The sequence below is a fragment of the Triticum aestivum genome, chromosome 5B (genome assembly GCF_018294505.1).
Source record: "Triticum aestivum cultivar Chinese Spring chromosome 5B, IWGSC CS RefSeq v2.1, whole genome shotgun sequence".
Lineage (NCBI taxonomy): Eukaryota > Viridiplantae > Streptophyta > Magnoliopsida > Poales > Poaceae > Triticum > Triticum aestivum.
The window spans coordinates 122989180-123061268 of NC_057807.1; the positions used below are offsets into that span (position 1 = coordinate 122989180).

Here is a 72089-nt window from a genome sequence, read left to right on the forward strand (position 1 = left end):
TGATTATAAAGGAGCTCTACAGGTGTCTCCAAAGGTACATGTTGAGTTGGCGTATTTCGAGATTAGGTTTTGTCACTCCGATTGTCGGAGGGGTATCTCTGGGCCCTCTCGGTAATGCACATCACTATAAGCCTTTCAAGCAATGTAGCTAAAGAGTTAGTTACGGAATGATGCATTACGTAACGAGTAAAGAGACTTGCCGGTAACGAGATTGACCTAGGTATTGAGATACCGATGATCGAATCTCGGGTTAGTAACATACCGATGACAAAGGGAACAATGTATGTTGTTGTGTGGTTTGACCGATAAAGATCTTCATAGAATATGTAGGAGCCAATATGAGCATCCAGGTTCCGCTATTGGTTATTGACCGGAAACAGTTCTAGGTCATGTCTACATAGTTCTCGAACCCGTAGGGTCCGCATGCTTAAGGTTTCGATGACAGTTATATTATGAGTTTATGAGTTTTGATGTAACAAAGTTTGTTCGGAGTCCCAAATGAGATTACAGACATGAAGAGGAGTCTCAAAATGGTCGAGACATGAAGATTGATATATTGGAAGCCTATATTTGGATATCGGAAGTGTTCCGGGTGAAATCGGGATTTTATCGGAGTACCGGGAGGTTATCGGAACCCCCCGGGGGCTTAATGGGCCTACATGGGCCCTAGTGGAGAGGAAGAGAGGAGGCAAGGGCTGGGCCGCGCCCCCCTCCCCTAGTCTGAGTAGGACAAGGAGAGGGGGGCGCCCCGCCCCCTTTCCTTCCTCTCTCCCTCCTCCTTCCCCCCTTCTCCTACTCCAACTAGGAAAGAAGGGAGGACTCCCCCTTGGCGCACCCTCCTTGGCCGACCACCCCCTCCCCCTTGGCTCCTTTATATACGGGGGCAGGGGGCACCTCTAGACACAACAATTGATCTCTAAGATCTCTTAGCCGTGTGCGGTGCCCCCCTCCACCATAGTCCTCGATAATATTGTAGCAGTGCTTGGGCGAAGCCCTGCGACGGTAGAACATCAAGATCGTCACCATGCCATCGTGCTGCCGGAACTCTTCCCCGACACCCTGCTGGATTGGAGTCCGGGGATCGTCATCGAGCTGAACGTGTGCTAGAACTCGGAGGTGTCGTCGTTTCGGTGCTTGATCGGTCGGGCCGTGAAGACGTACGACTACATCAACCGCGTTGTTCTAACGCTTCCGCTTTTGGTCTACGAGGGTACGTGGACAACACTCTCCCTCTCGTTGCTATGCATCACCATGATCTTGCGTGTGCGTAAGAATTTTTTTTGAAATTACTACGTTCCCCAACAGTGGCATCCAAGCCTGGTTTTATGCGTAGATGTCATATGCACGAGTAGAACACAAGTGAGTTGTGGGCGATACAAGTCATACTGCTTACCAACATGTCATACTTTGGTTCAACGGTATTGTGAGATGAAGCGGCCCGGACCGACATTATGCGTACGCTTGCGCGAGACTGGTTTCACCGTTACAAGCACTCGTTGCTTAAAGGTGACTGGCGGGTGTCTGTCTCTCTCACTTTAGTTGAACCGAGTATGGCTACGCCCGGTCCTTGCGAAGGTTAAAACAACACTAACTTGACGAACTATCGTTGTGGTTTTGATGCGTAGGTAAGAACGGTTCTTGCTCAGCCCGTAGCAGCCACGTAAAATTTGCAACAACAAAGTAGAGGATGTCTAACTTGTTTTTGCAGGGCATGTTGTGATGTGATATGGTCAAGACGTGATGCTATATTTTATTGTATGAGATGATCATGTTTTGTAACCGAAGTTATCGGCAACTGGCAGGAGCCATATGGTTGTCGCTTTATTGTATGAAATTCAAATGCCCTGTAATTGCTTTACTTTATCACTAAGCAGTAGTGATAGTCGTAGAAGCAATAGATGGCGTAACGACAATGATGCTATGATGGAGATCAAGGTGTCGTGCCGGTGACGATGGTGATCACGACGGTGCTTCAGAGATGGAGATCACAAGCACAAGATGATGATGGCCATATCATATCACTTATATTGATTGCATGTGATGTTTATCCTTTATGCATCTTATCTTGCTTTGATTGACGGTAGCATTTTAAGATGATCTCTCACTAATTATCAAGAAGTGTTCTCCCTGAGTATGCACCGTTGTGAAAGTTCTTCGTGCTGAGACACCACGTGATGATCGGGTGTGATAGGCTCTACGTTCAAATACAACGGGTGCAAAACAGTTGCACACGCGGAATACTCAGGTTAAACTTGACGAGCCTAGCATATACAGATATGGCCTCGGAACACGGAGACCGAAAGGTCGAACGTGAATCATATAGTAGATATGATCAACATAGTGATGTTCACCATTGAAACTACTCCATCTCACGTGATGATCGGACATGGTTTAGCTGATTTGGATCACGTGATCACTTAGATGACTAGAGAGATGTCTGTCTAAGTGGGAGTTCTTTAGTAATATGATTAATTGAACTTAAATTTATCATGAACTTAGTACCTGATAGTATTTTGCATGTCTATGTTTCTTGTAGATAGATGGCTCGTGATGTTGTTCCGTTGAATTTTAATGCGTTCCTTGAGAAAGCTAAGTTGAAAGATGATGGTAGCACCTACACGGACTGGGTCCGTAACTTGAGGATTATCCTCATTGCTGCACAGAAGAATTACGTCCTGGAAGCACTGCTGGGTGCCAGGCCTACTGCAGATGCAACTGACGACGTTAAGAATGTCTGGCAGAGCAAAGCTGATGACTACTCGATAGTTCAGTGTGCCGTGCTTTACGGCTTGGAACCGGGTCTTCAACGACGTTTTGAACGTCATGGAGCATATGAGATGTTCCAGGAGTTGAAGTTAATATTTCAAGCAAATGTCCGGATTGAGAGATATGAAGTCTCCAATAAGTTATATAGCTGTAAGATGGAGGAGAATAGTTCTGTCAGTGAAGACATACTCAAAATGTCTGGGTATAATAATCACTTGATTCAACTGGGAGTTAATCTTCCTGATGATAGTGTCATTGACAGAATTCTTCAATCACTGCCACCAAGCTACAAGAGCTTCGTGATTAACTATAATATGCAAGGGATGGACAATACTATTCCCGAGCTCTTCGCAATGCTAAAAGCTGCGGAGGTAGAAATCAAGAAGGAGCATCAAGTGTTGATGGTCAATAAGACCACCAGTTTCAAGAAAAAGGGCAAAGGGAAGAAGAAGGGGAACTTCAAGAAGAACAGCAAACAAGTTGCCGCTCAAGAGAAGAAACCCAAGTATGGACCTAAGCCTGAGACTGAGTGCTTCTACTGCAAGCAGACTGGACACTGGAAGCGGAACTGTCCCAAGTATTTGGCGGATAAGAAGGATGGCAAAGTGAACAAAGGTATATGTGATATACATGTTATTGATGTGTACCTTACTAATGCTCGCAGTAGCACCTGGGTATTTGATACTGGTTCTGTTGCTAATATTTGCAACTCGAAACAGGGACTACGGATTAAGCGAAGATTGGCTAAGGACAAGGTGACGATGGCGTGGGAAATGGTTCCAAAGTCGATGTGATCGCGATCGGCATGCTACCTCTACATCTACCATCGGGATTAGCTTTAGACCTAAATAATTGTTATTTGGTGCCAGCGTTGAGCATGAACATTATATCTGGATCTTGTTTGATGTGAGACAGTTATTCATTTAAATCAGAGAATAGTGGTTGTTCTATTTATATGAGTATTATCTTTTAGGGTCATGCACCCTTGAAGAGTGGTCTATTTTTATTAAATCTTGATAGTAGTGATGCACATATTCATAATGTTGAAGCCAAAAGATGCAGAGTTGATAATGATAGTGCTTATTTGTGGCACTGCCGTTTGGGTCATATTGGTGTAAAGCACATGAAGAAACTCCATACTGATGGACTTCTGGAATCACTTGATTATGAATCACTTGGTACTTGTGAAACGTGCCTCATGGGCAAGATGACAAAAACGCCGTTCTCCGGAACTATGGAGCGAGCAACTAGTTTGTTGGAAATCATACATACTGATGTATGTGGTCCAATGAATATTGAGGCTCGCGGCGGGTATCGTTATTTTCTCACCTTCACAGATGATTTGAGCAGATATAGGTATATCTACTTGATGAAACACAAGTCTAAAACATTTGAAAAGTTCAAAGAATTTCAGAGTGAAGTGGAAAATCATCATAACAAGAAAAAAAATTCTACGATCTGATCGTGGAGGAGAATATTTGAGTTACGAGTTTGGTTTACATTTGAAGCAATGCGGAATAGTTTCGCAACTCACGCCACCTGGAACACCACAACGAAATGGTGTGTCCGAACGTCGTAATTGTACTTTACTAGATATGGTGTGATCTATGATGTCTCTTACTGATTTACCGCTATCGTTTTGGGGTTTTGCTTTAGAGACGGCCGCATTCACGTTAAATAGGGCACCATCAAAATCCATTGAGATGACGCCTTATGAACTGTGGTTTGGAAAGAAACCAAAGTTGTCGTTTCTTAAAGTTTGGGGCTGCGATGCTTATGTGAAGAAACTTCAACCAGATAAGCTCAAACCCAAATCGGAGAAATGTGTCTTCATAGGATACCCAAAAGAGACTATTGGGTACACCTTCTATAACAGATCTGAGGGTAAGATTTTTGTTGCTAAATTCGGATCCTTTCTAGAGAAGGAGTTTCTCTCGAAAGAAGTGAGTGGGAGGGAAGTAGAACTTGATGAGGTAACTGTACCTGCTCCCTTATTGGAAAGTAGTTCATCACAAGAACCGGTTCCAGTGACAACTACACCAATTAGTGAGGAAGCTAATGATATTGATCATGAAACTTCAGATCAAGTTACTACCGATCCTCGTAGGTCTACCAGAGTAAGATCCGCACTAGAGTGGTACGGTAATCCTATTCTGGAAGTCGTGTTACTTGACCATGGCGAACCTACGAACTATGAGGAAACGATGATGAGCCCAGATTCCGCAAAATGGCTTGAGGCCATGAAATCTGAGATGGGATCCATGTATGAGAACAAAGTATGGACTTTGGTTGACTTGCCCGATGATCGGCAAGCCATCGAGAATAAATGGATCTTCAAGAAGAAGACTGACGTTGATGGTAATGTAACTGTCTACAAAGCTCGACTTGTTGCAAAAGGTTTTCGACAAGTTCAAGGGGTTGACTATGATGAGACTTTCTTACCCATAGCGATGCTTAAGTCTGTCCGAATCATGTTAGCAATTGCCGCATTTTATGATTATGAAATTTGGCAAATGGATGTCAAAACTGCATTCCTGAATGGATTTCTGGAAGAAGAGTTGTATATGATACAACCGAAAGGTTTTGTCGATCCAAAAGGTGCTAACAAAGTGTGTAAGCTCCAGCGATCCATTTATGGACTGGTGCAAGCATCTCGGAGTTGGAATAAACGCTTTGATAGTGTGATCAAAGCATATGGTTTTATACAGACTTTTGGAGAAGCCTGTATTTACAAGAAAGTGAGTGGGAGCTCTGTAGCATTTCTGATATTATATGTAGATGACATATTGTTAATTGGAAATGATATAGAATTTCTGGATAGCATAAAGGGATACTTGAATAAAAGTTTTTCAATGAAAGACCTCGGTGAAGCTGCTTACATATTGGGCATCAAGATCTATAGAGATAAGATCAAGATGCTTAATTGGACTTTCACAAAGCACATACCTTGATAAAGTTTTGAAAAAGTTCAAAATGGATCAGGCAAAGAAAGGGTTCTTGCCTGTATTACAAGGTGTGAAGTTGAGTCAGACTTAATGCCCGACCACAGTAGAAGATAGAGAGAAAATGAAAGATGTTCCCTATGCTTCGGCAATAGGCTCTATCATGTATGTAATGTTGTGTACCAGACCTGATGTATGCTTAGCAATAAGTTTAGCAGGGAGGTACCAAAGTAATCCAGGAGTGGATCACTGGACAGCGATCAAGAATATCCTGAAATACCTGAGAAGGACTAAGGATATGTTTCTCGTTTATGGAGGTGCCAAAGAGCTAGTCCTAAATGGTTACATTGATGCAAGCTTTGACACTGATCCAGACGATTCTAAATCGCAAACCGGATACGTATTTATATTGAACGGTGGAGCTGTCAGTTGGTGCAGTTCTAAACAAAGCGTCGTGGCGGGATCTAGATGCGAAGCAGAGTACATAGCTACTTCGGAAGCAGCAAATGAAGGAGTCTGGATGAAGGAGTTCATTTCCGATCTAGGTGTCATACCTAGTGCATCGGGACCAATGAAGATCTTCTGTGACAATACTGGTGCAATTGCCTTGGCAAAGGAATCCAGATTTCACAAGAGGACCAAGCACATCAAAAGACGCTTCAATTCCATCCGGGACCAAGTCCAGGTGGGAGACATAGAGATTTGCAAGATACATACGGATCTGAATGTTGCAGACCCGTTGACTAAGCCGCTTCCACGAGCAAAACATGATCAGCACCAAGACTCCATGGGTGTTAGAATCATTACTGTGTAATCTAGATTATGACTCTAGTGCAAGTGGGAGACTGAAGGATATATGCCCTAGAAGCAATAATAAAGTTATTATTTATTTCCTCATATCATGATAAATGTTTATTATTCATGCTATAATTGTATTAACCGAAAACATGATACATGTGTGAATACATAGACAAACTTAATGTCACTAGTATGCCTCTACTTGACTAGCTCATTAATCAAAGATGGTTATGTTTACTAACCATAGACATGTGTTGTCATTTGATTAACGAGATCACATCATTAGGAGAATGATGTGATTGACTTGACCCATTCCGTTAGCTTAGCACTTGATCGTTTAGTATGTTGTTATTGCTTTCTTCATGACTTATACAAGTTCCTATAACTATGAGATTATGCAACTCCCGTTTACCGGAGGAACACTTTGTGTGCTACCAAACATCACAACATAACTGGGTGATTATAAAGGAGCTCTACAAGTGTCTCCAAAGGTACATGTTGAGTTGGCGTATTTCGAGATTAGGTTTTGTCACTCCGATTGTCGGAGAGGTATCTCTGGGCCCTCTCGGTAATGCACATCACTATAAGCCTTGCAAGCAATGTAGCTAAAGAGTTAGTTAGGGAATGATGCATTACGTAACAAGTAAAGAGACTTGTCGGTAACGAGATTGAACTAGGTATTGAGATACCGACGATCGAATCTCGGGCAAGTAACATACCGATGACAAAGGGAACAATGTATGTTGTTGTGTGGTTTGACCGATAAAGATCTTCATAGAATATGTAGGACCAATATGAGCATCCAGGTTCCGCTATTGGTTATTGACCGGAAACAGTTCTAGGTCATGTCTACATAGTTCTCGAACCCGTAGGGTCCGCATGCTTAAGGTTTCAATGACAGTTACATTATGAGTTTATGAGTTTTGATGTACTGAAGTTTGTTAGGAGTCCCGAATGAGAATATGGACATGACGAGGAGTCTCGAAATGGTCGAGACATGAAGATTGATATATTGGAAGCCTATATTTGGATATCGGAAGTGTTCCGGGTGAAATCGGGATTTTACCGGAGTACCGGGAGGTTACCGGAACCCCCCGGGGGCTTAATGGGCTACATGGGCCCTAGTGGAGAGGAAGAGAGGAGGCAAGGGCTGGGCCGCGCCCCCTCCTCCCCTAGTCTAAATAGGACAAGGAGAGGGGGGCGCCCCCCCCCCTTCCTTCCTCTCTCCCTCCTCCTTCCCCCCTTCTCCTACTCCAACTAGGAAAGAAGGGAGTCCTACTCCCGGTGGGAGTAGGACTCCCCCTTGGCGCGCCCTCCTTGGCCGGCCAACCCCTCCCCCTTGGCTCCTTTATATACGGGGGCAGGGGCACCTCTAGACACAACAATTGATCTCTAAGATCTCTTAGCCGTGTGCGGTGCCCCCCTCCACCATAGTCCTCGATAATATTGTAGCGGTGCTTAGGCGAAGCCCTGCGACGGTAGAACATCAAGATCTTCACCACGCCGTCGTGCTGACGGAACTATTCCCCGACACCCTGCTGGATCAGAGTCCGGGGATCGTCATCGAGCTGAACGTGTGCTAGAACTCGGAGGTGCCGTAGTTTCGGTGCTTCATCGGTCGGGCCGTGAAGACGTACGACTACATCAACCGTGTTGTTCTAACGCTTCCGCTTTCGGTCTACGAGGGTACGTGGACAACACTCTCCCCTCTTGTTGCTATGCATCACCATGATCTTGCGTGTGCGTAGGAAAGTTTTTGAAATTACTACGTTCCCCAACAATATCTTGTTCTAGTTTCGAGTTGTAATTCATATGTTGTAATCAATGAAAGTGTGATGATCATCATTATTAGAGCATTGCCCAAAAAAATAAAGGCCAAAAAAAAAGAAAGGCCCAAAAAAACAAGAAAAAAAAGAAAAAGAAAAAAAAGAAAGAAAAAAGAAAAAAGAAAATAAATAAAAAGGGGCAATGTTACTATCTCTTTTTCCACACTTGTGCTTCAAAGTAGCACCTTGTTCTTCATGTAGCGAGTCTCATATGTTGTGCTTGAAAGTAGCACCATGTTTTTCATATAGTGAGTCTCATATGTTGTCACTTTCATATACTAGTGGGAATTTTTCATTATAGAACTTGGCTTGTATATTCCTACGATGGGCTTCCTCAAATGCCCTAGGTCTTCGTGAGCAAGCAAGTTGGATGCACACCCACTAGTTTCTTTTGTTGAGCTTTCATTCATTCATAGCTCTAGTGCATCTGTTGCATGGCAATCCCTACTCCTCATGTTGACATCAATTGATGGGCATCTCCATAGCCCGTTGATTATCCTCGTCAATGTGAGACTTTCTCCTTTTTTGTCTTCTCCACATAATCCCCATCATCATATTCTATTCCACCCATAGTGCTATATCCATGGCTCACGCTCATGTATTGCATGAAGGTTCAAAAAGTTTGAGATTATTTAAGTACGAAACAATTGCTTGGCTTGTCATCGGGGGTGTAGAATTTGGGAACATCTTTGTGTGAAGAAAATGAAGCATAGCCTAACTATATGATTTTGTAGGGATGAACTTTCTTTAGCCATGTTATTTTGAGAAGACATGATTGCTTTGATTAGTATGATTGAAGTGTTACTATTTCTTTTGTCAATATGAACTTTTATTTTGAATCATTTGGATCTGAACATTCATGCCACAATAAAGAAAATTACATTGAGAATTATGCTAGGTAGCATTCCACATCAAAAATTGTGTTTTTATCATTTACCTACTCGAGGACGAGCAGGAATTAAGCTTGGGGATGCTTGATACGTCTCCAACGTATCTATAATTTTTGATTGTTCCATGCTATTATGTTACCCCTTTTGGATATTTATGGGCTTTATTTTACACATTTATATCATTTTCAGGACTAACCTACTAACCGGAGGCCCAGCCCGTATTGCTATTTTTTTGCCTATTTCAGTATTTCGAAGAAAAGGAATATCAAACGGAGTCCAAACGGAATGAAACCTTTGGGAGCGTGATTTTTGGAACGGACGTGATCCAGAGGACTTGGAGTGCAAGTCAAGAAGCAATCGAGGCGGCCAAGAGATAGGAGGGTGCGCCCACCCCTCCTGAGCGCGCCCCCTGTCTCCTGGGCCCCTCGAGCGGTCACCGACGTACTTCTTCCTCCTATATATACCTACATACCCCGAAAACATCCAGGGAGCCAACGAAAAACAATTTCCACCGCCGTAACCTTCTGTATCCGCGAGATCCCATCTTGGAGCCTCCACCAGCGCTCTGCCGGAGGGGGAATCGACCATGGAGGGCTTCTACATCAACACCATAGCCCTTCCGATGAGTTGTGAGTAGTTTACCACAAACCTTCGGGTCCATAGTTATTAGCTAGATGGCTTCTTCTCTCTCTTTGGATCTCAATACAATGTTCTCCCCCTCTCTTGTGGAGATCTATTTGATGTAACTCTTTTTGCAGTGTGTTAGTCGAGATCCGATGAATTGTGGGTTTATGATCAAGTTTATCTATGAGAAATATTTGAATCTCTTCTGAATTCTTTTATGTATGATTGAGTTATCTTTGCAAGTCTCTTCGAATTATCAGTTTGGTTTGGCCTACTAGATTGATCTTTCTTGCCATGGGAGAAGTGCTTAGCTTTGGGTTCAATCTTACGGTGTCCTTACCCAGTGACAGAAAGGGTTGCAAGGCACGTATTGTATTGTTGCCATCGAGGATAAAAAGATGGGGTTTATATCATATTGCTTGAGCTTATCCCTCTACATCATGTCATCTTTCTTAATGTGTTACTCTGTTCTTATGAACTTAATACTCTAGATGCATGCTGGATAGCGGCCGATGTGTGGAGTAATAGTAGTAGATGCAGGCAGGAGTCGGTCTACTTGTTACGGACGTGATGCCTATATACATGATCATGCCTAGATAATCTCATAATTATTCGCTTTACTATCAATTGCTCGACAGTAATTTGTTCACCCACCGTAATACTTATGCTATCTTGAGAGAAGCCACTAGTGAAACCTATGGCCCCCGGGTCTATCTTTTATCATATAAACTTTCAATCTACTTTTATTTGCATCTTTACTTTTTGCATCTATATTATAAAATACCAAAAATATATTTATCTTATCATACTATCTCTATCAGATCTCACTTTCGCAAGTGGCCGTGAAGGGATTGACAACCCCTTTATTGCGTTGGTTGCGAGTTCTTTGTTTGTTTGTGTAGGTGCGTGGGACTTTTGAGGAGCCTCCTACTGGATTGATACCTTGATTCTCAAAAACTGAGGGAAATATTTACGCTACTATTGCTGGATCACCCTTTCCTCTTCAAGGAAAACCAACGCAAGCCCAAGACGTAGCAATATGCTCAATCCAATGACCAAGAGATGGCAAATCCGAGCATTATCATCCCTTGGATGAAGCTTTTAACTCATAAGATCTCTCACGTGACTTTCTAATTGAGCCCTCAACTCTACCATCTCATATGTTCTAAACGCATCTTTTCACATGCTTATCTAATACTCTAATAATAAAGAGACCAGAACAAACTGGGATTCTAGAGATGTAAGAACAAAGTTGGATCTTGTTCAATACGATTCTAGGAAAGAAAATACATATTTTCAAATGTATTTTTCCATATTTTTATATATTTAAATGATGATTTACTAGTAGTATTTGGTGGAGGAGAGTATATGGGTCAGGTTCCATGCACTTACTCCACCAGCTTTCTATGAGCATTCTTCAAAACAAAAACAAAACTTAGGAACAATCAACACGAAGAAACTATCCCAAGTGAATATTAGTTACATCCATTATTTTATTGCTTTCTTTGATCCATATTAAGTGTTGATGAGTTAGTATAGCACTATAGGAAGACTGGATGATTTTCTCCTAGAGAAACCCATGTTACAAGTTATATATTTTTGTTGTTTCATCCTGAAAACTTAGGCACTGTTTGTTTGGGCTGCAGCTTTGACGAATTCAACTATGGACTTGTTGTAACACCCTGTTACGTCTGGCGGGATCCAAACTGGCCCCACAGACCAACACTAGTCTTTTTTTGCACACTTTGTCCTCACTCATGCGCACTCGGGACCAACTTACCGATCGGTCACCCATCCTAGAGTTACTCCAAGCCAAACACGCTTAACTTTGGAGTTATTTTCGAATAGGCTCTCAGAAAAGAAAAAATTCCTTATTGATATGAGTAGTCTATCATTCCTATTAAACCAGGCTCTCACACTTGTTGTGCCGAGGAAGCTGCTGCAGTGAAGGTTAGTTGTTGCTTGGTAACGCGGTTGTTCCGTGGAGACAAATGTGAGATGATGAAAAGTCTGAAATGTCCCTAAAGTACTGAAATCAGTGTGACTTGTTGATTCTTTGTTCACAGGTTGTTTAAATGGTTTTTGACTGGCAAGGAATGATTTGTTCTATAGTATTTTATATCATATGTGTCTCACTTTGTCACCCATATATTCATATATACTCCCTTCTGTCCTTGTTATTTCGCATGTAAGATTTGTCTGAAGTCAAACTTCGGAAAGTTTGATCAACTTTATAGGAAAAATTATCAATATTCACAAAGGGAAATCAATATCATTAGTTGCGTCATGAATTTTAATTTTTACATTGTATAACATCAATATTGTAAATGTTGATATTTTTCATATAAATTTGGCCAGCTTTATGAACTTTGACTTCACACAAATCTTATATGCGAAGTAAAAAAGACCGAAGGGAGGACATATGACGGGCGAGCTTCATGGATCCGGCGGGGATGACGAGCACCCTATCCCGCCCGTGCATGTTCTCTCCTGGTGAAAATGAGAAAGAGAGACTGAGAGGGCAGAACGGGAGGCTCTTGCTTAGTGCGGATAGGATATTATGGCAGTTTTTTTTTAAAAAAAATGAGAGAAACGACAAGGTTAGGGCTCGAAAAAGGGCGTCTCGCGAGCAGCTTCGCAGCCAAAGTACGCGAAGACTATATCTCGCTTACAGTGTTCTAACGTCTTTCGCGCCTGAAGGAATCCTCTACGTGTAGCTAATAGGCCGGCCTATTTTTCGTGTTTGTTCTTGTTCGCCTTTTTTTAGAGAAGTTTGTTCTTGTTCGATGGGTATCAATCAAGACGCTTTTGCTTTTGTTGGGTGTTTTTGGTCCGGTTTACTAAGGTCATTTCTTTCCTGTTTTTCTTTTTCTCTTTGGTTTTCATTGTTTTTTATTCGTTTTCTTTGTTTTTCACTTATTTCTTTGATTCTTTCTCGATCTTTATTGTTTTTTCTTTATTTTTCACTGGTTTTCTTTCTCGGTTTCATTGTTTTTCTTTTCTTTTTTCCATCAGTTTTATTTTTAGTTTCTTTTATGTTCCTTTTCTTAGTTTTAATTTGTTAACACAAGTCTACCTTATTTGAAAAATGTTTATTGTTAGTACACAATATATAATTTTAGTGTACACGTGAAAATTTTGATACACGTTGAACATTTTTCAGTTAATAGTTTTGAATACATGGTCAACCTTCTGCAAATACACATTGAATTTTTTTTGTAATGACAATAATTATTTTCTTAAACAACACGAACATTTGTTAACATTGTATAACAAATTTAAAAAATCATAGACATTTTTCGAAACAAGTTAATATTTCTTTAAAATGTCATGTGCATTTTTTAGCCTACGTGAACAATTTTTTAGATTGTATAAACATTTTTTTGTCTACACATTGAACATTTATTTCAAATTCATGATTAACATTTTTTTTCAAACATGTATTTTGATTTCAACCTTTTTTCGTACACATCCTACATTTTATTTATACACCAGGAACACTTTTTATATACACGTTTAATATTTTGAAACTACATGATTAACATTCTTGAAAACTTATATATTTTTCATGCCTAGTTTTTCCCATGTACATTTTTTATATACCCCAGAAACATTAACATTTCTCAAATACATGATTTTTTTTAAATATACTTCTTTTTATGCCTACTTTTTTTCATACACGTTGTACAATTTTTTGTATACATTAGGAAATTTTATATATACACGTTTAACTTTTTCAAATAAATAGATTATACAATTTTCATATACATTTAAAATATTTTTCTATACACATTTAACATTTTACAGTGCACGATTAAGGTTTTTTTCAATTTTGTATGTAAAACATAAAGTAGAAAACAAAAGCAAAACTTAAAAAAAAAACATGACAAATAAAAAAAGAGAGCTGAAGGCATGTGGTCCGCGCAGGGCTTGCCCATTCTGGCAGCTGCTTGAGGCGAGACATGCTATTGCCTTACGTCAAGTATGCTTTGAGGCGCTCTAGGCTATACCACGTAAAAGAGACGGAAGCGGATATGGGCTTTGTACACCAAGCAGCTTTGATTTAGATGTTTGGTACAATTTTAGCTTTTTCTCACATGAATTTGGCTGCAAAAGCTGTCATAAACAATGTCTATAGCTCAAGCAAGTATGACGTGTTTGGTAGCCTCCATGAGATCCAACTAGGCCTACGCGATGCAACTTTGGCCCATTTAGTTGTATGTCTAGCACCAAAATCTCGGCCCGCGTGATTTTTTAAAGCACCTTCGGGCTTGGCGGAGGAGGAACGCTCGAATCGTCCGACTTTTCACAGGCAGGCCCGAGCGATGGAACTTGAAGCATGTGCACATCGGAGGCTGCACGTGAGGGGGCGCACACCGTCGCGTTGTTTCCTTAAGCGCCGCCATAACTCCCCTCACCTTTCTCTCATTGCTCACTCTCTTCTCTCTCTCCACTCTCACACTGGTGACGGCAAGCACAAGGTCTCAACAATGAGTAGTGATACATCTCAAAATTTTGATTGTTTCATGCTATTATATTATTATTTTTATAACAATTTATATTATTATTTTTGTACTAACCTATTAATTTAGTGCACTGTCTGAGTTATTGTTTTCTACTTGTTTTAACTTCATAAGAAATCAATATATATGGAGGTCAAACCACTTACCGATTTAATACGATTTTTTGAGCAACAAGAAAGACGGGAAGCTTCGTAAGAGATCGAGACAAGAAGCCAAGGGCCCACACAACCGCCCTGCGTGCCCTTGGGGAGCGCGCGCCACCTGGCCTTGTGGGGCCACTTACACCGCCTTGACCTGATTCCACCGCCATAATTCCCTATAGATATCGAAATCCCCAGCCATATTTTCCGAAGAATTTTATCACCGCCGTAAGCTGCTGTTCCGCGAAGATCCCATCTGTTGGCTGAGACAGGTGTGCACATCGGACTCATGGCGGCGGCGGTCGAGATCCCGTCGACAGCAATTGCGGCATAGTGGCGGGTGCGATGGTCGAAAATTTCAGCGTGACAGTTTGCGCATGGCTTCAGTCTATTCAGCAGCCCCATGGCCAGTGCATATTTGTTGCACGTATCAACCGCTGGAGCTGTCTTTTCTGTCCAAATGCCTTAAAAATCAGTTTTTTGGGCATTTGCCCTATATTAAATCATCTGTTGAAGATGCTCTTACACAATTTATTACAAACCTTCCTTAAAGCCAATTATACAGGCTTTCGCTATCGCCGTGTAAGCTCAAAAACAAGTGGAGATCTCGGATACACGAGTTACTGACAAATGGGCTAGCTAGTAGTTGCATTTTTGAGCAACCTAGAAGTTGCTTTTGGGCGGGGGTAGGATCCAGGAGTTGCCGTAGACGAAGTGCGAGCCGGTGAAGGGCCTCGCCTGCGCGTCGTCGAGCACCCGCGCCCACCCGATCCTCTCGTTGGACATGGCCCCGGGCCCGCTGCACTTGTACTCCCCGTAGAATACACCACCCTTCCTGCAGCAACCATCATCACCAGCCGGGCCCGTCGGTTAACTTGTGCGATGTAAAATGGTGAGGCCAAATGAAGCGAGAGGAAACACGTGCGGTGGTTACCGATCTGGCTTCTCGACCTTCCATTTGTCCCAGCCGACGGGCACCACCTCCTTGCTCATGTCTGTGAAGGAGTAGACCACCCGCGACGAGTCCCCCCACGCCCTCCCCAGGTAGATCTGGCCCAGTCCGAAGATCTTGCACCGCACGAACGAGAACCCGCTCTCGATGGCGTCCTTATCGTCGATGGCCTTGCTCCGCTGCTGTGCCGTCAGCACCGCAATCTCCGTCGTCACCGACATGATCGTGCAGTCCTGCACGCATGCATGCGCGTGGGTGTCACCATAACAAAATGCATCAAATATCATTGCCTACCTCACCTAGGTACATGTGTGAATGTAGTGTAGATGTTTGGTTAGTTAATTACCGTGTAGAGGGACCTCCCGAAGCCGAAGATGAAGTCGACGCTCCCTCGGATGATGCAATTCTTAAAGTAGTGGAGGCCCTTGTGGTCGTAGAGCGTGTCCTGCCCGCCGTCAATGGTGCAGTTGTAGAAGGCTGGTGCCGAACAACCGCAGCGCCACCGCTTGCCCGCCCTCTTGGCCCGCCATTGCCAATGGTGCGTGGTTCTGCCATGAAGAGCAGGCCGCTTAAGCAAAAATCTCATAATTTCATAAGATCAATGTTTACAGGAATATGTAAGTGTTTTGTTTCTTTAGACAAATACATAAATGTTCCAAATATAGCGACCAAATTCATGGGCTCTTAGAAGCTGTACGCGCGTATCTCCCTATAAGAATATTGTATGGGCCTAAATGCTTGGCTCAGATAGGCCTAACAATTTTTTCCATGGTCCGCAACTTGATGGATATGCATGCATGCAAAAACAAAACAAAAAAAACTCTTCGATAAGATTTTGTTTGCATACATTCCCCGAAAGCAACTCAATTTTGTTCGCAGTTGCATAGATAGGATCAGATTAATTTCCCCTAAAAGATGGTGATTAGTTGACCTTGAATACGACACCGGAGGCCGAGAAGTAGTCGGCCTCGACGGCGACGGTGGCGCTGGCGAGGGTGCCGAGGGGTTTGCCGTCCTTGCCGCGCGTCCCTGCCGTGTCGTCCCACGTGATGACCGGCGGGTTCTTCGGGTTGCCCACAAACGTGATGAACGGCTTCCACATCGGGATTGTCAGCTTCTCCCTGCATTTTCCCTTTGCAATCTGATCAAAATCGCAAACTTATAATTTGATCAACATCTATTGGGATCGACCAAGATGTATACTTGTAGGTGCCGGGCTTGATGTCGAGGATGGTCCTCTTCTTGTTCTTCTCCGGCACGGCCTTGATCGCATCGGTGATGGTCTTGAAATTTCCCTTGCCGTCAGGGCTCACTACATACCTCACCGTGCCGGCCTCGGCCGCCGCCAGCTCCGCGTCGAGCACCTTGCCGCCGCTGGCCTTGGCCTTGCTAGCGTAGATCTGCTCGGTGACGGCAAAGTGCTCGACGTTCTTGGCGATGAACTGGTCAAAGCTGTCGCCGCCTCCGGCTCCCGCGCCACCACCGGAGCTCGGCTTTTTGGCCGCGCCGCCACCGATGTTGAAGCTGACTTGCTGCTGCGAAGAAGCCGGGGAGATGGATGCTAGGATTAGCACAAGAACAGCAATGCCGAGAGGCAAAGCAGGATTACAGTTGCGCCCCTTCATGGTGACAGGATCTAAAGAGATGAACTATTTGATAGTTCAATCTATTTATTTAGTCTTCTATTTGTTTATTGAGGGATGAACTTGCAAGGGGACGATTAATTGGAGAGACGCATGCGTTTGTATATATAGGCCAGGGGCAGGAAATGGAAGGATGCATGAAAGACTCCTTTTTTAGGCAATTAACGTATTTGCTACCTTCAGCTGTTTGGAAAGCAGGACGCCAAAAAAAAAAAAATGAACAAAATATTACGGCCTCAATAGTGAACCTCTATTTTTAAGGGGAGTTGATACATTCGCCTCACCTCCTTCCGGTCCCTTGTATGTTGGTTTTTTCCTCTCCACGCCACCTTGATTTCTCATAAAAAAAGGGTTAATTATCCTTTTGCCCTCAGTGGTGTCCATGTGCTCAGTTTTGCCCTCAGATGCAAATTGTCCTCAGTTTTGCCCCTAGTCCGAGCACAGCAACTATGACGAGGCCAAACGGCCATATTTGAGTCCATTCCGTCCGCCGGCGTTAGTAGTTGTGGGTCCGGAGCTTACACGTGGGACCGCGTGGACGTGGGTCCGGAGCTGACATGTAGGCCCCTGCAACTAAATCCCCAAATCATTCTAGCTCACACCCATCCGCCCGGCCGGCTTCCTGCGCCGCGGCCAGCACCTGCCCCGCCACCAGTTGCACGGCCTGCTCCGCCGCTACCTCCCTGCGCCTACGCTCCACGGCTCATTGTGACGCCCACCACCTTCCTGTGACGCCACGGGTGGGGCGCCCGCCACCTGCTCGATTCGCGGCGCGGCCTCCTTTCGTGCGCCCGGCCGGAGCGCTCAAAGGTGGGGGGCTGCTGGAGCTATTTGAACTAGGAGGAAGAACCCTAGGGCGAAATGGTGAGCAGCGGCGACCCCGGAGTATTTGGCGAGGCAGGCATCGGGTCGGAGATCTGCCGCGTCCACGACTGGGTTCCCGAGGGGTAAGTCTCGCCTCTTGTTTAGATTGAGCTTAGTTGTGCATTTGAACACTCGATTCGAGTAGGTTTGCCCAATTAGTGTGCTGATTGCGTCTCTGTTTTTTGCCGGTTAGGATGGAGTTGCGGTTTGCTTTCATGGTGCACATTAGAAGGGACCGATACATGTTCGATGCAAAGGATAAGAAGAAATACCAAGGGGGTTTTGATTATCGGTTGCCAATGGCTAGTAATTGGAGTTTCAGACAATTTGGGGAGGTAATTTGTAGCCAATATCCTTGGGGTTTGCTTGATGAAGTGGTATACAAATACTATGATGGGGAAAAGAATTGGGTGACAATTAGTAATGATGAAGAGCTAGCTACCATGTTTGTTAGGCATAAAGAGAAAGATAATTTTCATGTGAGGCTGCAAGTTGATGTGCTTGAGCAGACATTTGGACCTAGGATGGCGGGTGCAACATCTCGGGGAGAATCAAGTCGTCGTAATGGCATCTCTAGCCAGAACAGTTCAGTTGGTGCACGGCGACGTGGTGGCTCGACAAGTGTGGGCAACAGCAGTAGGGTCCCCCTTGAAGTGGAGCCTGATGGCTACAATTCTGGGATTGATGAAGAGAAGTTATATTCTGATGTTATTCAGAATTTACGACGGGCACCTCGGGCTGAAAACCAAGATGAGGCTCACAATGCAGTCCGTGTGGATGATGACGCGATGGGTGAGGACGAAGACCTTGCAGCTGTTGAATGGGACCCTTTGAACCCTCAAATGGAAGAAGGTACAGTTTTTGCATCCATGAATGAGTGTAGAAATGCACTTGTGACATATTGCATCAAGGTAGAACGTACTTTCAAAGTTGACAAGAGCGATCAAGTACGTTACAGAGTGCACTGTCCGACTAAGGGTTGTCCATGGAGGCTGCTTGCAGCTAAAATGCGGAATAGCACTAATGTTCAGGTCAAAGTGAATCCTTTTAAGCACACATGCCAGGAATCAACCCTTAGGAAGGATACAATCAGTAGAGCCAAGTCAAGATGGGTGGCAGAAGAAGTAAAAAAGTGGGTGAAAGAAAACCAGCAAGTGGGTCCAAAGGAATTGCAGAAGAACATCAAAGATAAGTTCAAGATAGATTTACCATACATGAGGTTGTTCAATGGTAAACAACATGTTATGGATTCTATTTATGGTAACTGGCAGGAAAGTTTTCAATTGTTGTATTCATTCAAAGGTGAAGTGGAGAGGACAAGCCCAGGTAGTATTGTAGATATTGATCACCACACCGTGGAGTACACATTCAGGGGAGTGACAAAGACCAAGGAATGCTTTAGAAGGGTTTTTGTCTGCTTTGAGGCTTGTGGCCGGGGTTTTTTGGCAGGCTGCAGGCCTTATTTGGCTATTGATGCCACTTTTCTCACAAGAAGATTTAAAGGACAGTTAGTAGCAGCTTGTGCAGTTGATGCACATAGTTTTGTATTTCCAGTTGCCTATGGTGTGCTGGAGACAGAGTCTGAGGAGAGCTGGACTTGGTTTTTGCATAATCTCCGCCGGGCTATTGCACATCCCAATGGGTTGGTCATTCATACAGATGCCTGCAAAGGTTTAGAAGTGGCCGTGGACAATGTGTTCCCTGGAGTAGAGCATAGGGAATGCATGCATCACCTTGCTGCAAATTTCATGAAGAAATTCAAAGGAAAGGTGTATACCGACAATTTATGGCCAGCATCTTTGACATGCAGTGTGAAGAAGCACAACTACCACTTGATGCAGTTATACATGAATCCCAAAGTGAAAGAATACTTGGAAACACACCACTCCAAGTTATGGGCCAGAAGCCAATTCAGTGAAGTGAGCAAAGTTGACTATGTGCACAATAATCTAGCAGAGTCTTTCAACTCAATGATCCGGAAACTAAAGGGTCATTATGTGGTGGATTTGCTTGACAGGATAAGGATAGAATACATGCATAAATTTCATTATCGTGCAGGAATAGCCGAGGCAAAATTCATGGGCCACATTATCATCCCTGCCGTGATGAATGAACTGAAGCAGAAGACAATAGGCTTGGAAATGAACATGGCGCTTTGCTAGGGTACCACAGCAGAGATATCATATTTGGATAAAGAGAAGAGGGAATGGAGATATCGAGTGGATTTAGAAGCTAGAACTTGCAGTTGTAGGCAATGGCAGATAACTGGGTTGCCATGCATTCATGCCTTGTTTTTCATCACTTCTCTCTCAGGTCCAGCAGGGAACATACAGCAGTATGTGCATGATTACTACTCTGTTGCAAGGTTCAAAGCCACATATGCTTATGCCTTGCCTGCTATGGAGGGAAAACAACAATGGGACATGGTGGACCCTGGATTCAAGCTTTGCGCTCCAGTTTTGAAGAGATCAGCAGGTAGACCAAGGAAGAGTCGAATAAGACCTCGCAGCGAAGGAGCTAGACTTGGAGCGAGGAAGCGTAAGTGCACAAGATGTGGTGGGTCTGGTCATTTCGGTAAGTATTGTGATAACACAGTAGATCCAGCGTTCGGAGAGAGTTTCGATGAAGGCTTCGATGAAAATGTTGGTCAGCAGCCGGTTGCCTCAACAGATGATGAAAATGTTGGTCAATAGCCGGTTGCCTCAACAGATGATGAAAATGATGGTCAACAGCCGGTTGCATCAGATGAGGATTTTGACGAGGTTCCAAATGATGATGGTCAACAGCCGCATAATTTTGACGATGATCCAAAATATCCTCCAAATAATGATTCAAGTGAGGCTCCAAATGGTGATCCAAGTGAGACTCTAAATGGTGATCATGGTGATCCAAGTGAGGCTCCAAATGATGATCCAAGTGAGGCTCCAAATGGTGATCCAAGTGAGGCTCTAAATGGTGATCATGGTGATCCAAGTGAGGCTCCAAATGGTGACCAACCTTCTGTTGTTGTGAGTTCTGCTAGGTATGTAAATCTTGCAAGGGTCAAATACTACTGTACATCTATCACTTGACACGATCTCATTACCGTTTATGTTTGGACCCTTTATGTTTTGCACAGCTCTATGGTAGGTTTGAAGAAGACGCGCAAGGTACCGACAACCAAGAAAAGAAGAGAAGAAACAATGAGCACAAGGTGCACGAGGAGCAAAGTGATGGCAAGAAGCTCAAGGAACAGACAGAAGCCCCAACGCTATCTATGAACAATTATGAAACATTATGAATAAGGAATGATGTTGTATTATGAAATATTTATCACTTGACATGTTGTATTTCTGTTGGATGATGTTGGACCTATGTTAGAAGTATGTTTGACATGATGTTTAAATATCTGTTGGATGATGTTTGAATGAGCACATGGTTTTTCCTTTTTTTGATTTTTTTGAATTTTGTTTTGCTCATTTAAATTCTGGTCAAACCTAACTTTGACCAAGATTTAAGCAAGTCTAAAACATCAAAATGAAAAACTAAGCCTGGATACTTCTTAGTCAATCCAAAATGAAGTTGTGGTGAGGTTTTTGAAATTTTCATGAAAAATGTGCTAAAAAGAGGGGTCCAAAGGTAGGGTAAACGGCCTCATTTCTAAGCAAGGTTTTTTTCGACCTTATCTAAATCAGCCAAATAACTTTCCTACACATATATTCTATATGTACAGACTATGTGCGCTGGTTTTTTCCATTTTTTGATTTTTTTTAAATTTGTTTTGCTCATTTGAATTCTGGTCAAACTTAACTTTGACCAAGATTTAAACAAGTGTAAAACATCAAAATGAAAAACTAAGCCTGGATCCTTCTTAGTCACTCCAAAATGAAGCTGTGGTGAGTTTTTTGAAATTTTCATGTTCATTTCCCCAAAACACTTCTCTTCACTTCATACAAGAGAGTTTGAGATACTCGAGATATCATACAATACACATGAACTTATCATTTAAATGTATGTAAAGCTTGTTTATCAACTTAAATCGTTAGTATATGACATAAGAAGACTATGTGCGCAGGTTTTTCATTTTTCTGATTTTTATTTAATTTATTATGCTCATTTGAAATCTGGTCAAACATAGCTTTGACTGCTCCAAACCCCTCCCAAACCCCGCTAACCCTAGCGCTGAATAAGGACCGTTCATCTAACCCTAGCGGTGATCAAGGACCGTCGATCTAACCCTTCTAGAAGAAATCTGCGGGGAGGAGGGGGGCGATCCGCGAGATGCAATCTGATTGGCTGGGAGATTGTTTTTTTTAACAAATATCGGACGCGCTGGATGGACCGTTGGGCCGTCTCGTTATCTGGGCCTGAGATCACAGTAAATAGCCCGTCTCAGCCTTTCCAGGCCTTGCATGCATGGAGGCGGCTACGTGGGTTTGCGCATGCGCGGGAGGCGGCGACGTGCATGCATGCGAGTGAGGCGAGCGAGGCGCGCTAGGCGAGCTAGGCGAGCTAGGCTAGCGAGGCGAGTTAGGTGGTTCAGGGCAGTGGTTCAGGGCAGCGGTTCACATGCACTGCCCAGTCAAAGATGCATCGTTTTCGTGCAAAAATTTAAGTGTGCAAAACGTAACGGATACACACACGCGTCCGGATTCACGCACGCATCGTTCTCATCCTTTCTCTCTTCCTCTCCCACCCACAGGCCTATAAAATGGGGTGCCTCTCTTCCTCTCCCACCCACAAGCCAGATCCGATCCTCTCCAACTTCAAACACCCAAGCGACCAAGCCCTCCCCAAGCGAGACCAAGTGAAGAAGATGCAGTTCAACGGGCCGACCTTCCGCCGTCCGCCTGTGGTGCCGGAGCTACGCTACCCACCGGGCGTGCTCGTGGAGAAGGAGCTCCGTGTGTGGGCTATTTCAAGGTGGAGGGGTTCCGTCGAACTCACCCGCGCCTTCCTCAGAGCCGGCTATGCCCACCTCCCACGGGGCTCGCCGAGGATGTTCACCCTCAACGAGGTTCGTGACCGCGGCGGCATCCTCCTACTGCTCACGGTCACCTTCACCAACCCATTTGACGCGCGCGAGCTCCTCGGCCAAGTCTTTTGGTGCGGCTGCGAGGCCATCTTCTTCACCATCTACAACATCTACACCAACTACGAGCGCATCTTCCCCGCTCCAGGCCAGATGCACTCCCTTCCCTACGACGACGAGGAGGAGGTGTGAAGATGAAGATGGTGTTGAAGGGGCGCGCGCGGCCAAGGTGGAAGAAGGAGGTCAAGATGAAGATGTTCAAGCCCGGAGTCAAGCTCGTCATGTTTGGTTTTTTATTTTGTTGCTTTTCTATGTCATGTCGTGTCGTGTCATGTTTCGTCATGTGTCCATGAACTGTCCGTGAACTTATCTAAGTTATTGTAATGGTACGGTGTGTTCTATCGCATTATGTGTGTTAAAAAATGTCCGTGCCCAAAATTTCTTCCCTAAACAAGTCATGAAGTTCAAGTACTTGTGGTTTTCATTAATGAAAATCGTAGGGGGTGAGAAGCCCTCTGTTTCATTCAAACAAAAAGTCATGAACTAACATGTAAATTTATTCCCTTTAAATCCTAAACCAAGTGCCACTCTAACCCTAAACCAAGTGCCACTCTGACCAAAATCATGTGGTAGTGCAACATACATTTTCAACCTTCCAACCCTCCAAAATTTAAGTGCAAAACAAAGGGAAACCACTCTCACGCGTGTGCAAACATTCACGGTCTCACTATTTTTAAAAAAAAAATCACAGTCTCACTATGTATACCTTCCTTCTCTACCCATGTCAAAGTCTTGCCATCTGTCCTAGCGGTTACTAGCGTAGCCCTAAACACCACAAACCCATGCAGTCCTGGGTTCGAGTCCCCAGCCGCACCAATTTTTTGTGCATTTTCCACCCTTCATTTTTTTATACATATTATGTTTTCCTCAATGTAATGCCCTTAAAAAATGTTCATTTATTTTGGCACCTGGCGTAAACCTCTACCAGAGCTGAGGCACATTTTCCATGACATTTTGGTCTTTGATTTAAATCACGGTGTATTTGAATTGGATTAATTAACAGCTCCAAAAAATCTCTAACCTTAATTGTTTGGCTCCGGAATAATTCAATTAGTTTCCACAAAAAGTTTCAGCATTATGATTTACTGCATAAATTAAATCAGAATAGAAAACAAAAAAATGCGCAAGAAAACCCCTGAATGGGCCTAATTGGATGCAGTTGGCCCATTAGTCTAGCATGCACTTGGCTCTACGCTCTGAATTTGGCCCAAGAGCAACCTTTTTTTCGGACAGAAAGGCAGAGCAGAGAGCTGCATTTCATTGATCAAAAGTTTCTGAATTCCTAATTTCTTCTCTTTTTTCCAACATATTTAAATGTTGGTCACTTCTTCTCTTTTTGTTTCAATATTTAAACAACTTTAACCAACATTTAAACTAGGTGAATTTCTCAAACAATTTCAAGATTACAAATTCCTTCATAATTCATGCCTTTCCATACATTTTCAACATTACAACCAGTGCGATTACCATACCTACAAATGCCCAAAAGTATTTGCAAATGGGTATTGGTAGTGCTTGATCTTCAAGCTTCCTAACCTTCTTCTTCAACATCCTAAGCTCAATAGCTAGCTCTCTGTCAGTGCGTGCTTCGCCATCCATCTCTTCTTCCGGAGCTCGTGGTGTGGCCACTGCCGTTCGTGGCAGCATGCGCAACCATTCTTCATGATCTTCTTGCAGTTCATTCATCAAAGTCTTGGCCAGAGCATCGACCCAAAGAAAGAAGCATGTCACCTGCATGAACACTAAACAGATCAACCCATTGCTCAAACATCCCGACGATGAAAATGGTGCAATTGCCCCGATTCTTACCCCATTCTCGCTGCACACGTAGAACGGACGATTCTGATTCCTCGGTGTCTGAGAAACCCTTCGATCAACGTCCGCCCGGCACCGCGGACAGACGAAGACAGGCATGTCCACACGCGTCCGGCTCTGCATCCGCGAGGTGGCGCGGGAGCTTGAGGAAGACATGGAGCTCGGAGCCGAAGGGGATCTCAACGCCGCCGCGCCCTCCACTGCTAGCTTCCCACCGCCGCGCCCTCCACAGCTAGCTTCCCGCCGCCGTGCTCTCTCTCTCGTCGTGGTCACCGCCGTGCTCTCTGTCGCCGTGGTCACCGCCGCTGTCGCCCGCTTATATAGCACACCCGCCAACGGCTCTCTGCTCAACGGCTCTTTGCTGGGTCCCACAAGCCACGCGTGCAACGGTCTGAATAAAATTGGCCGTTTCTGCCGCCTGGTCCCACCTGTAAGGGCCGAGTCAAAAGGTTGACCTGACGGAGACGGCAGAGTTCACGGAACGAGTCGGTGCGCACGTACTAGGGGCAAAACTGAGCACAATTCGCATCTGAGGGCAAAACTGAGCACATGGACACCACTGAGGGCAAAAGGATAATTAACCCTAAAAAAATTGTATTCTCAATCAATGTCTCACAAAACAAAAATTCAAGTGCTCAAGAAGGATATCGTGAAGGCTAACCTGCATAGCCTTTCTTTTTTTGTTCTTGAGTATTGGGGATCTCACACTATTAGGAGGGATCGTTGGGAGGCAAAGAAAAATCTCATGTCATTGATCGTTATACTCATTTCCTGTGCCCTAAGTCTAAAAGCCAAAAGGCCTAACCAAATCCCAAGCCTCAGCAAAAGAGTCACTCTGAGTCGACCAGAGTCTTCAAGCTATTTCAGCAGGAGTCTCCGGCTAGCTAGCTGTGGTTATGGAGCGTGTTCTTTTTGTAGTCAGAGTGTTCGAGTTTTACTATAACCCCTCTCGGGTCAGAGCCAGAGTATCTATCTGTTACTCTGGTTGCACTTGGGTTCCACCTAGAGTATCTAGGTAACGAGTCGGAGTCTCAGTTATAACCCTAGCTCGTTTACTTGTGTTTTACTTTGATCTTCTTCTTCTCACGCAAGAGCAACAGAAAAATGACAATGGCAGCATGGCGTACTCCCCCCTAGGTCTCTCATTCTTCCTCTTCCTCTACCGTTGCTCCTCCAGCTTGAGGAGCTAGAGCTCCTGCTGAAGAGGCCCCAACGCCAACTCTGATGGTGGGCAACATGCACAATGGCGAAGACTAGGCGTGGGTGGCGCGGCCCACCGCCATCCACCTTAGTCATTCCCATGTCGCCTAAGACTATTCCTGCTTCATGCAGCTTTCGGCCACCAACCTCTTGTTGGAGCACTGCCATGAGGGGGACAGACGCAATGCTTTCAAGTCTATCAGGAACTTGTGATGTATTGATCCCCTTTGCCTCAATGACTTGGATTTCTTGGTGGTGTACCTCATCATCAGGCTTGAGCATGAGGATGACGTTCCTTCACTCTCCGCCGCAGCTCGGAGGGAGGGCTCACCACTGAGGTGGGCATCTAGCTCGACAACAGATGGCCTGTCGAGGAGGATGCCTCCTCCATCTTCTTTCGCTTATAGCAAGATGGTAGTTCCTTATCGTGCTCGTTGTGTGACTCGTGGGTTAGACGATGTCACCACTCACATCCTTCACGGATTCGGTTCCCTCACGCTCGGCTAGCTCCTAGGGTACCTGTGAGGCAACGAATTGTCTAGTTTCTTGAAGGATAATGGTGTCAATGCATAGAACAATTGCATCGGTCTTTCAAAGGATTATGACGTAAAAAAAAATTCAATATTCACGAGGACCGCGCCCGGTTCCGTTTGATAACGGAACAAAGGCCATGAGGTAAAATGAGACACGAGGTAAATATTCATTGCAAGGGCCTCATTAGTAAGGAATTTAAAATTACTAGCACAATTCGTGTGCTGTGTTTAGATGCTTTGGGTTGTCCAGACCTTAGATAAGTGGCTACCTCTTCGGAAGCACAAGCTTTGCTTTTTCACATTTACTATGACAAACAACTTCGCCGATTAGATATGAGAATAAGTTTCTGATTCAGTGGAAGTTATTAGTATGACAAGAGATTAAGTAGTGACAGAATGTACAAGGCTTGAAGCTGATGATCGTTTTCTTCAAGGGCACCACTAGCAATCAGACTACTGATATTTTGTTTCCTATCAGACCAGTCATAAGCCGTTGGATTGGAAGCATGATGTCGTCCGATTTGTAATTTATATCTGCATGAGTTTTCCTGATTTGCTTCATTTATTTATTGAGTGGTTCCCGGTGGACCTGTATTCCCTTAAATTCCGGCCCACATCCTTGGAGGTTTATACAAAACAAATTAACCTCTTAATGACCATCCAAACATGCTTCTGATTTCCACGCCAGATCCAAATCAGATCCCTATAATCACGTTCGCTTCCATAGGAGGCGATAGTACACTAGTTTCCTTACCAGGATTAATGCTTCCTTTCTATTACGAGTTTGTTCCATAATAAGAAAGTCGTGCTTCCAAACATGTCAATTGTGCTTTGGAATTCTGTACTTGTATCCATTATATAAAAGCCATGCTTCCAAGACTAAAAACCAAGCTTCCCTATATAATTCCTTCATATATGATTCCATGAGATACGCTTGCAGTTTTTTGGTACAACGTTTAAGCATGATGCAAAATTTGCTTCCACCGAGATTTAGATTTATTTCTTTCTAACAAAAAATTGCATCCTGTAAGGCTACATTTTGTTTACAATGATGCAGAAATTTAGTTGCCATCCACTGGAATACAACATTAACATATACTCCCTCCGTCCCAAAATTCTTGTCTTACATTTGTCTAGATACGGATGTACCTAATACTAAAACATGACTTGATACATCCATATTTGGACAAATCTAAGACAAGAATTTTGGGACGGAGGGAGTATTTGTTTCCTGCCAACACTCAATGCTAGTTTTCCATTCGACTACACTTATTTCCAAAAAATAGAAACTACAATTCATAGTGTGCTTAAACATGTTCTAGCAACAGCATCTCTCCCTCAACCTCAGTTTGGTCGTCGTCACCCTCTTCCCCATTGTAGGCTCCGATTATGTCCGGAAGGCGCATTCGTCACCTCCATCTTAGTTGTCGCATACGCCAGAAATAGCCTCCACTAGGAATAGAACAACAATCCATTATCTACACCAGCAGAAAAACAAGTTGCATACATAAGCTTACCAAAACAGTAACCAATGACAGGTTTGGTTGGAACTTGGAAGCATAGAAGCAAAGGTATGTTTGGTGAATTACTATGAAAAAGATGTGTATGGCTACAACATAAAAAATGACATTTAGAAGCGAAATAAAGTAGTATGGAAGGCATATGAACTGAACCCATTGTAGTCCTTATGAGATGAAGGCACAGAAGCATTTTTTTAGAGAACTGTAGCAAAATGAGTACAATGTAGAAGCACAAAGGTATGAAGCTGGAAACGGATGCAAATGGTGCATTATTAGTGTGGGCGAAAGCATAAAAACTGAATTCAGAAGCGCAGATTAGTACACAGGTTAACATGCAGTTTATGTGTCGCCAACTTTCACAAAACTGAATTGTTATTGAACATGGAAGTATTGTTCTAGTCCGCCCAAAATAATTACAATACAGAAGCATCCAAGTAAGAAGCCAGAAAACAGTATAATGGGTGCCATACTGCCATATTAGTGTTAGTTGGAAGCATGAAATTTTGAAAGGGGAATCTGTTGCCAACTGTCAAGCATATTTGTGGATGCTCTATAAACAGGAAGCGATGAAAGATTGTTTTGTCGACAATTCTGATCTTAATTCCAGGCACTGATGTCTGAAACTAGGGAATAAGCACAATTGCCTGTCTACATACAATTGTCTGAAACTAGGGAAAAAACAAAATTGCCTGTGAAGATAATCATACTAGGCAGGCAGAGAACCAAAACACCAATGAGTACTCGGCAGTCGGCAGGCAATGAATTACAAACAAAATTGCAATATGGCAACTGCAAATTATCGGGGGCTATTGGCAGTGAAAAACCTACAGAAATTTACATATAAAATGTAGGAAGCCGTTGTAGGTTCTGTCGGCGTTGGTTCCGACTCCGGCAGCCGATTCATCTGATGGTTAAGTTGGTGAAGCACCGAATCGAGGTCGGGATGGCACACCTGCATGAGAAAATTCTGGAGGCCGCATAAGTGGAGAGCACGATAGGGTGGGGAGGATTAGGGGAAACGAATCTAGGAGTCAGCAGGCAGCAGGCGAACGGATCTGAAGAGCACGATGAGGTTGATGTGCTGCTTCACGAGAGGTGAGAAGGAGGCAGCAGGTGATCGCCGAGATCGGGGAGGCCGGGGTGGTGCGGTTGGTGGCCACGACGGCGAAGATTCCCTGCGTGGCGAGGGGAGAAAGGAAGACGAGATACAAGCGAGTGATTTAGGGAGGGAGTTGTTACACGGGTGATTAGCTCCTCGGCCATCGGGATAAGGTAATATCTACAACCGCGCAATTCTAATAGAATCGACAGTTGCCGGGTGGTCTAGTATCAGACTATAGATAGGAAGTGTTTCCCTTTCTTAATGTAGAGCTGATTATTTATTTGTGCATTTCAATTACTCCCTCCGTCACAGTTTAGAAGGTCACAATTTAGAAGGCGTACATCAGAAATCTCTGGGACCAAGGTGTTTCACGATTGGCTCTAGTTTCCTTTGCATGCGACTGAAAAATAGCAGCGTAGTTTTGTGCTCTTCAGATTATGCATGGAACTTGTTTTTTTCACTTGGAGCTTGAGTTCCACCTTGGACTTGAGGGTCCTACGATGGAGCTTGAGATTCTTCACTTGAAGATTGAGCTCCATCTTCAGTTTGGTCATTGGATTGAAGATTATGCATGCTAGTCCTCCACCCAAATTAATCGTCGACTTATTCCTTCTCAAATGAGCAATTAACCTCGCTTAAAGTGCAAAAATAGCAGTTTCAGGGAGAAGAACAAGCATTGAATAACCCCACGAAAGGTTATGCATGAGCTCCATATTCAGCTTGATCATTGGACTGAAAGTTTCGGGGAGAAGAACTAGCATGATAAAATCACAAGTAGTTCATCCTTTCAGGGAGGTTGATGCCAGCTCGCACTAGGAGGGCAGTTGCTCTCTTTACTGCTGAAGAAATTACCTCCTCCTAGACCACAGCAAGGTATATTAGAAACAGCGGAAGCACCATCAATGATGTATCTTAGCTATGATTATGGGATTCAAACATTGCTTGAGCAAAGCATATGATCTTTAGCGATGAAAGCGGTTACCACTTCCATTTTCACAACCATTACAAATTTGCAGTTATTCCAGAGCATGAATATTCCAATGTTGCTCTTTTCTAGACCGACTACTTGGTGATATGCTGAGGAGCAAGCACAACATGATTGTCGAATCTCCTCAGCTATAATAAATTTTATCGACGAGTTTTTTTAACTGGATTTTTTTTAATGAAACGGGCCTCTTGCTCCATTGCATTAATAACTAAACCACAGTGTGTTAATACAAGTATGCAAGGAGATGCAGAGTACCATTCCAGGAAAATAAAGAAGTATTCTTTCAAACTGAGTCGCATCTACAGAGAAAATGTGGAATGAAACTGCAGCTTTGCACAACTTTCCTAGCCTTTTGGCAAAGTGAAACAACCTAGGTACTTCTTTTCCTTCATCTCAATATTAATTAGGCAAAGATAAGGAGAAAATTACCTCATTTACATTCATAATCTTCTGATCCTTCATAATCCATTGGCCATTGCACATAACAGATTCGATATTTTCTGACCGCATGCAATAAACAGTGTTGGCAATGCTGCATAGCAGAAAAAGTTAATACCATGATTTTAAATTCGATTCTTATTGTCAAATACTCCCTCCGTCCCAAAATAAGTGTCTCAAGCTTAATACAACTTTGTACTAAAGTTAGTACAAATTTGAGACACTTATTTTGGGACGGAGGGGGTATTATTTAGAATAAATTGTAATGTTGAGTATGTGTAGTACTTCTGTTTTCGTGCAATAATAGGGAGCTGAAGCTCAATAACTTTACGTATTGCATTGTAGGCAGGCTACAGAGCTAGCAATATACTCCCTCCGTCCCAAAATTCTTGTCTTATGAGAATCCTGTATTATGAGAATTTTGGGACGGAGGGAGTATTTTAGTAACAAAGCTACACGTATTATGAGAATCCTGTATGTAAACAGTTTGAATAAACAATGCGTCATTAAGAATATGAACAATGGCTATTGCAACCTTCAAGACAGGGATTGCACGCAAATGATACTTGGTTAATGAGTTGAAATAAAACTCAGTGTGAACTCAATACAAAAATGCAGTAATTTGCTCTTAGAAAAATAGCAGTGGTGCATACCAGTCATGTAACGGAAGCATGGACCACTTAAATGGATTCACCACAATCAGGTCCGCCTGCAAAACCAACAAAAAACCTCAAGCGTCAACAAGATATTGATATTAGTTAAAATAAATAAGAAATCAATAGATCCAGACCATTTGATTATACTAGGAAATCATAATCTGGAATGTCCGCACAGAATATAATGGGTTTTCATTTAATATGATTGAACTGTAGGCATAAATCCAGTTTCAAAAGAATACATAAACCAGTATTTTCAAGCACCACATATGACAAAATTAGCAGCTAACAGCAGCACCTTTTTGCCGACCTCCAGAGAGCCTATTTCATTATCCCACAGAACCGCTTTTGCACCATTAATAGTAGCCATCGTCAGCACAGTCTCAGAAGGAAGCACGGTTGGGTTTGTTGTACCACTGATATAGGCCTCACGCCCTTTGTTAATAAGGGAGGCTAGGTACATCTCATCAACTGTACAGCACAAGGTAATCTTGTAAATTATAGAGTGAGCCACAATAGGCATCAAATCTGTAAAACTATCATCAAAACCATGCATATTCAATAGATACTGGACAAGGAACATAATAACAGAAAAATATGGCACACCTATTTCTTTACAGAACAAATGGATATGCCCTAGGATCACTACGGAGCGCATTTAATATAAAATATTAGATGCAAAACTCTGACAGAATCCTCGCTACTGCTGGGTGCCAAACAACATAGGTGAAGAAAACTAAGAGCAAAGCTAAACACACTCGTAAAAACATCTGTGATTATAGTTTATTAAGCAGACCAATGCTCATTCTGTTATTGCTTGGTGCTCCATCGGTACCGAGAGAGACACAAACACCAGAATCCAGCATTTCCCTAATAGGAGCAAACCCCAACATTCTCATGGCAGATGCTGGGCAATGAGAAACCTTGACACCAGCGTTTGAAAAATGACTTATCTGCAAGTGAGAAACTCAAATGAAAAGTTTGCCAAAGTTATATTTTGCATTCCAGTATCACAAAGCATATCAGAAGGTAGACAGTGCATAGTAAAGAATTTAGACAGACAAATTAACATATAGAAAAAAGAAGCATATAGCTGCTGCAACATGTTATATGCTGATTATGTACACTGATGACTGCTGGCATAATTGGATGTACACTGGGGCAACCTTTGTACAATTAAAAGCCATACAGTTTAACCTAGATTTAAAGTTATGGTATTCCATAATTACCATACATTCTCAGAGCACAACCAGGGTACATAACGTGAAAGGTAACATTCGATTGTGGAAAAGCTTACTTACCTCAGACTCATTCAACCAAACAGAATGGGCAGCCAGCAAATTACTCCTCAGAAAATCAATTTTCTCTAAATATGTAACTGTCCCATGATCAATTTTCTTCATCCGCATTACAAACTGATTTTCATATGGTATTTCCGCAATATGCTGCAAAAATAATATAAAGCAAAAGCATAAGCAATGTAGAGCAGTTAGCGGAGCAAAAACTTCTACTGGAATAGTAAAATAGTATAATCATTTTGTGTTCGGCTCCTCACATTGGAACGAATTTCAGTTAAATTAGCAAGATAGTTCTCTAGGAGCCCAAACCATATAAATGCACAACTCAAAAACAACTCTAGGCAGTCCTCCAAGCATCATTAAATACAGCATCCAGGTTTTATTTCAATAAATTAATTAAATGATACAACAATATCTGAAACGAGATAAAACATTTCGTTGTTCCATGGTTCCAAGCTCCAATTTATAAGGAGAGAAGCATGCATTTGTGAGTGACTTTTTTTTGCTTTGATAAAATGCCTGATTTTCTTACTTAAATTATTCTATCCTATTGTAATCCCTGTGAAGATTAATAAGGATCCGCGGCTTGTGCACAGAAGGGGCAAGGGAGAGGGGGGAGAAAGAGAAGGTAAACTTTGCGGCACAAATAAACTACTTTAATACCATATGGATTCCAGTATTCAGTTCCTGTGCAGCATCCCTTGTTTCAAGCAGTAACCGATCTGTCGCATTCATGATCTGTCTCAACCCAAACCATATCCTGATTCGCCCATCAGCTGTGTTATGATGCTTTTCATATAGATCCTTCTGTGACTGGGTGAAAGAAAAGTCATTCACATCACATAACAGCCAAGTATGCCGAGAATAAACACATGTATATTTGGACTTAGATGGATCTTAACTTGTGCAGACATAAACCAATCAAATAAGAATTAACCTTATTTAAGTACAGTAAATCCCAAATAGCTGTTGCACAGGAAAAACAAGGAAAAAATGAGCAACGGATGATAGAAAAGGCAACAGTTTTTGGTAACCTTATTATTCCTTCTCTACTTCCAATTGTACTTCCAAATTTTGCCATACCGTGTAGCCTACTTGAATCATGCCTTCTCAGATTTTCCAAATTTAGGAATTGTTTGTTCCGTGCAGACTTCTCATGTACATGGATTTTAAATTGGGTACCAGCGCTTGTCGAACTTCAGCAATAAACATAGTAGTATCTAACGTACCACATGTTCTTAGAGTAACTCTGTTCCTAAATATGCAGATATCGATACGATGGAATATGCTTAACTGATTTCTGCTTACAACATATGCATCAGCTGTGCCACAAATAGGGCTGGCCTAGCAAAATAATGCTAACTAATAGGCGAGACACACTTAACAACTCGATAAACACATCAGATGCTGGATCTGATCAACATGTTCAGCTTCAGCGCTTCCCTGCGCATGGACCAGCTGACATGCCAGCTAGCTGCAGGCCCCCCTGAAGTGGCTGCTACTTCCATGACTGAGCTCATGCTGCTATTGAATTACATGTTGCACATGCACATCCCTAGAATGATGAAGTGAAAACAAGCCCTTTATATTCAGTGGGGAGCTCCCCCCCCCCCCCTGAAGACCGGTTTAGAGCTGTCAATGGCAGTCACTAAAGATATGAATGGCACTATTTCAAATTAGGGGGGAATAAGAGAACAGAAGGTGTTATGTGTTCCATGGAAAGGCTCGAGTCTAGGATACAAATTGAGTTCAAGCAAAAGAACTGCATCATGTGACAGTGTTTAAGAAAGTGATCCTGATCCCGATTTGAAGGCAAACCTGAATGCAGTCGTCGGTAGAACAAGAACTCCAGTTTGGGGGTAACCCGTCACCACAGTCCATTGTTGACTTTGTCAAGCATGCACGCAATCCCAGCAATTCCACTGCCCGTGCCATTTCTGAAACATACTGCCCACCTGCTTCAGCAAAGCATGTTACCTGCCATTGAATGACAATACAAAAATGTTTAGGTGCATTGGGACAGTAGAATTCATCAGGTTGCTGCTAGTTTGAGCATATCTATTCAGGAAGCTAAGTACAGGCCGACCATACCATACAGAACACATGTGACATTGTTTGTAAATTAGCTCTAGGTTTGCACAATATAAAGATTAAACACTGATTTTAACAATACATAAAATTAAAAGGTTTTGCCCAGATCCGCCGAAGGCATGCCCAACTCTTAAAAAATATCTTTATCTTTAGTTCACACCTTCGGAGTGTAGATCAATCCATAGGCCATCAAAGGACATACATGATCTATTGTAACTATAAAATGAACAGAAGTGCTACTGAACTTTATCCTAAACATACACAAGTAACCAACAATACATCTGTTTAGATATACAAACGGCATACTACCAGATTAACCAAGCCTGAAGCCATAAATCAGGATTTTTATGATTAATAGCACAAAAGAAATTGAACTTCATTCAGCTTAGATATTGATTTCTAGCCACTATTCTTATATTTCAGTGCCATTGGACGAGTACAAGAAAAATGAGACTTCTAGATCTGAGGATAACAAAAAACTTGTGCATTTTGATCAACTACTAAATAATCAAAACCCTGGATCTAACAGAGTACAGAATTCATTTCAACATACAAAGGGCATACAGATCAGACAGTAAACAATCATTAGGTGGCCGGGTGCTCCAAATTTGTTAGGATTTTAGGATGCGAGTAGTATATTCCTCATTCTTTCTACAAGATTGTGAGTAAAATATAAGCAAAAAGGACATACCAACATGTGTAGATTTGTTTCAGCAGTAAAAATAAAGATCTATACTATGAACATATATTTCAACAAACTCAACTAAAAAAGCTATTGAATTGGATCTGTACACATAATAAGCATGATTCAACTTACAAAGAACGGAATTCTTGCATATAATAAGATATGAAAACGGTACTAATGACATCTCTCGTACTCTCAGGAATAAGGAAGGAGTGGGACTCATCCAGCAACAAATGGATCGTGTCTACCTTGAGGCACCCAAAGCCCTCAAAAGGATAGTAGGGAGCCCTCAGAATGATTCCGTCTGGTCAAATGGGATAAGAGTATCAGACAACTACAGGGTCAACTCTACCCTGGGTTCTCATCCACGTGTGGGAGTGGAAGCCAATGCTATTAAAAGATTTGGTGGGTTCTTAGAGATGACACCACAGACCACATACATTTTTTTGCTGGTGGAATGGAACCACACTTGGTTCACATGGTATCAAGCTTGATCCAAATATCACAATGCAACACTAAGAAATAACAGAGTGTTCCTTGCAATTTATATGCAGCAACCGTACGATCAAGAGGCAGACCAAGCTTGATTTGCAGATGGACACAACTCTATATTTCCTCCATGACAAACATGCCTCTGTGATGCACAACCTCACAGCACCTGAAAAGATAATACGCCTCAACATAGAGCATTAGAGCTGTACAAGTACCAAAATCCTAATTTCCTCATGTAAAAGCAACATTAGGAATCAATTAACCCAAGATGCAAAATTCTGGGCACCTGCTTGCACTTGCACTTGCACTTGACACGTGTCAATAAATCCTTAAGGAATACACTGTACAAATTGCTCAATTCTCACTGTGTTTTATGTTACATCTCCACCAATGCAAGAGCAATCGGGTGGCGAAACTAAGGATTCCAGGCTTGAGCAAACATATATAGTGTATCATCAGTCAATACAAACTGGTAGCAACAGAGAAATTATACTGTGGAACTGATGCTAGTGGACGATTGGCTCACCCCAGATCGGATGAGCTCGATGCCGCAGAGGAGCGTGGAGGCGTAGGAGTCCTCCTCCGTCATGTGAGACTCGTAGGGCCAGATCCTCCCGTGCAGCCACGTCATCAGGTCGACGTCGTCGGCGATCCCCCGCGCCAGCTGCTGCGACGTGTGCACGTGGGTGTTCACAAACCCTACCAATCCAAGCAATCAAGCAACAAGCACAAGCGTCACTGGAAACTGACTGATTTTTGCAAGGGGAAAAGCTTCGTCAAGCAGAGGCGCGCGGGTACCAACCGGGAAGGAGGATACGACCCGCGAGGTTGAGGGTCTGCGCGGCGCCGGGGAAGGCGCCAAGGACGTCCGCCGAAGGGCCCACGGCGGCGATGCGGTCGCCCACGACGGCGATGGCGCCGTCCCGGAGGACCGTCAGAGCGCCGTCCATGGTGACGACAAACGCGTTGTGGAGGACGATGTCGGCCGATACCGCCGCCGCCTGCGTCATTTTCGCACCACCTCCCGGAGCGGCGTACGTCCAGACGACGGAGAGTCGCGAGTCGGAAGCAGCGGGCAGTGAGCCGGATAATACGGCGGAGACTGTTCACTTTCTGTTCCTCGGACGGGGACCCTCTTCCATTTAGAGCATCTTCAACGGACGCGGTTGCGAGGCGCGCTAAAAACTTTTACAGCGTTGAAATTTGTGCATCTCTACTCCTAACTAGAAGAACACCCGTGCGTTGCAATGGGGCCACATTAACTTTAAGAGTTCAATATCAATTATGCTAATATTACATTTAATATTCTCATACATATCAAATGACATTGACGACCTTTTTACCATCAAATTCTCACACACTCTCTCTCCCTCCCTCCTCACTCTCTCTTCCCATCTCCCTCTCTCTCTCTCTAACACACACACACATCCATCTTATTGGGTACGGGACCATAATCCATCTATTTCACACGCATACGCGCTAGTGCATAACAATATGGATTATAAAACAGGTTCAAGGTAGTAACAAGGATTCTTCTCATGCATTAATAAACAAATGTTCTGCACTGAAGACAAGATAACCAATTCCCAAAGTGCATCAGAGCATCACAGAACATTACTGGCAAGATAAATGCACGACGATACACCCGACTCATTTAATTAATATAATTAAATTATCAGTAAATTAGTCACCAAACTGCTCGGATGAACCAGAACAGAGCCAACATATATCATCCTAGACAAACACAACATCAACCATTTACCTCGGTACTTTAGGGACCGACAGGAGGATGCATGTAGAAGCGCTTTTTGCCTGTGAATCCACAGTCAGAGAGAGAAATTGGAACCCATTCCCATCACCAACTGATAAAGAAAGCATGTAAGAAAATTGATATCGGGCCAACTTGGATCTTCGGTGATTGTCCGCCGGTATGGAGAATTTAGGAGGGTGGGTGCAGGGAATGGCCTTGTGGATGATGGATGGAGGCGCGGAGGGATGTGGTCACCGGAAGGTCGAAAGCGGAGAGGGTCGGGCACGTTAGGTGGAGCCGGTGGTGCGCGACAACCGGAGGCGGCCCAATCGTGGGCGGCGAACCGACGATAGCCTCGGCCCATCTCTCGACGCAGCGAAGATAGAAAGTGCGGCACTGTCGGTGCTCGAGGCCGCCGCTCGGCACCATCTACATCGAGGGGAAAGAGAGGCGAGAAAGCGATAGGGTGATGCGGGGCTAGGGATTACGGAGGAGGGTGGGGGTGTGCGATTTGAATGGATGGTTCTGCCCATCGTTTTCTTGTACGTGGCGGTGGAGACGGCGGCGTCCAGCCATGCAGGCGAGGCACACGGCGAGGCGCAGTAGCAGAGGCGGGGGCGATTTTTTGCTACTGAGATGCAGGGTGTGGGATTGATCGTTCATGTTCTCTTTTCCTTTTTAACGGGAGATGGATGCGATTTTTTCATGAGGGGAGAGATGCGACCACGTACAGATTCCATAATAAATTAATTAGGTCCATAACGGGATTTCTTTACAATGCGTTAAGATTTACGTGCTAGTTTTCTTAATAAAGAAATGCACTGATGTAGGGATCGATTGATTCGGATAAGGAAAGATAGATTCGTGATCTTTTGTATGTTAGAAAATTAGTGGTTTGCAAGGAAAGAGTGGAGAGAAAAAGAACCAATGCGATCACATATAGATTCCATAATAAATTAATTAGGTCCATAACGGGATTTGTTTGCAATGCGTTAAGATTTATGTGTTAGTTTTCTTAATAAAGAAATGCACTGATGTAGGGCGTGATTGGTTCGGGTAAGGAAAGATAGATTCATGATCTTTTGTATGTTAGGAAATTATTGGTTTGCAAGGAAAGAGTGGAGAGAAAAAGAACCAGTACGAGGGGGTGGTGGGAGGTGGGACGAATAAAAACCGGACGAAATTGGGAGGTGGGAGAGGGTGAGTAAAAACCGACGAAAAAAACCAACAAAATTGGGAGGTGGGAAAGAGGATGGAAAAAAAACCAGGGAAGGTGGGAGGAGGACAAAAATAAATCGTACGAGGCTACCACCTGCTCCATTAGGAGTAGAGATTGTTTGTGAAAATAACATGCGACGACGACTTAGCGAGCGGATCTCCTTAAAAAAGACATAGCGAGCAGATTCCCTTAAAACTGGTAGAAATGGATACGATTGATGACATTGATAAATAGTGGTGAATGTTGGCATAATTTACTATCATCATGCATGGAAACGAATCATCAAGAAAAAGAATACTTCCTATTACTACACTCATAGGAAGCTTCCTAATCTCTGCTACCAAACAGTTTCTGCCCAAACAAGAAAGGAAAGTTATGGACGTGATTCAAAAGGAAACAAATGTTATGAAGATTAATTAATTTAGATTTGATCTTTAAAGATTGATTGTGATTGATTCTTTTACATAAAGACATTACTAAATAATTTGCGTCAGTATGGAAAGTTCTGATCCGTTCAGTTTTTTTCGTTGTGTGAGAGAGTGAAGTGAAAATAAACCGATGAAGTGGGGGAGGCGACGAAAAAAATTTACGATAGTTAACCTACGAAAAAAACCCGGACGAAAGTGGTGGGACGAAAATTGACCGACGAAGACTACCAACTGCTCCATTAGGAGTAGAGATGGAGCAGTTGGTAGTCTCGCTTCCAGGTTTTTCTTCGTCCCACCTACCATGGGTTTTTTTCGTCCCACCTACCATGGTTTTTTTTCAACCGGTTTTTTTCATCACACCATCCCCACCCCTACCCCACCCCATTCACCGCACGCAGTCAGGTTCCGTTTCCCCCCTTACGTCCCCGATTCATGCATGACAATCAATTCTTTCCAAACGCAATCATGCATGACAATCAATTCTTTCCAAACGCAATCAATTAACTTAAGGTAACCAGACACAATCAATTCAATAAAACGGAGCGATATCTCGGGCGATTTTCTTGCTCCCGATATATAATGGTGCTAGCCAATCTGTTAACAAATGAGAAGGAAACAATCACGTGTATGTAGGGAAGATAATCGTGGAGATTGCAGGGCAGTTAAGGCCGTGCGTCACATGCAGGAAGGATTTCCCGAGTTCAGCGAAAGAGAAGGAAATATGAGTTGGTGAATAGTCTCCACGATTTATTTTCGTCTGGCTTTTTTTCGTCTGGTTTTTCTTCGTCCCACCTCCCACCACCACCCTCTCACCGGTTTTCCTCTTTTCTCGTCTAACCGGCAACATCCAATGTATTTATGGTAATCAATCACAATTAATCCACGTATGGTAAGGCTATAAACTCAGAAATCTCAAATATGATTATTATAGTAATAAATCCATCCAGGTATGGTAAGGTCATAACTCAGGAAATTTCGAATATGGTAATTATATGGCAATAAATCAATCCAGGTATGGTAAGGCTATAAATATAAAGGAAAACTATTCCTGTGAGACGTCTAATACATGGCTTTCGTCAGACCAGCATCTCACCAATCGTTTTGGAGCCATGCATCCAACAACACCTGGCTGTACTATATAACCCCTCCGAATCATCCTCACATCCACCATCAAACCCTAATCAACTACCTCGCCACCCTCTCTGCCACACCTGCCATCTGGATCCTCCTCGCTTCAACCTCGCTCTTATCGCACCACCGCATCTACGTTCGACCAGCAAGTCCTCCGGCAAGAACGCACACACCATGTCGCCTTGATGGCTAAGCATGTGCATGTGTGCTTCATGCCCCCACAACGCTCCTTGTGATCCGTTCGTCGCGCTGCATCCCCAATCTGGCCAGTGTGGCACTGTAATTTCGCCGGTGTGCAGACCTTCGTTTCCTCTGCTACTCCTCGTCAGACATTTTGTATTGCTGCTTGAAGTGGTATGGTCGTGCTCTGCTCGTTGAAGCCTGTAATTGGGGCTGCATGCTATAGACTCATGAGGTCCCTTTTCAATGTGGCTACGTGGTAGCGATGCTCTCATGCGTGCTACGTCGGCTGTGCTCCAGCGGTCTTGCATTTGGCCGGGTTGAAGAATACCATATGTGTAGTAGCCACACGTGATTCAGATTTTGTTCACATTGGAAGTACAAGTGATTGTTGTTGGAAACAAATTTCCACCCTTTTGGAAGCATAATTTTCTTCGGTCAAAATGTATATGTAAAATTATTGGTATACTTTCTACCTGCAATTCAATTACCTATCAATGGTGTATCCAACATTGCTCTATTTTTCTTCCTACACATAAGAAAAATCTCTATTCCTAAGGGAGCAGTTGGTAGTCTCGCTTCCAGGTTTTTTTAGTCCCATCTTCCATGGTTTTTTTTCGTCCTAAAAAAATCTACGAAATTTCGTAGGTTAACCAGGGACAACTCCCACCTCCCAGGTTTTTTTCGTCCCACCTCCCATGTTTTTTTGGTACCTCGTCCCACCTCACACTAAGCCGCCACGAACCGCAAAAACCGCCTACCTTAGCCAAATTAACAAATCTCTCTCATTAATGCAATTTTCTTTAGGAAACAAATAATGGATTCTTTCCTACCTTAGCCAAATCAACGGATCTTTTCTATTAATGCAATTAGCTTTAGCAAACAAATAATAGATTCTTTCCTACCTTAGCCAAATCAACGGATCCCTCCCATTAATGCAATTTGCTTTAGCAAACAAATAATAGATTCTTTCCTACCTTAACCAAATCTACGAAATCTCTCTCATTAATGCAATTTGCTTTAGGAAACAAATAATAGATTTTCAGGAAACAAATAATCTCTAATCTCTAATAATTTCTACTCCTAATGGAGCAGTTGGTAGTCTCGCTTCCAGGTTTTTTTTCGTCCCACCTACCATGGTTTTTTTTCGTCCCACCTACCATGGTTTTTTTTCAACCGGTTTTTTTCATCACACCATCCCCACCCCTACCCCACCCCATTCACTGCACGCAGTCAGGTTTCGTTTCCCCCCTTACGTCCCCGATTCATGCATGACAATCAATTCTTTCCAAACACAATCATGCATGACAATCAATTCTTTCCAAACGCAATCAATTAACTTAAGGTAACCAGACACAATCAATTCAATAAAACGGAGCGATATCTCGGACGATTTTCTTGCTCCCGATATATAATGGTGCTAGCCAATCTGTTAACAAATGAGAAGGAAACAATCACGTGTATGTAGGGAAGATAATCGTGGAGATTGCAGGGCAGTTAAGGCCGTGCGTCACATGCAGGAAGGATTTCCCGAGTTCAGCGAAAGAGAAGGAAATCTGAGTTGGTGAATAGTCTCCACGATTTATTTTCGTCTGGCTTTTTTTCGTCTGGTTTTTCTTCGTCCCACCTCCCACCACCACCCTCTCACCGGTTTTCCTCTTTTCTCGTCTAACCGGCAACACCCAATGTATTTATGGTAATCAATCACAATTAATCCACGTATGGTAAGGCTATAAACTCAGAAATCTCGAATATGATTATTATAGTAATAAATCCATCCAGGTATGGTAAGGTCATAACTCAGGAAATTTCGAATATGGTAATTATATGGCAATAAATCAATCCAGGTATGGTAAGGCTATAAATATAAAGGAAAACTATTCCTGTGAGACGTCTAATACATGGCTTTCGTCAGACCAGCATCTCACCAATCGTTTTGGAGCCATGCATCCAACAAGACCTGGCTGTACTATATAACCCCTCCGAATCATCCTCACATCCACCATCAAACCCTAATCAACTACCTCGCCACCCTCTCTGCCACACCTGCCATCTGGATCCTCCTCGCTTCAACCTCGCTCTTATCGCACCACCGCATCTACGTTCGACCAGCAAGTCCTCCGGCAAGAACGCACACACCATATCGCCTTGATGGCTAAGCATGTGCATGTGTGCTTCATGCCCCCACAACGCTCCTTGTGATCCGTTCGTCGCGCTGCATCCCCAATCTGGCCGGTGTGGCACTGTAATTTCACCGGTGTGCAGACCTTCGTTTCCTCTGCTACTCGTCGTCAGACATTTTGTATTGCTGCTTGAAGTGGTATGGTCGTGCTCTGCTCATTGAAGCCTGTAATTGGGGCTGCATGCTATAGACTCATGAGGTCCCTTTTCAATGTGGCTGCGTGGTAGCGATGCTCTCATGCGTGCTACGTCGGCTGTGCTCCAGCGGTCTTGCATTTGGCCGGGTTGAAGGATACCATATGTGTAGTAGCCACACGTGATTTAGATTTTGTTCACATTGGAAGTACAAGTGATTGTTGTTGGAAACAAATTTCCACCCTTTTGGAAGCATAATTTTCTTCGGTCAAAATGTATATGTAAAATTATTGGTATACTTTCTACCTGCAATTCAATTACCTATCAATGGTGTATCCAACATTGCTCTATTTTTCTTCCTACACATAAGAAAAATCTCTATTCCTAAGGAAGCAGTTGGTAGTCTCGCTTCCAGGTTTTTTTTAGTCCCACCTTCCACGGTTTTTTTTCGTCCTAAAAAAATCTACGAAATTTCGTAGGTTAACCAGGGACAACTCCCACCTCCCAGGTTTTTTTCGTCCCACCTCCCATGGTTTTTTTGGTACCTCGTCCCACCTCACACTAAGCCGCCACGAACCGCAAAAACCGCCTACCTTAGCCAAATCAACAAATCTCTCTCATTAATGCAATTTTCTTTAGGAAACAAATAATGGATTCTTTCCTACCATAGCCAAATCAACGGATCTTTTCTATTAATGCAATTTGCTTTAGCAAACAAATAATAGATTCTTTCCTACCTTAGCCAAATCAACGGATCCCTCCCATTAATGCAATTTGCTTTAGCAAACAAATAATAGATTCTTTCCTACCTTAACCAAATCTACGAAATCTCTCTCATTAATGCAATTTGCTTTAGGAAACAAATAATAGATTTTCAGGAAACAAATAATCTCTAATCTCTAATAATTTCTACTCCTAATGAAACAGTTGGTAGTCTCCTCCCACCTTCCATGGTTTTTTTGGTACCTCCTCCCACCTTCGCTGGTTTTTTTCGTAGATTTTTTTCGTTCCCTCCCCTCACTTCATCGGTTTATTTTCGCGTCACCCTCTCACACAACGAAAGAAATCTAAACAGATCAGAACTTTTCATACTGGCGCAAGTTATTTAGTAATGTAGAATCAATCACGAACAATCTCTAAAGATCAAATCTAAATTAATTAACCTTACCTTAAATCACTCAGTTACATTAATTAGAAAACAAATAATTGATTTTCAAAAAATCGCTCAATCACGTAAACCTTACCTTAACTCACGGATGGTAATCAATCTCCAAACAAAGGAAACAATACATCGAGGGAGCAGTAAATAAACTCCCTTTCTTATGACATGTATATGATCTTTCCTTCCCTCTACGTTGTCGAGCGTTCTTGATTCTCGAGGCCGATGCATGGGCTGCGTCACTGGGTCGCGACGGTGCTGGAGGACGAGGACGGCGAGGCCGGGTGCCGCGGCACCGCGTTGGCCGCGGCCGGTGAAGGGGGCAAAGAAGGGCGGCTTCCCTGGCCCTGGCCATGGCCGTGACCCTGTGAGTTGGTGCGGTGGAAGTGGCACTTGAAGGACACGGCGTGGGTGGCCGACGCGCAGACGCGCTTGGAAGCGGGCCCGTGGCCCGTGACGGACGGCGCCGACGCCGACCCGGGCCACCTCCTCCGCGTATTCTTGGAGCTGTGGCTGGCCGATTTACATGAAATTAATTCCCTCAATTGTGGTGGCAAATATAATACACATAATCCATATTGTTATGTACTAGCTTGTGTGTGTGAAATAGATGGATTATGGTCCCGTAGCCAATAAGATGGATATGTGTGTGTTAGAGAGAGAGAGAGGGAGAGGGGGAGAGAGTGAGGAAGAGGGAGGCAGAGAGTGTGTGTGAGGAATTGATGATAAAAAAGGTCGCCAATGTCACTTGATATATATGAGAATATTAATATTGAACTTTTAAAGTTAATGTGGCCCCGTTGCAACGCACGGGTGTTCTTCTAGTTCTGTATAAAGTCACGCCTTCTCGTTAATTCACTTTCTGTTCTTCGGAAGGGGGACCCTCTTCCATTTCTGTTCATTTCAAAGAACTAATCATTTTGTGCCTTCTGTATAAAGCCACGCCTTCTCATTAGTCATGACAGTTTGACTGATACGTGCATGTAATTCGGTTTTTCAGTTAACCGAAGAAACCGAACCGATATATTTTAGTTAATATGGTTCGGTGTTTGAATTTTATGACTTATTTTGGTGGCAATTTCTTCAAAACCGAAATTATAGAAAACCGAATAAATCGAACCGTATTAACCATAAAAACCGAACACCCAGCCCTACTTTTGAAGATCATCATGTGTTTCGGCACGTCGAATGGCATGATAGGAGGCAATAAATCGGGCCACCCTTGCAGCCCTCCTCCGCACTGGCACGAGACGTCCTAACAACTCATACCGAGAATGGTCTAAATCTTGCCCACGCTCATTCTCGATGATCATGTTATGCATGATCACACAAGCGTTCATGATGTACCAAATGATCTTTTGATCCCAAAATATAGCCGGTCCTTAAATTGGGCTTGCAAAATCCCAAAAGCTCTCTCCACATCTTTCCTAGTCGCCACCTGAGTATTGTGGAAATCAAGCTTTTCTTACCTTGCGGCGTCGGGGAAGGCGCCAAGGACGTCCGCCGAAGGGCCCATGGCGGCAATGCGGTCGCCCACGACGGCGATGGCGTCATCCCGGAGGACCGTGAGGGCGTCGTCCATGTTGACGACAAACACGTTGTGGAGGATGATGTCGGGCGATACCGCCTCCTGTGTCATTTTCCCGCCACCTCCTGGAGTGGCGTACGTCCAGACAACGGAGAGTCGCAAGTCGAAAGGAGCAGGCAGTGAACTGGATACTACGGCGGAGACTGTTCGCTTTCTATTCCTCGGAAGGGGGCCCTCGTCTTCCACTTAGAGCATCTCTAGCGGATGCCTTCCGTATATTTACGGGTGGTTTAGCATTTTCATGCTTTTTTGGGCCAGCCATATATTTGCACCGGCCCGTCAAATTTCTATTTACGGCCCGTAAACCTTTGTTTTTGTCACTATATGTGTGTGGGGAGGGATCATTTTTGGGTTTCCATCTCAGATAGATCCGCCCCCTCCACCGCTATCCTCTTCCTCTCTGTCACTGTCTTTTCTTAGTTCCGGCGAGCGCATCTGGCCGAATCAAGCTCAGCTTGTGTCGGGAGAAGGTCGTTGACGTGGAGGCCGCCGCTCGGCGGCCGGCACAACACGGAGGCCACCGTCGAGCTGTGGCGCTCGGCGCAGGCGCACAACCACGGCGCCCTTTCCCACAACAGCGGGAACCGCGTGTGCAGCGCTTCAACGAGCTTCCCGGGGCGCTCTAACCGCCGATGAAGAAGCTCTGCAAGGTGGAGATCGCGCACTTCATCGTGAAGGAGGCGCTGGAAGCCGGCGAAGAGCGCGCCGCTGAATGCTTCAAAGTGGCAAAGGGGGACTACGACCTCGCCTACAAACTCTACCACTCGGCGTGCGAGTTATTCCTCGACGTGAGGCCATGAGCCGCTGTCGGCCCTCCGTCGATTTAATTTTTAAGTTTAAGTTTGTTTGTGTGTGTGACCTTTGTGACGAACTTAGGAGAGGTTCGAACTATCTATGTAGCAGAAATCGTGTTTTAAGTTTAAGTTTCAAAATTTGCGGTACCATTTCCAGTATCTGTTTTGCGCCGGGGATAAACTGGCCGCAAAATCGGTTTAGGGCAAACCGTAAACCGATTTTGCAGGTAGGGAACTTAGCACATCTGCTAGAGATGCTCTTAGAGCATCTCCAATAGGTCATCACTACTACAGGATGCTGCTAACGCTACACTATGATCAGAGACCCTTTGACGAAACTGAGTGTGATGCATTAATCGCAAACGGTGGTGTAGAAAACCCGTCAAAAAGATGCAAAACGTTTGCGATGAATGATACATCAAACACGGTTCAGATTTTAGTTGTGTGTGCGATGAGGGGCATACGGTTGATCGGTACAAACTGTTTGCGATGAGAGAAAACAACAGAAATGGGCAGCCATATCAAGGTATGTGTGATATACGACATACAGTTTGCTCTGATGAACCGTTAGCGATGATTGAGGTGAACACAAATGATTCGGCATAACAAGATGTGTGTGATACCCGGCAAACAGGTCGGTAATCAGAATTGTGAGCGATCATTATAGACATCCCATATTGTCTTTTTTGTGAATTGTGTGTTGATACGTCTCCAACGTATCTACTTTTCCAAACTCTTTTGCCCTTGTTTTGGACTCTAATTTGCATGATTTGAATGGAACTAACCCAAACTGACGCTGTTTTCAGCAAAATTGCCATGGTGTTTTTTTTTGCAGAAATAATTTTTTTGGAATGACCTGAAACTTCATGGAGATAACTTTTGGAATTAATAAAAAATACTAGCGAAGAATCAGCAGAAGAGGGCCCACGCCCTGGCCACGAGGGTGGGGCCGCGCCCTACCCCCTGGGCGCGCCCCCCTGCCTCGTGGGCCCTTGGACCTCCACCGACCTCAACTCCAACTCCATATATTCACGTTCGGGGAGAAAAAAATCCGAGAGAAGGATTCATCGCGTTTTACGATACGGAGCCGCTGCCAAGCCCTATTCTTCCTCGGGTGGGCTGATCTGGAGTATGTTCGGGGCTCTGAAGAGGGGAATCCATCGCTATTCATCATCAACCATCCTCCATAACCAATTTCATGATGCTCACCACTATGCGTGAGTAATCCCATCGTAGGCTTGCTGCATGGTGATGGATTGGATGAGATTTACGATGCAATCGAGTTAGTTTTGTTAGGGTTTGATCCATAGTATCCATTATGTTGTAAGATTGATGTTTTTTTGAATTGGCCATGCTTAATGCTTGTCACTAGGGCCCAAGTGCCATGATTTTAGATTTGAACCTATTATGTTTTCACGAATATATGAGTGTTCTTGATCCTATCTTGCAAGTTATAGTCACCTACTACGTGTTATGATTCGGCAACCCTGGAGTGACAATAGTCAGGACACTTCCCAGTGATGACCGTAGTTTGAGGAGTTCATGTATTCACTAAGTGCTAATGCTTTAGTCCGGTTCTCTATTAAAAGGAGGCCTTAATATCCCTTAGTTTCCAATAGGGCCCCGCTGACATGGGAGGGTAGGACAAAAGATGTCATGTAAGTTATTTTCCATAAGCACGTATGACTATATTGGAAATACATGCCTACATTATATTGATGAACTGGAGCTAGTTCTGTGTTACCCTATGTTATAACTGTTGCATGATGAATACCATCCGACATAATTATCCATCATTGATCCATTGCCTACGAGTTCGTTTCATATTGATCTTTGCTAAGTTACTTTTCCGTTGCCACTGTTATGATTGCTACAAAACTGCTATAGTTACTTTTTCTACTGTTACCTTTAATTCCATACTAATTTGCTACTAAATACTTTGCTGCAGATATTAAGTCTTTCAGGTGGTTGAGTTGACAACTCAGCTGCTAATACTTGAGAATATTCTTTGGCTCCCCATGTGTCGAATCAATAAATTTGGGTTGAATACTCTACCCTCGAAAACTGTTGCGATCCCCTATACTTGTGGGTTATCAAGACCTATTTCTGGCACCATTGCCGGGGAGCATAGCTCTATTCTCTAAGTCACTTGGGATTTATATCTGTTGATCACTATGAGGATCTGAAAGAAAACAAAACCAAGATCTATCCCTCAACTACGAGGGGAGGTAAGGAACTACCATCTAGCTTTGCACTTGATTCACCTTATGTTTTGAGTAAACTTGCGACACCTACACCTGCTATTGATTCCGATATGTCGCATGTTATTGATGATGCCACTTCTGCTATGCATGATGCTTATGTTGGGGAACATAGTAATAATTCAAAAGAAATTCCTACGTGTCACCAAGATCAATCTAGGAGATGCTAGCAATGAGAGAGAGAGAGTGCATGTTCATACCCTTGAAGATTGCTAAGCGGAAGCGTTACAACAACGCGGTTGATGGAGTCGTACTCGCGGCGATTCAAATCACGGAAGATCTGATCCAAGCGCCGAACGGGCGGCGCCTCCGCGTTCAACACACGTACAGCCCGGGGACGTCTCCTCCTTCTTGATCCAGCAAGGGGGGAGGAGAAGTTGAGGGAGAACTCCGGCAGCACGACGGCGTGGTGGTGATGGAGCTCGTGGTTCTCCGGCAGAGCTTCGCTAAGCACTGTGGAGGAGGAAGAGGTGTAGGAAGGAGAGGATGGAAAGCACCAGGGCGTGTCTGGGTGCGGCTGCCCTCTCTCCCTCACTATATATAGGGGGAAGAGGGGAGGAGGAGGCGCCCTACGGTTTCCCCTAGGGGGGCGGCGACTAGGGCAGATTGGATCTCCCTAGGGAAACCCTAGGGAGACTTGCCCCCCAAGCCAAGCAGGTGGAGGCTTGCCTCCCAAGCCAGGTGGAGGCGCCCACCTCCCCAAGCAACGTGGGAAAAAGGGTGTGGGGGCGCGCATCCCCTTAGTGGGCTGGTTTGCCCCCTCCCCTTGGCCCATGAGGCCCTACAACCACTGGCAGAGGAGCCTAGTGGGCAACGTGTGGCGGCCGCTACACCTTGATTGGGCATCAATTTTTTTATATGTAAGCATGCACTTTTTCTTCACGGGAATACCTGAGCATATACTGCTTGTTGGTTTTACACGATAGTAGATCGATTCGCCCAAGCAAAACTACATGGAAGCACACAAGCTAGATGGAAGCACACAAGCAAGCGGCTTGATTGATGTGCTCCCTAGCACATGCACATCTCATCGCGTAGACGTACTCAAACCGGCTCGCTTCCACTGAACAACGATCGGATTGATTCTCTCGGCGGCTCGCTCTTGATGGAACTCTCTCATAAGTGACCAAAAAATAGAACAGAGAGAATTTTGTTGGTGCGTGCAACTTGAATTTTTTGGGTTCTTTTCTCCTTGACTTGTATATATATAAGAGTACATGACCGATTACCCGTGCCCTTTCGCAAAAAAGAAAAAAAGGATTGACTGCCCGTGCTAACGTGTCACGAACTTCACTACCAACACAACACTACCCGGTGTTCGGTTTAACACATATATGGGATGAGTATGAGGTGTGCCGGATAGCTAAATAATTTGGTGCTCTGTTACATTGAAAAAATGATATTCAAAAGTTGATATGTTGCTATAATTAAGGAAGACTTTTAGACGGAGATTAGGGCACTGCCATTGCATGCGTCTTCTAGACACCATTGAAAGCTTCAGTGCAATGTGAATTGACTATTATGTTTTTGCATCAAATTTTCTTAGTTGACAGTTCACCAAACCTTAATTTTTTTTGTCCTCCGCCTCTTCCTGCAACACTTGTCGGGGCCCCCGAAACACCTTTCGGTCATGCTGGCCATAGCCCGGTACCTCCAGAATACTTCCGGACTCCAGTACCATTCATCCAATATATCGATCTTCACCTCCGGACCATTCCGGAGTTCCTCATCACGTCCGGATCTCATCCGAGACTCCGAACAACCTTCGGTAACTACATACTATTCCCATTATAACTCTAACATCACCGAACCTTAAGTGTGTAGACCCAATGGGTTCATGAACCATGTAGACGTGACCGAGATACCTCTCCGGCCAATAACCAATAGCAGGATCTGGATACCCATATTGGCTCCCACATGTTCCATGATGATCTCATCGGATGAACCATGATGTCAGGGATTCAATCAATCCCGTATACAATTCCCTTTGTCCATCGGTATGTTACTTGCCCGGGATTCGATCGTTGGTATCCCTATACCTTGTTCAATCTCGTTACCGGCAAGTCTCTTTACTTGTTCTATAACGCATGATCCCGTGGCTAACTCATTAGTCACATTGAGCTCATTAGGATGATGCATTACCGAGTGGGCTCAGAGATACCTCTCCGTCATACGGAGTGACAAATCCCAGTCTCGATTCGTGCCAACCCAACAGACACTTTCGGAGATACTTGTAGTGCACCTTTATAGCCACCCATTTACGTTGTGACGTTTGATACACCCAAAGCATTCCTACGATATCCAGGAGTTGCACAATCTCATGGTCTAAGGAAATGATAATTGACATTAGAAAAGCTCTAACAAACTATAACTACGCGATCTTGTGCTATGCTTAGGATTGGGTCTTGTCCATCACACCATTCTCCTAGCGATGTGATCCCCTTATCAACAACATCCAATGTCCATGGTCAGGAAACCACAACCATCTATTGATCAATGAGCTAGTCAACTAGAGGCTCACTAGGGACATGTTGTGGTCTATGTATTCACCCATGTATTACGGTTACTGGTTAATACAATTATAGCATGAACAATAGACAATTATCATGAACAAGGAAATATAATAATAACCATTTTATTATTGCCTCTAGGGCATATTTCCAATAGTCTCCCACTTGCACTAGAGTCAATAATCTAGTTCACATCACTATGTGATTGTAATGAATCCAACACCCATGGGGTTTGATCATATATTGCTTGTGAGAGAGGTTATTAGTCAACGGGTCTGAACCTTTCAGATCCGTATGTGCTTTACAAATCTCTATGTCATCTTGTAGACACGGCTACCATGCGCCATTTGGAACTATTCCAAATAATTGTTCTACTATACGAATCTGGTTTACTACTCAAAATCATTCGGATTAGTGTCAAAGTTTGCATCAACGTAACCCTTTACGACAAACTCTTTTACCACCTCCATAATCAAGAAAATTCCTTAGTCCACTAGTTGCTAAGGATAACTTTGACCACTGTCCTGTGACCCATTCCTGGATCACTCTTGTACCCTTTGACTGACTCATGGCAAGGCACACTTCAGGTGCGGTACACAACATAGCATACTGTAGAGCCTACGTCTAAAGCATAGGGGACGACCTTTGTCCTTTCTCTCTCTTCTGCCGTGGTCAGGTCTTGAGTCTTACTCAATACTCACACCTTATAACACAGCCAAGAACTCCTTCTTTGCCGATCTATTTTGAACTCCTTCAAAATCTTGTCACGGTATGTATTCATTTGAAAGTACTATTAAGCGTTTTTTTATCTATCCTTATAGATCTTGATGCTCAATGTTCAAGTAGCTTCCAGGTTTTCCATTGAAAAACACTTTTCAAACAACCCTATATGCTTTCTAGAAATTCTACATAATTTTCGATCAACAATATGTCAACAACATATACTCATCAGAAATTCTATAGTGCTCCCACTCACTTCTTTGGAAATACAAGTTTCTCATAAACTTTGTATAAACCCAAAATCTTTGATCATTTCATCAAAGCGTATATTCCTACTCCGAGATGCTTACTCCAGTCCTTAGAAGGATTGTTGGAGCTCTGCATACTTGTTAGCATCTTTTAGGATTGACAAAACCTTTTGGTTGTATCACATCAACCTTTCCTCAAGAAAATCGTCGAGGAAACAATGTTTTGAAATCCTATTTGCAAGATTTCATAAATAATGCAGTAACTGTTAATATAATTCCAACAGACTCTTAGCATCGCTACGAGTGAGAAAGTCTCATCATAGTCGAATCCTTGAACTTGTCGGAAAACATCTTAGCGACAAGTCAAGCTTTCTTAATGGTGGCAATTACCATCATTGTCTGTCTTCCTTTTAAAATCCATCTTTACCCAACAACCTTACAATCATTAAGTAGTTTTCCAAAGTTTACACCTTGTTTTCATACATGGATTCTCTCTTGGATTTTATGGCCTCGAGCCATTTGTCGGAATCCTGGCCCACCATCGCTTCTCCATAGCTCATAGGTTCATCGTTGTCCAACAACATGACCTTTAAGACAGGGTTACAACTCAGAAGTTGTACACACCTTTGTCGGCCTACGAGGTTTGATAGTAACTTGATCTGAAGCTCCATGATCATCATCATTAGCTTTCTCTTCAACTGAGGTAGGTGCCATAGAAATATCTTTTTGTGTTGCACTACTCTCTGGTTGAAGTAAAGGTTCAACAACCTCATCAAGTTCTATCTTCCTACCACTCAATTCTTTCGAGAGAAACTTTTCCTCGAGAAAGGACCCATTTTATAGAAACAGTCACTTTTGCTTCTAGATCTGAGATAGGAGGTATACCCAACTGTTTTGGGTGTCCTATGAAGTTGCATTTATCCGCTTTGGGTTCAAGCTTATCAGGCCGAAACCTTTTCACATAAGCGTCGCAACTCCAAACTTTTAAGAAATGACAGCTTAGGTTTCTCTAAACCATAGTTCATACAGTGTCATCTCAACGGAATTATGTGGTGCCCTATTTAAAGTGAATGTGGTTGTCTCTAATGCCTAACCCATAAACGATAGTGGTAATTCGATAAGAGACATCATGGTATGCACCATATCCAATAGGGTGCAGTTATGATGTTCGGACACACCATCACACTATGGTGTTCCAGGCGGCATTAATTGTGAAACAATTTCCACAATGTCTTAATTGTGTACCAAACTCGTAACTCAGATATTCATCTCTATGATCATATCATAGACATTTTATCCTCTTGTCACGACGATCTTCAACTTCACTCTAAAATTACTTGAACCTTTCAATAATTTAGACTTGTGTTTCATCAAGTAAATATACTTAGCATCTACTCAAATCATCTATGAAGTAAGAGCATAATGATATCCACTGCGTGTCTCAGCACTCATTGGACTGCACACATCAAAATGTATTACTTCCAACAAGTTGCTTTCTTGTTCCATCTCACTGAAAACGAGGCCTTTCAGTCATCTTGTCCATGTGGTATGATTTGCATGTCTCAAGCGATTCAAAATCAAGTGAGTCCAAACGATCCATCTACATGAAGTTTCTTCATGCGTATATACCAATAGACATGGTTCGCATGTCTCAAACTTAAAAAAAGATTAAAATGAGTCCAAAGATCCATCAACATGGAGCTTCTTCATGCGTTTTATACCAATATGACTCAAATGTTAGTGCCACAAGTAGGTGGTACTATCATTACTATCTTATATCTTTTGGCGTGAACACGTGTATCACTACGATCGAGATTCAATAAACCATTCATTTTAGGTGCAAGACCATTGAAGGTATTATTCAAATAAACAGAGTAACCATTATTCTCCTTAAATGAATAACCATATTGCGATAAACATAATCCAATCATGTCTATGCTCAACACAAACACCAAATAATTATTATTTAGGTTTCACACCAATCCCGATGGTAGAGGGAGCGTATGATGTTTGATCACATCAACCTTGGAACCACTTCCAACACATATCATCACCTCGCCCTTAGCTAGTCTCCATTTACTCTGTAGCCTTTTATTTCGAGTTACTAACACTTAGTAACCGAACCGGTATCTAATACCCTGGTGCCACTAGGAGTACTAGTAAAGCACACTTTAATATAATGTATCCAATATACTTCTGTTGACCTTGCTAGCCTTCTCATCTACCAAGTATCTAGGGTAGTTCTGCTTCAGTGACCGTTCCCCTCATTACAGAAGCACTTATTCTCAGGTTTGGGTTCAACCTTGGGTTTCTACACTAGAGCAGCAACTGATTTGCCGTTTCATGAAGTTTTACCTTCTTGCTCTTGCCCTTCTTGAAACTAGTGGTTTTACTAACCATCAACAATTGATGCTCCTACTTGATTTCTACTTTTGCGGTGTCAAACATCGCGAATGGCTCAAGGATCATCATATCTATCCCTGATATGTTATAGTTCATCACGAAGCTCTAGTAGCTTGGTGGCAGTGACTTTGTTGAACCATCACCATCTCATCTGGAAGATTAACTCCCACTCGATTCAAGCGATTGTAGTACTCAGACAATCTGAGCACATGCTCAATGATTGAGCTTTTCTCCCTTAGTTTGAAGGCTAAAAAACTTGTCGAAGGTCTCATACCTCTTGACGTGGGCATGAGCCTGAAATCCCAATTTCAGCCCTTAGAACATCTCATATGTTCCGCGACGTTTCAAAAACATTTTCGGTGCCTCAATTCTAAACTGTTTAGCATTACAGACTGAACTATCACGTAGTCATCAAAACATGTATGTCATATGTTCGCAACATCCAAAGACGACGCTCGAGGTTCAACACACCAAGCGATGCATTAAGGACATCATCCTTCTGCGCAGCAATGAGGACAATCCTCAGTTTACGGACCCAATCTGCATAATTGCTACTATCAACTTTCAACTAAATTTTCTCTAGGAATATATCTAAAACAGTAGAACTAAAGCGGAAGCTACGACATAATTTGTAAAGACCTTTTGACTATGTTCATGATAATTAAGTTCATCTAATCAAATTATTTAATGAACTCCCACTTAGATAGACATCCCTCTAGTCATCTAAGTGATACATGATCCGAATCGACTAGGCCGTGTTCGATCATCACGTGAGACAGACTAGTCATCAATGGTGAACATCTCCATGTTGATCGTATCTATCATATGACTCATGTTCGACCTTTTGATCTCTCGTGTTCCGAGGCCATGTCTGTACATGCTAGGCTCGTCAAGTCAACCTAAGTCGCATGTGTAAATCTGGCTTACACCCACGAAATCGAATGAATTGAGCAACTGTATTTCCCTAGTTTTCCATTGGAAAAGGGGCTTTTTTTGTATGCAAGTGATGATTGATTGGCGGAGAAGCCGCTCCCGTGTGGGGTGGCCGTGAGAATGATTCTGAGTCTTCCTGACCAGACCCATGTATGCAAACGTTAGAATCTATCACACCCGATCATCATGTGGTGCTTCGAAACAACGAACTTTCAGAATAGTGCACAGTTAGGGGGAACACATTCCTTGAAATTTTAGCGAGGGATCATCTTATTTATGCTATCTTCGTTCTAAGGAAATAAGATGTAAACATGACAAACATCACATGCAAATCATAAAGTGACATGATATGGCCAATATCATCTTGCGCCTTTGATCTCCATCTTCGATGCGTGACATGATCACCATCATCACCAGCATGACACCATGATCTCCATCATCGTGTCTTTATGAAGTTTTCTCGCCAACTATTACTTCTACTACTATGGCTAACAGTTAGCAAAAAGTAAAGTAATTGCATGGTGTTTATGTTGACTCACAGGTCATACAATAAATTAAGACAACTCCTATGGCTCCTGCCGGTTGTCATACTCATCGACATGCAAGTCGTGATTCCTATTACAAGAACATGATAAATCTCATACATCACATATATAATTCATCACATCCTTTTGGTCATATCACATCACATAGCATACCCTACAAAAACAAGTTAGACGTCCTCTAATTGTTGTTGCATGTTTTACGTGGCTGCTATGGGTTTCTAGCAAGAACGTTTCTTACCTACGCAAAAGCCACAACAGTGATATGCCAATTTCTATTTACCCTTCATAAGGACCCTCTTCATCGAATCCGACCCGACTAATATGGGAGAGACAGACACCCGCTAGCCACCTTATGCAGCAAGTGCATGTCAGTCGGTGGAACCTGTCTCACGTAAGCGTACGTGTAAGGTCGGCCCTGGCCGCTTCATCCCACAATGCCGTCGAATCAAGATAAGACTAGTAACAGTAACAAAATTGACCTAATCATCGCCCACAACTACTTGTGTTCTATTCGTGCATAGAATCTACGCATAGACCTGGCTCTGATACCACTGTTGGGGAACGTAGTAATAATTCAAAAAAAAATCTTACATGTCACCAAGATCAATCTAGGAGATGCTAGCAACGAGAGAGAGGGAGTGCATCTTCATACCCTTGAAGATCACTAAGTGGAAGCATTACAAGAACGCGGTTGATGGAGTCGTACTCGCGGTGATTCAAATCGCGGAAGATCCGATCCAAGCGCCGAACGGATGGCACCTCCGTGTTCAACACATGTACAGCCTAGGGGCGTCTCCTCTTTCTTGATCCAGCAAGGGGGAGGAGAAGTTGAGGGAGAACTCTGGCAGCACGATGGCGTGGTGGTGATGGAGCTCGTGGTTCTCCGGCAAATCTTCCCTAAGAACTGTGGAGGAGGAAGAGGTGTAGGAAGGAGAGGAAGGGCAACACCATGGCGTGTCCGGGTGCGACTGCCCTCTCTCTCCCTCACCATATATAGGGGGAAGGGGGAGGAGGAGGCTCCCTAGGGTTTCCCCTAGGGGGCGGCGGCTAGGGCAGATTGGATCTCCCTATGGAAACCCTAGGGAGACTTTCCCCCCAAGCCAAGCAGGTGGAGGCTTGCCTCCCAAGCCAGGTGGAGGTGACCCACCTCCCCAAGAAATGTGGGAAAGGGTGTGGGGGTGCACAGCCCCTTAGTGGGCTGGTTTGCCCCCTCCCCTTGGCCCATGAGGCCCTACAACACTTGCCGGGGCCCCCGAAACACCTTTCGGTCATGCTGGCCATAGCCCGATACCTCCAGAACACTTCTGGACTCCAATACCCTTCGTCCAATATATCGATCTTCACCTCCAGAATATTCCGGATATCCTCGTCATGTCTGGGATCTCATCCAGGACTCCGAACAACCTTCGATAACCACATACTATTCCCATTACAACTCTAGCGTCACCGAACCTTAAGTGTGTAGACCCTACGGGTTCGGGAACCATGCAGACATGGCCGAGATACCTCTCCGGCCAATAACCAATAGCTGGATCTGGATACCCATATTGGCTCCCACATGTTCCACGATGATCTCATCGGATGAACCACGATGTCGGGGATTCAATCAATCCCGTATACAATTCCCTTTGTCCATCGGTATGTTACTTGCCCGAGATTCGATCGTCGGTATCCCTATACCTTGTTCAATCTCGTTACCGGCAAGTCTCTTTACTCGTTCCGTAACGCATGATCTCATGGCTAACTCATTAGTCATATTGAGCTCATAATATTGATGCATTACCGAGTGGGCCTAGAGATACCTCTCCATCATATGAAGTGACAAATCCCAGTCTCGATTCGTGCCAACCCAACAGACACTTTCGGAGATACCTGTAGTGCACCTTTATAGCCACCCAGTTACATTGTGACGTTTGATACACCCAAAGCATTCCTACGATATCCAGGAGTTGCACAATCTCATGGTCCAAGGAAATGATAATTGACATTAGAAAAGCTCTAGCAAACTATAACTACGCGATCTTGTGCTATGCTTAGGATTGGGTCTTGTCCATCACATCATTCTCCTAGTGATGCGATGCCGTTATCAACGACATCCAATGTCCATGGTCAGGAAACCACAACCATCTATTGATCAACGAGCTAGTCAACTAGAGGCTCACTAGGGACATGTTGTGGTCTATGTATTCACACAGGTATATATTACGGTTTTCGGTTAATACAATTATGAACAATAGACAATTATCGTGAACAAGGAAATATAATAATAACCATTTTATTATTGCCTCTAGGGCATATTTCCAACAACTTATGATGATAGTACTTCTCTGCTTGATAATAATGTGCCACTAGGTGAATTTCTTGATGAACAACTTGCTAGGGTTAGATAGAATGAAATTACTGAAACTGGTGATATTAATGAAAGTGATGATGAAGATTCTCCCCCTAGATATGAATTGTCTATTGTACCCGAGGGTTATATTATGGATGAAGAAACTGCTAGAGACTTCTTTGCTTGCAATGATAGATATGATCTTAAGAAACTGTTAGCTAAGCTGAAAGAAAAGTCTTTGAATGCTAGAATGAAATATGATCCTGCTTTTGCTACTCCACCTATCTGTGTCACTGATAAGGATTATGAATTCTCTGTCGATCTTGAGTTAATTACTTTGGTTGAATCTGATCCTTTCTATGGTTATGAATCTGAAACTGTTATGGCACATCTTACTAAACTAAATGATATAGCCACCCTATTTGCACATGAGGAAAAATTCGCTATTACTATATTCTTAAATTGTTTCCTTTTTCATTAAAGGGTGATGCTAAGATATGGTTTAATTATCTTGCTCCTGGTTGTGTGCGTAGTCCCCAGGATATGATTTATTACTTCTTTACAAAATATTTTCCCGCTCATAAGAAACAAGCTGCCTTGCGGGAAATATTTAATTTTTTGCAAATTAAACAAGAGAGTCTCCCACAAGCTTGGGGGAGGCTTCTCCAATTACTTAATACTTTACATGATCACCCTCTCAAGAAAAATGAAATACTTGATATATTTTATAATGGACTAATCGATGCTTCCAGAGACCACCTAGATAGTTGTGCTGGTTGTGTTTTCAAGGAAAGAACTGTTGAGCAAGCTGAATTGCTATTGAATAATATATTGAGTAATGATAATGATTGGACACTTCCTGAACCAACTCCTAAGACAACATTGAATAAAAGGGGTATTCTATTTCTCAGTCCTGAAGATATGCAAGAGGCAAAGAAATCTATGAAAGAAAAGGGTATTAAAGCTGAAGATGTTAAGAATTTACTGCCTATTGAAGAGATACATGGTCTTGATACCCGACAAAGGTAGTAGAGGTAAACTCTCTCTATAGATTTGATGAAGGTGATATTCCTTTTAACAAGTCTGCTAGTCAATGCTTGGATGAGTTTGATAATTTTATTGTTAAATAAGAAAACTTCAATGCTTATGTTGGTAGACAATTGAAACCTAATGCTTATATGGTTGAACACTTGAGTGATTATATGTCTAGAGTTAAAAGTGATCTTAAGCTTATTACTAAACATGCTTCCATGGTTACAACTCAAGTAGAACAAGTACTTAAGGCACAAGATGATTTGCTCAATGAGTTGAATAGTAAGAATAATGATAATGTTGTTAGAGTTATGACTAGAGGTGGCAAAATGACCAAGGAACCTTTGTATCCCGTGGGCCATCCTAAGAGAGCTGAGCAAGATTCTCAGAGAATTAATACTGATGCACCTAGTCCCACTAATAAAAAGAAAAATAATAATGATAGGACTTTGCGTGCTTCTAGTGAACCTGTTATTGACACACCTGAGAATCCCAATGATATTTCTATTTCTGATGTTGAAACACAATCTGGTGATGAACATGAACCTAGTGATAATGTTAATAATGATGTTTATGTTGATGCTCAACCTAGTAATGATAATGATGTAGAGATTGAACCTGCTGTTGATCTTGATAACCCACAATCAAAGAATCAATGTTATGATAAGAGAGACTTTGTTGCTAGGAAGCACGGTAAAGAAAGAGAACCATGGGTTCAGAAACCCATGCCTTTTCCTCCTAAGCCATCCAAGAAAAAAGATGATGAGGATTTTCAGCGCTTTGCTGAAATGATTAGACCTATCTTTTTGCATATGCGTTTGACTGATATGCTTAAAATGCATCCTTATGCTAAGTATATGAAAGATATTGTTACAAATAAAAGAAAGATACTGAAAGCTAAAATTTCCACCATGCTTGCTAATTATACTTTTAAGGGTGGAATACCAAAGAAACTAGGAGACCCAGGAGTACCAACTATACCATGCTCCATTAAAAGAAACTATGTTAAAACTGCTTTATGTGATCTTGGATCTGGTGTTAGTGTTATGCATTTATCTTTATATCATAGACTTGATTTGAATAAGTTGACACCTACTGAAATCTCTTTGCAAATGTCTGATAAATCAACTGCTATACTCATCGGTATTTGTGGGGATGTGCTTGTTGTGGTTGCAAACGTTACTTTTAACAGACTTTGTTATTCTTGATATTCCCGAGGACGACGGTATGCCAATCATCCTTGGTAGACCTTTTCTGAATACTGCAGGGGTTGTTATTGATTGCAACAAAGGCAATTTCACTTTTAATGTTAATGGTAATGAGCATACGGTACACTTTCCGAAGAAACAACCTCAAGTTCATAGTATCAATTCTATTAGAAAATTTTCAACTATTACTATTGGAGGTTTGAATTCCCTCTTCCTACTGTCAAAAAGAAATATGATATTATTATTGTTGGGGACATGCATATCCCCGTTGAGGTAACCTAGTATTATTCGAAAATTCTCCGGTTTCATGTTATTCGGAAGAAGTTTGTTAACAAGACTTGATCAACCTTGTTAGTGGATTCCTTTTGATGAGCATGATATGGATGAAGTTAGAAGGCATGACCTTCTGTACCTTCCTTCTATTTCCTGTTATTTAGTTTAAATAAAGCAAAAATAGTATTTTTTATAGAAAATTTGAGAATTTCTGGCACTAAGAACACCCCAGGGGGATGCACCATTGAGCCACGAGGGTGGAGGGCGCGCCCCTGCCTCGTGGGCCCCACGTGGCCCCCTCCACTTATTCCAGCACCCATCCACTTTGTCTTCCTCCAGAAAAAATCACCCTGCATGTCAAACTCATGTTCTTGCTCATTTTGCTGCCATTTTTGATCTCCTTGCTCAAAGCTTCATTCACAAAACTGCTTTGGGGGATTGTTCTTCGATATGTGACTCCTTGATACGTCTCCAACGTATCTACTTTTCCTAACATTTTTCCTCTTGTTTTGGACTCCAATTTGCATGATTTGAATGAAACTAACCCTGGACTGATGCTATTTTCAGCAGAACTACCATGGTGTTGTTTTTGTGTAGAAATAAAAGTTCTTGTAATGGAATGAAACTTTGCGAGCATTTTTTGTATCAATATAAAGAGAATTTCTAGAGGCAAGAGCCACCTGAGGGGGGCACCTGGTGGGCACAACCCACCAGGGCGCGCATGCCCCCCAGGCGCGCCTAGGTGGGTTGTCCCCACCTGGTGGCCCCGCTGACCATGAAACCGATGCTATAAAATCACATTATTCTAGAGAAAAATCAGGGAGAAAGAATTATTGCGTTTCAAGAGACGAAGCCGCCGTCGTCTCCTATTCTTCATCGGGTGGACAAATTTGAAGTTCGTTTGGGGCTCCGGGGAGGGGGATCTTTGATCTTCGTCATCACCAACACATTTCCATCGCCAATCCCATGATGCTCTCCACCGGGAGTGAGTAATTCCTTCGTAGGCTCGCTGGTCGGTGAGGAGTTGGATGTGATTCATCATGTAATCAAGTTAGTTTTGTTAGGGCCTGATCCCTAGTATCTACTATATTCTGAGATTGATGTTGCTATGACTTTGCCATGCTTAATGCTTGTCACTTTGGGCCCGGGTGCCATGATTTCAGATCTGAACCATTTATGTTATCACCATTGTATCCATGTTCTAGATTCGATCTTGCAAGTTACAGTCACCTACTACGTGTTATGATCCGACAACCCTGGAGTGACAATAGTCGGGACCACTCCCAATGATGACCGTAGTTTGAGGAGTTCATGTATTCACCGTGTGTTAATGCTTTGTTCCGGTTCTCTATTAAAAGGAGGCCTTAATACCCCTTAGTTTCCAATAGGACCCCGCTGCCATGGGAGGGTAGGACAAAAGATGTCATGCAAGTTCTTTCCATAAGCACGTATAGCTATTTACAGAATACATGCCTACATTATATTTATGAACTAGAGCTAGTGCCGTATCGCCCTAGGTTATAACTGTCTCATGATGAATATCATCCAACGAGTCACCGATCCAATGCCTACGAATGTTGCTACTGCTATCGTTACTGCTACAATATCACTGCTATCCCTGTTACCGTTACTGTTTTCTACCGCTGCTGTCATCAAAACTATCATATTACGGTGCTACTAATCACATTGCTGCAGATAATTAATCTCTGGATGTGGTTGAATTGACAACTCAGCTGCTAATACCTTCAAATATTCTTTGGCTCCCCTTGTGTCGACTTTATAAATTTGGGTTGAATATTGTACCCTCGAAAAGTGTTGCGATCCCCTATACTTGTGGGTTATCAAAACCTTTTTCTGGCACCGTTGTCGGGGAGCATAGCTATATTTGTTGAGTCACTTGGGATTATTATCATATTATCACTATGAAGAATCTGAAGGATGCTAAGACTAATATTTTTCCCTCTAAGACGAGGGGAGGTAAGGAACTGCCATCCAACCCCGCTTTAGATTCACCTTCTGTTATAAGTAAACTTGCATCACCACAACATGCTATTAATTCTGATATGTCACAAGATATTGATGATACTATTTCTGCTATGAATGCTACTCATGATGATGCTAGTACCTTGCTTGATGATGACGTGCCACTAGGTGAATTTCTTGATAAACAAATTGCTAGAGTAAGACAACATGATATTGTTGAATCTGATGATGAACTTGAAACTGAAAATCTTGAAACACCTACTGGAACTAGTCCCCCTAGATATGAATTGCCAAAGGTACTGGAAGGTTATACTATGAGTGAGGAGGCAACTAGAGATATTTGTAAGGATAGAGATGATCTAGAGAAATTATTATGCAAGTATAAGGAAAGATCTCTGAATGCTAAAATGAAATGTGATCCTGAGTTTGATACTTCACCTATTTTTATTGGTTATAAGGATTATGAATTCTCCGTTGACCCAGAGTTAATCACTTTGGTTGAATCTGATCCTTTCCATGGTTATGAAACTGAAACTGTTGTGGCACATCTTACTAAATCGAATGATATAGGCACCCTTTTTTCTCATGATGAGAAGATTCGCTATTACTATATTCTCAAGTTATTTCCGTTCTCATTAAAGGGTGTTGCTAAAGCTTGGTACAATACTCTTGCTCCTAGTTGTGTGCGTAGTCCCCAGGATATGATTTATTACTTTTCTGAAAAATATTTCCCTGCTCATAAGAAACAAGCCACCTTGCAGGAAATATTTAAGTTTGTGCAAATTGAAGAAGAGAGTCTCCCACAAGCTTGGGGGAGGCTTCTCCAATTGCTTAATGCTTTGCCTGATCATCCTCTTAAGAAAAATGAAATACTTGATATCTTCTATAATGGACTAACCGATGCTTCTAGGGATTTCCTTGATAGTTGTGTTGATTGTGTTTTCAGGGAACAAACTATTGGGCAAGCTGAAGAATTATTGAACAACATATTGAAAAATTATGATGATTGGACTCCTCCTGAAACACCTATTAAACCCACTCCGAAGAAGAGGGGTATCTTATATCTCGGTACTGAAGATATGCACGAGGCAAAGAAATCTATGAAGGAAAAAGGTATTAAAGTAGAGGATGTTAAAAATTTACCACATATCGAAGAAATACATGGGCTTGAAGCACCGCCACCACCTAAGGTGGTAGAGGTAAAATCTTTAATGAAATTAATTGATAGTGATGATCCTCGTAATAAACATCCTAGTCAATGCCTTTATGAGTTTGATAATTACATTAGAAAGCAAGATCACTTCAATGTAAATTTTATGAATCAATTGAAATACGACTCTGATATGATTGCTCGCTTAAGTGACTTGTTATTTAGAATCTCAAATGATGTTAGAGGTGTAGGGAAGCATGCCTCTATGGTTCAAACTCAATTAGAACAAGTTGCTAAATCTCAAAGAGAGTTACTTGATGAAATGAACAATAATATAAGTGACTTTGCTGTTAGAGTAGCAACTAGAGGAGGTAAAATGGCTCAGGAACCACTCTATCCCGAGGGACACCCAAAGAGAATTGAACAAGACTCTCAAAGAATTAACACTGATGCACCTAGTCCTTCTAAAAAGAAAAAGAATAAGAAAAATAATAGGACTTTGCCTGCCTCTAGTGAACATGAAATAGAAAAACCTCCTGATAATGATAATGAAGTCTCTATCTCTGATGCTGAAACTCAATCTGGTAATGAACACTCACCTTCTGATAATGAAAAAGATAATCATGAGGTTCATGAGGACACTCAACTAAATGATAAAGAACCAGATAATGATGTTGAGATGGAACCAGCTGTTGATCTTGATAATGTCAGGGAACGCAGTAATTTCAAAAAAATTCCTACGACCATGCAAGATCTATCTCTAGGTGATGCATAGCAATGAGAGGGGAGAGTGTTGTCTACGTACCCTCGTAGACCGAAAGCGAAAGCGTTATGACAACGCGGTTGATGTAGTCGTACGTCTTCACGATCCGATCGATCCTAGCACCGAAGGTATGACACATCCGCGATCTGCACACGTTTAGGTCAGTGACGTCCCATGAAATCTAGATCCAGCTGAGGTTGAGGGAGAGTTTCATCAGCATGACGGCATGGTGATGGTGATGATGAAGTTACTGGCGCAGGGCTTCGCCTAAGCACTATGACAATATGACCGAGGTGGAAATCTGTGGAGGGGGGCACCGCACACGGCTAAACAATCAACTTTTGTGTCTATGGGGTTCCCCCCTCCCCCATATATAAAGGAGGAGAGGGGAGGCTGGCTAGCCCTCCTTGGTGCGCCCCCAAAGGGGGGAATCCTACTAGGACTCCAAGTCCTAGTAGGTTTCCACCAAGAAGGAGAGAGGGGGAAGGAAGGAGAGGGAGAGAGGGAGAAGGAAAGGGGGGGGGGGCGCCGCCCCCTTTACTTGTCCTATTCGGACTCAAGGAGGGAGGGGGGCATGCGGCCAGTCCTCCTGCGGCCCTCCTCTCTCTCCACTAAGGCCCATCGAGGCCCACTAGTTCCCTCGGGAGGTTCCGGTAACCCTCCGGCACTCCGGTTTTATCCAAACTTCTCCGGAACACTTCTGGAGTCCGAATATAGTCGTCTAATATATCAATATTTATGTCTCGACCATTTCGAGACTCCTCATCATGTCTGTAATCACATCCGGGACTCCGAACAACATTCGGTACATCAAATCACATAAACTCATAATACCAATCGTCATCGAACATTAAGCGTGTGGACCCTACGGGTTCAAGAACTATATAGACATGACCGAGACACATCTCCGGTCAATTACCAATAGCGGAACTTGGATGCTCATATTGGCTCCTACATATTCTATGAAGACCTTTATTGGTCAAACACAGAGAGGGCCCAGAGATACCTCTCCGAAACACAGAGTGACAAATCCTAATCTCGATCTATGCCAACCCAACAAACACCTTCGAAGACACCTGCAGAGCACCTTTATAATCACCCATTTGCGTTGTGACGTTTGGTAGCACACAAAGTGTTCCTCCGGCATTCGGGAGTTGCATAATCTCATAATCCGAGGAACATGTATAAGTCATGAAGAGAGCAGTAGCAGTGAAACTGTAACAATCATAACGCTAAGCTAATGGATGAGTCTTATCCATCACATCATTCTCCTAATGATGTGACCCCGTTTATCAAATGACAACTCATGTCTATGGTCAGGAAACATAACCATCTTTGATTAATGAGCTAGTCAAGTAGAGGCATACTAGGGAGATTCTATTTTGTCTATGTATTCACACATGTACTAAGTTTCCGATTAATACAATTCTAGCATGAATAATAAACATTTATCATGATATAAGGAAATAAATAATAACTTTATTATTGCCTCTAGGGCATATTTCCTTCAGTCTCCCACTTGCACTAGATTCAATAATCTAGTTCACATCGCCATGTGATTTAACACCAATAGTTCACATCTGTATGTGATTAACACCCATAGTTCACATCGCCATGTGACCAACCCAAAGGGTTTACTAGAATCAATAATCTAGTTCACATTGATATGTGATTAACACCCAAAGAGTACTAAGGTGTGATCATGTTTTGCTCGTGAGAGAAGTTTAGTCAACGGGTCTATCACATTCAGAGTCGTATGCATTTTACAAATATTCTATGTCTACAATGCTCTGCATGGAGCTACTCTAGCTAATTGCTCCCACTTTCAATATGTATCCAGATTGAGACTTAGAGTCATCTGGATCGGTGTAAAAGCTTGCATCGATGTAACTCTTTACGACGAACTCTTTATCACCTCCATACCCGAGAAATATTTCCTTAGTCCTCACTAAGGATAATTTTGACCGCTGTCCAATGATCTACTCTTAGATCACTATTGTACCCCCTTGCCAAACTCATGGCAAGGTGCACAATAGGTCTGGTACACAACACATCATACTTTATAGAACCTATGACTGTGGCATAGGGAACGACTTTCATTCTCTTTCTATCTTCTGCCGTGGTCGGGCTTTGAGTCTTACTCAACTTTACACCTTGTAATACAAGCAAGAACTTCTTCTTTGATTGATCCATTTTGAGCTCTTTCAAAAAACTTGTCAAGGTATGTATTTCATTGAAAAATCTTATCAAGCATCTTGATCCATCTCTATAGATCTTGATGCCCAATATATAAGCAACTTCACCGAGGTCCTTTTTTGAAAAACTCCTTTCAAACTCTCCTTTATGCTTTCCAGAAAATTGTACATCATTTCTGATCAACAATATGTCATACACATATACTTATCAGAAAGGTTGTAGTGCTCCCACTCACTTTCTTGTAATACAGGCTTCACCGCAAGTCTGTATAAAACTATATGCTTTTATCAACTCATCAAAGCATATATTCCAACTCCGAGATGCTTGCACCAGTCCATAGCTGGATCGATGGAGCTTGCACACCTTGTTAGTACCTTTAGGATTGACAAAACCTTCTGGTTGCATCATATACAACTCTTCTTTAAGAAATATCCATTTAAGGAATGCAGTTTTGACATACATTTGCCAGATTTCATAAAATATGGCAACTGCTAACATGATTCAGATGGATTTAAGCATCGCTACAGTTGAGAAAATCTCATTGTAGTCAACACCTTGAACTTGTCAAAAACCTTTTGTGGCAAGTCGAGCTTTGTAGATAGTAACACTAATATCAGTATCCGTCTTCCTCTTGAAGATCCATTTATTTAATATGGCTCGCCGATCATCGGGCAAGTCCACCAAAGTCCACACTTTGTTCTCATACATGGATCCCATCTCAGATTTCATGGCCTCATGCCATTTCGTGGAATCTGGGCTCATCATCGCTTCCTCATAGTTTGCAGGTTCATCATGGTCTAGTAACATGACTTCTAGAATTGGATTACCGCACCACTCTGGTGCGGACCGTAATCTGGAAGACCTACGAGGTTCAGTAGTAACTTGATCTGAAGTTTCATGATCATCATCATTAGCTTCCTCACTAATTGGTGTAGGAATCACTGGAACTGATTTCTGTGATAAACTACTTTCCAATTCGGGAGAAGGTACAATTACCTCATAAAGCTATACTTTCCTCCCACTCATTCTTTTGAGAGAAACTCCTTCTCTAGAAAGGATCCATTTTTAGCAACAAATATCTTGCCTTCGGATCTGTGATAGAAGGTGTACCGAACAGTTTCCTTTGGGTATCCTATGAAGATGCACTTCTCCGATTTGGTTCGAGCTTATCAAGTTGAAGCTTTTTTCACATAAGCATTGCAGCCCCAAACTTTAAGAAAAGACAACTTTGGTTTCTTGCCAAACCACAGTTCATAAGGCGTCGTCTCAACGGATTTCTATGGTGCCCCGTTTAACGTGAATGTAGTTGTCTCTAATGCATAACCCCAAAATGATAATGGTAAATCAGTAAGAGACATCATAGATCACACCATATCCAATAAAGTACGGTTACGATGTTCGGACACACCATTACGCTGTGGTGTTTCAGGTGGCGTGAGCTGTGAAACTATTCCACATTGTTTTTAAATGAAGGTCAAACTCGTAACTCAAATATTCTCCTCCACGATCAGGTCGTAGAAACTTTATTTTCTTGTTACGATGATTTTCCACTTCACTCTGAAATTCTTTGAACTTTTAAGTAGATATAATCATATCTACTCAAATCATCTGTGAAGGTAAGAAAATAACAATACCCACCACGAGCCTCAATACTCATTGGACCGCATACATCGGTGTGTATTATTTCCAATAAGTCACTAGCTCGTTCCATTGTTGTAGCGACCCGACCCGAAATTGGTCAGGTCTCTGTGTAGCTGTACCATCCCAAGATCATGCTGGCACACACAGTACATTGATGCAAAGATTCAAAGTTCAATCACACCTAAATTTATTACATGATTCTCATATCGAGTCTTTATTACATGATAATAAATTCTGCCGAAGGCTAACTCATGAGAAATAAACTAAATAAAGCTGCAGAAGCATAGACGAATAGCGAGTCCATCTGACTCCATAGGGCAATCGCCAAACGTGGATCGTAGCCTCACTCCTGATCGGAAAACTCCTCTGCAACATAAGACGTTGCAGCCGTGTAGGTCAGCATTTTTGAATATGCCGACAAGTCATGAAGAGAGAACAACAATAAAATTACTAATACTATATGCAATTTGGCTGTGGGGCTCTAAGTTTCACTGTTTTGCGAAAAAACTAGTTTTTCCCTACAACAAAGGACTTGTTTGCAATTACTACAAAATGTTGGTAGTTATTGAGATGGTTCCGCAAACCAATGTCTCATTCCCAATTATTAAATAACCCCTCAATTAATTTATTAAGTTTGGTGTTGAGATATCCGAAATACTCCAAGTTCCAGAGGCTCAAATTGTCCGTAACCGGGGACACGACTAATCGATTAGGTCTTCACTCTGCAGAGGACGCTGTACCGGAGGACACAAGGATGATAGATGAAGTCATTTAGTTGACTACCATGTTTATTTTTATTTATTTATTTTCGTCGATCAGTTAGGTCGTTATTTTCGATTAGTCGTGAGATTTTGTAATCCGAGATTGAACCATGTTTGAGATGATTGAATAAATGATTGGTGTGATTATGGTTGTGCATTCATATGGGTAGTGCTATTTTTCTCATTAGACCCTTGTTCTATTCTAATGTTCTCATCCACTCCAAAACACCAGATGCCTCCGAGAAGTGACCCCGGTTTCAACTTTCCGTCGGAGCTCACCCAGCTGATCCAATAGCAGAATGCCTTCATGCAGATGCTCATCTAGAACCAGAACAACAACAACAACAACAATCCACTGCCGCCACCCCCTGTTGACAACTTGACCCGCTTCCTAAGGCCGAATCCGCCAATGTTCTCTAGCAGCACTGAGCCGATTGTGGCCGATGATTGGCTCCACAAGGTCGGAAGTGAGTTAGCCACTGCTGGATGCACATATGCAAAGAAGGTGCGCTTTGCCGCACATCAATTTGATGGACCTGCAACTTCTTGGTGGGAGAACTACACCGCCACTTATCCGGTCGCCACCGTGACATGGGCTGAGTTCCAGCAGGCCTTTTGCACCGCTCATGTCTTAGCTGGAGCCATTAATCTGAAGAAGTGTGAGTTCTGCAACTTACACCAGGGGAACCGTACTGTGGGGCAGTACGTGGATGAGTTCAGCATGTTATCTCGCTATGTCCCAGATGATGTGGCCATAGATGCCGCAAAGCAGGAAAAGTTTCTCGAGGGACTCAATGATGAGCTAGGAATGCAGCTAATGGTGGCTACCTTCAATAACTACCAGGAGCTGGTAGACAAGGCCACCATACTTGAAGGCAAGCAGCAGCAGATTGATAGCCGCAAGCAGAAGTATGGCCAGGGGAAGTACAACTCTGGAACTCAGCAGAAGACCCGTTATGCCCCATGCTCGGGAGGGCATACCCATCACACTCATGGAGGACATAATCATGGAGGACATAACCATGGAGGGAATGGGAACAAACGCAACCACGACAACAACTCCAAGTCAGGAAATGGAGGCAATGGCAACCAGCATCGTCCTGCCCCGGCTCAGAAGGATCTGAGTCATATCACCTATTTCAAGTGCCAGAAGACAAGGCACTATGCCACCGACTGCCTGGAGGCCAAGCAGAGGAATAGAAACGGCAATGGCAATGAAAGCTCAGCAAAGAAGCCCAACCCTTTTCCTCGTGCGCAGGTGAATCACATTGATGCGGAGGACGTCTATGATTAGCCAGAAACTGTGGTTGGTAAGTTTTCATTAAATTCACGTCCAGTATTGGTACTCTTTGATTTTGGTGCAATGCATTCATTTATATCAAGGCTAGTTGTGGAAAAGTATGGGTTGCCCACTAGAACCCTTAGAAGCCCTCTTTAGGCCAGTTCCCTAGGAGGAGAAATGATGGCAGGCTTAGGCTGTCGTGCAACCCTCAGCACCACAAACCATAATTTTCCCACAGACCTCATAGTATTGGAATCCCAGACCTTGGATGTAATCCTAGGCATGGATTGGTTGATGAAGTTTGAAGGAAACATCGACTGTGCCCGCAAGACGATTCTGCTCACCACCCCGGAGCAGAAGAGGATCAAGTATGTATCCAGACGCACCCCGACGAAGAATCAGGTGAATTCCCTCACGGGAGTTTTTCAGGAGGAAGTGTCGGTAGTGCAATATTTTCCGGATGTGTTTCTGGAGGAATTACCAGGAATGCCACCGGACAGAGATATAGAATTTCTGATTGAGTTATTGCTCGGCACAACCCCAATATCCAAGAGACCTTATCAGATGCCCCCGAAAGATTTGGAAGAGATCAAGAAGCAAATTAATGAGCTATTGGAGAAGGGATATATTCGGCCAAGCTCGTCACCTTGGGGAGCCCCAGTTCTTTTGGTAGAGAAGAAGGATGGAACCCTGAGAATGGTTGTGGATTATCGTTCGTTGAACGACGTGAGCATCAAGAACAAGTACCCTCTGCTGATGAATAGTGATTTATTTGATCAGCTAGTTGGAGCCAATGTATTCTCCAACATCAATCTTCGATCAGGGTATCATTAGTTGAAGATCCGTGAAAAGGATATACCCAAAACAGCTTTCACCACCAGGTATGGTTTATATGAGTATACCGTCATGTCTTTCGGATTGACTAATGCCCCTGCATACTTCATGAATTTGATAAACAAGGTATTTATGGAATATCTAGACAAGTTTGTCATGGTGTTCATCGATGATATATTGATTTTCTCCAAGAGCGAGGAAGAGCATAAGGAACATTTGTGTCTAGTTCTGGAGAAACTCCGAGAACATCAGTTGTATGCCAAGTTCAGCAAATGTGAATTTTGATTGAAGGAAGTCAGATTCCTCGAAAATGTTATTTCGGGAGAAGGAATAGCAGTCGACCCCACCAAGGTTGTATCAGTCATCTATTAGCAGTCACCCACCTCAGTCAAAGAGATCCGCAGTTTTCTCAGACTCACAAGATATTATCGGAGGTTTATTGAGAATTTATCCAAGATTGCCAAGCCCATGACTGAGCTATTGAAGAAGGACACCAAGTACATTTGGACCGAGGATTGTGAAGCCAGTTTCCAGGAATTGAAGAAACGTTTGGTTACAGCCCCAGTGCTAATTTTTCCGGACATACACAAGG

General features: G+C 43.0%; 1 protein-coding gene and 1 pseudogene across 4 annotated transcripts; both read right to left on the reverse strand.

Moving 5' to 3' along the window:
* Positions 1-14974: 14974 nt before the first annotated feature.
* On the reverse strand, positions 14975-17187 carry LOC123115815 (putative pectinesterase 63; annotated as a pseudogene).
* A 10623-nt stretch (positions 17188-27810) lies between these two features.
* On the reverse strand, positions 27811-36980 carry LOC123110750 (5-methylthioadenosine/S-adenosylhomocysteine deaminase). 4 transcript variants are annotated; one of them, XM_044531348.1, is made up of 11 exons: positions 36660-36676; positions 36384-36556; positions 35929-36286; positions 34408-34566; positions 33253-33402; positions 32593-32736; positions 32088-32244; positions 31590-31762; positions 31289-31344; positions 30627-30729; positions 27811-28039 (listed from the first exon to the last, which is right to left on the reverse strand). In XM_044531348.1, the coding sequence occupies exons 3-11, from the start codon at positions 36046-36048 to the stop codon at positions 27947-27949; spliced, it is 1155 nt and encodes a 384-aa protein (XP_044387283.1). In that variant the 5' UTR covers positions 36049-36286; positions 36384-36556; positions 36660-36676; the 3' UTR covers positions 27811-27946. The 4 variants fall into 4 exon arrangements, with proteins under 4 accessions (XP_044387283.1, XP_044387280.1, XP_044387282.1 ...); XM_044531345.1 differs by lacking the exon at positions 35929-36286 and having other exon boundaries at positions 36660-36980; XM_044531347.1 differs by lacking the exon at positions 35929-36286 and having other exon boundaries at positions 27811-28065; positions 36660-36980.
* Positions 36981-72089: the final 35109 nt, after the last annotated feature.

Excerpts from the sequence above, each read along its gene's own strand:
- LOC123110750 (XM_044531345.1), bottom strand. The coding sequence starts at position 36,867 with ATGACGCAGGCGGCGGCGGTATCGGCCGACATCGTCCTCCACAACGCG. Across the intron at positions 32,737-33,252 it reads TGAATACTGGAATCCATATG|CATATTGCGGAAATACCATA; the intron begins GTATTAAAGTAG and ends TTATTTTTGCAG. Across the intron at positions 31,763-32,087 it reads CAATAACAGAATGAGCATTG|TTGATGAGATGTACCTAGCC; the intron begins GTCTGCTTAATA and ends TGTGCTGTACAG.